The 72,089-nt window shown below is 37.8% G+C and overlaps 1 protein-coding gene across 2 annotated transcripts; it reads left to right on the forward strand.

The window, feature by feature from the left end:
- Positions 1–4,032: 4,032 nt before the first annotated feature.
- Positions 4,033–41,626, forward strand: smoc2 (SPARC related modular calcium binding 2). Of its 2 annotated transcripts, none has more exons than XM_053502903.1 (13): positions 4,033–4,320; positions 16,950–17,112; positions 20,743–20,849; positions 21,373–21,472; positions 23,608–23,652; positions 27,097–27,180; positions 27,373–27,444; positions 30,066–30,252; positions 32,364–32,446; positions 38,559–38,658; positions 39,140–39,387; positions 39,608–39,645; positions 41,024–41,626. In XM_053502903.1, the coding sequence occupies exons 1-13, from the start codon at positions 4,243–4,245 to the stop codon at positions 41,045–41,047; spliced, it is 1,329 nt and encodes a 442-aa protein (XP_053358878.1). In that variant the 5' UTR covers positions 4,033–4,242; the 3' UTR covers positions 41,048–41,626. The 2 variants fall into 2 exon arrangements, with proteins under 2 accessions (XP_053358878.1, XP_053358879.1); XM_053502904.1 differs by having other exon boundaries at positions 27,130–27,180.
- The last annotated feature ends 30,463 nt before the right edge of the window (positions 41,627–72,089 follow it).

Genomic DNA, 72,089 nt, shown 5'->3' on the forward strand with positions numbered 1-72,089 from the left:
CCCGTCCCAAAGCATTCCCAGGCCGCCCATATATTATATAGAAACCCCCCCAAAAAACTAACTCCGTTAGAGTGTCTCTTTTGGGTCACTCTGACAGCAGTAATGTTTATTGTAGACAACCATACAAGGGTAATTGTTACTAAGCCTGCCCTGGGTACACTAATTTTCTTTTATGTTGCACAGATTCCTGCAGCTAAGCTTGGATGTACATTTACATCCCAATAAAGGTTACCGATGACATACCTCTTTTTTGTTTGTTTTTTGAATAACAAGCTGAAATAAAATAGGAGTAACGAGGCTATTTTTAAAATGTAAGGAGTAGAAAGTACAGAAAAGTCGGCTGAAAAATAATTACTCCAGTAAAGTATAGATACCCAAAATTAAGGTAACGAAGTACAGTATTTGTACTTCGTTACTTGACACCTGTGCTTTTACCCTACTAGTTAATTTTAGTCAAACTCAAACTACATTTCAATTCCTTCGTGTCAAACAAGTAAAACTTATAAACATTTATAAAACAATACAAAATGGTCTCACTCAACAGTATTTTTTTAAAATTATTATTTATTTATTTATTATGTTAACTTTCACGTTTTTCAAGGCCTCCTCTTGGCAGTAATAAGACGCGTGAAAATGCATTAACACACTCTCTCTCAAGATAATCTAGGATATCGCAAAATTTCGCAAGATTTGCCCCAAAATAGTGAATAAATAATAAATAAATAAAAACCTTTATTTATCCACATAGGGCAATAAAACGCACGCAGAACATTTGACAATGGGTCAATGACGTGACGCCCCCTTTTTCTGTCCGGGTTAATTTTATTTTGCAGAAAAAACTAAAAAATACATAAAAATTTCTCATCTACTTGTTATACCTTCTTTACCTACTAAACCACTCTAACTTTTCCAAATTTTTAAGTTTTTCATCATTTTTCTGCTATCCGAAGTGCCAAAACATCATATGGGGCGACCGTCCGGCCTTGACTTTAGTTAGGACAACTGGTTTAAAAACACTTTAAATCAACTTAAATATATCCCTTTTCCTAGTTGGCATAATTTTAAACATGTTTTACATCTATTGACAAAACTATAAAGCATTTGCTCATATATTTCTATCATGATATACAAACGAATGTTGTCCGTATTATGTTGATTCTATCCATTTCATCTGGGGCGACCATCAACAAACCACAATTTTGGGACCTTTATTTTAAAAAACATCTCAAGGATGGGATACTGCATCAGCCAGACACAAGTGAAGACCCCCTGGAAACAACTGTATAGTAAATCAGTCTCTCTCATATAGTAAGAAAAAGCTGTTTTTTAACGGCTGTGATGTCGTAGTCACTTTTGGTCATCATGTGGGGCGACCACCCCAAAACTGTGAATTATAATTTTTTTCCACAAATCTATATTTTGATGATAAATTTGATAATGCTTTGTCACTAAAAGAAGCTAGTTTGGTTTCTGAGGATAACTGTTAGCCTGTTATACTTGAGTAAATTTAAAAACATCATATGAGGCGACCGAGTATCATGTGGGGCGACCACTGCTAAATGTTTTAAATGATAGATATATGTCCTATATTTGTAGTTTTTTATATTCTATACATCAATTATATACATAGAGTTAATTGTTTAAGTATAATTATTTGTATATTTAACCTTTTTTTTTTCTAAATTCAGCCATTTTCCATTCCTTTTATAGGGAGAAACATTTATTTTAACTGGATAATGAAGGAGACTCTGGTATTATATAATAAACTTGTGAAATAATGGTTTTCATAAAATGAAAGGGCACCAAAGTTTATCTTTCTTCATCAGTTCTTCTACTTACTGATATGAGTTCAACTAGTCTTAATGATACATAAAAATGTGAATTCTGAGATATATTACGGTCGCCCCAGATGACTTTTTTAAGGCTATGTTTTATTAACTTAAGTGTAAAAACACTAAAATGACAATTTTTTTTTACTTTTCTTTATAAAGGCATGTGTACACTACATTCCAAATGTTTAGAAAATGGCCAAACATATCCATATTTTTGGTATTTTAAAATTGGCCTATTAAAAAGTCTTATTCGTCAATGACCCCAATTCACATCCAACTGGGACTTTAAATGGTGACCAGATCTAAACCTGTTTATATGTAAATGCATACATTTCATAAAAATAATAAAATCATTTTGTAATATACGAGAACACGAACATAATGCCAAATGCAGTGGCTTCACAATCACTTAACCACACAGAGCACTTAATGAATATATAATTTGTCATAAAACAAGATGTAAATAAAAATTATTGTTTTTTTATAATTAAAGGAGGAAAGTTCATTAACCCCCCCCCCCCCAGCTTTATTGCAGCATTAACCAAGGTGTAAGCACAATCGCTTTTGCATGTTTCGCGCTCAATACTACAGTTTCATTTAAATAAATTAAATAAATTAATAAAGGAACATGATGGACTGTAAATGCACGTGTAAAGGACGTCACATAGTGGACCCTATCTCACACATGCACTCACTTTTGAAATGCACTTAGCTAAAAGTCAAAGTGACAGCCATGCAACCCCAGTAGACATGTACAAATGTATCTAAATGGATTTTTATGGAAATATTCTGTCACCTATTTTAACCGATTTATGCTGTCTTACCTCGACGGTTTTTGGACAGGGACACGACATTGCCGTCGAACCAATGTTTGCCGGGTCATGACCAGGGGCCAGACTGCCAATAGTGAGTTCTACTGGCAGGTTTCAAGGCGTCTGAGGAAGGACGTACAATGGAAAACAACAACAACAACAACAACAACAAACAAACAGCTAATTTCGAAACTTTTTGATACCCTCTAGTATTTTGGAACGTGCAGCGAACTGCGCTTGCGAAACTGTAACAGTAATAACATACCAGCAGAGGGAGCCATTTGACCGTTTTTTCCCCTAATACGCGAACTTGAAAACATGTAAATATTAACATATAAGTATACAGACAGATATTTTATAGTGTGGCTTTATAATTCAGGGTAAATATCCAACAGCTTTATTAATCAATACAAGGAATTTTAATTACATTTTTATTAATAATTTTTGTGAGTTACCAAAACTGTTTAATCCTTCCATTCATCAGGTATGTGTCAGTGGATACTGAAGTCAGTGTAAGAGTTTAAATTAAATTTCTCCCTGAACTCACTGGAGGGAAAAAAAAAAAACAGAAATTGGAAAGCCCAGATCTAGGCCAACCCGAGGAACCACAAGCTACAGCCTGCTCAGTCCTCCTAAGCAGATAAGGCATCATTTTCACTTTCAGTGGTTTTTGTATGACCTGAGTGAATAATGAAGATGGTTATCAGAGTCTGTCATTATCATCATCATAACCTCATCAGCTGCTGCATTAGCATCTCATGGATGAATAAAAATGGGTTGTTTTGTCATATTTAGATCAACTTCACTTTACTAAAAGGTACTGAAAGTATACACCATGCTCAGCCTTTTATCACCCAATTAACAGTATATATACTGGCTTGCACAGAGCCCTGACCTCAACACCATCGAGCACCTTTGGGATGAACTGAAACAGAGATTGGGCTTTTCATCCAACATCGGTACCTGACCTCATAAATGCTCTACAGAATGAATGGACACAAATTCCCACAGAAACTCCAAAATCACGTGGACAGCCTTCCAAGAAGAGTGGAACCTGTTATAGCTGCAAAAGGTCTATATTGAAGTGTATTTATTTGAATACAGTGTCATTGCAGGTCAAATGCTTTTGTCCATATAGTGTATAATAATATAATATAATATAATATAATATAATATAATATAATATAATATAATATAATATAGTGAATGGGAAAAAGAGGGGTATCCACTATGTAAGTGTTTGCGTTAAATCACCAGCATCCAAAAGATTTATTAAACCCAAACCCCCTTCCACTCGATAAAGACTCTCACAGGGGGAGGAGAGTGAGAGAGAGAGAGAGAGAGGGTGTGTGTGTATGTGGGTGTGTGTGATGGTATCTCAAGGCAGTGTGCAGTCTCCACTCAGCGCATCTCTCACTCTCCTGCTGCGCAAAAGCGAGCGCACTGCGCATTTCTCCACTCCAAGACTCTGAGCAGCCAGCTTCACCTGTGATCCCCGTATCAGACCGGGAGAGAACGCGGATTCTGCTTGTTGCTGCAAGAAAAAGAACGAGACATTAGGAAGAAAGTGAATTTTGGGAGAGACTTTGGTGCTCAGGATGAGGGACTCTGCGCTGCTGCTGCTGGTGCTCGGGTTGCTCCATGAGGCGAGCGCGCAGAAACTCTCCGCGCTCACGGTGAGTCGGGCACGCGCGGGTGGTGGTGATGATGATGATGATTGCTTTTATGACACCTCTTGTCTGAGTTCTCCTTATTTGACTTAATCTGCCAGAAAACCTCATGGTCATGGTGCTGTTTCTGATGATGAGAACTTTTAAGACAGATGTGCACTAATGCACAGATGTGCACTGAATAAATAAAGGAATGATAGCCATATTTCATTAGAAGGGTTGAGCAATTATTAAGCACATTAAGTTCACGTGAAATTTATACACGTTATGTTTCTACAGGTGGTTTTTATTATATACTTTTTTCCCCCTCTTTTTTCACTTTCTTTTATATTATGTGCTGCCAACATATTAAAAAGCACTTGCCTTTTTTTTCCTCTAATCACATATGACATGATTGTTTTCTATGATTAAACATGTTTTTTTTTAATAGTTTAACAATAATTATTTAACCATTTGAAAAGCCAATTGAAGAGTCGTCCTAGTCTAGATTCAACCTTAAACTAGGCTATGATCTGCTGGAACATGCTCTGCTACTGAAGCTTAGAGAGAGAGAGCAGATCACTAAATCTTAAATGAAGAGCTTTATCTTCTAAGGAAGGTTTAGCATTCATGGTGATGACTTTAAGGTCAGCAGACAAAAGTATTTTAATATGGGTTGTGGTGGTGATGATGGTGATGCTGATCATGCACAAAAAGTTAATGTTATAAACACTAATCGTCAGACATTCTCTTAACTCTTCTCTATTAGTTATAAACATTGCTATATTGAGAGCATAGTGTCATCATCATCATTACACTGAGGAAAGCGTGATGGTGCAGGAAAGATTTTATAATGTGCACATGGCATGATCAGCCTCTCTTTGATCAATGGTTTTCTTTCCTTTTTTCACATTTTCTCTCCTGTTTCTACTTTTTTTTTTTGTTGATAATAATCAAGCCTGTGAAAGTGTACAGGTATATACAAAGACCATATTTGGATGTTGAACTTGAGTTATAGATTAGCCACCCGGATACTCTCTGTATGGATGCGCTCTTATCTGGGTTTCCTTATGGTTCACAGGTTTCCTTCTCTCCCCAAAAACATTCTCGTAGGTGGACTGGCTAAGCAAAAATGCTGTAAGGTGTAAATGTGTGTGTGTGTGTGTGTGTGTGTGTGTGGTATGCTGCAAAGGATTGGCATCTTACTCAAAGTGTATTCCTGCCTTTCAACCTGTGTTCCTGGGATAGATGCAGTATCCGCTACCCTGACCATGATGAATGAATAAATAAATGAAAAGTTATATAATGGTAATGCTGCTCCTACAGCTGATAATAATGATGATAAATCACTCAGTTTATTAATCAATATATTAATGATCTTGTTGAGTCATATTGGATTGCAGCGATTATAGGTTCTTCCTTTTTAAGCCAGGATATCTTTTTTTTTTTTCTAATTGCAGTGATTAATGATCCTGAGGAAGTCAAGGTAATTAAACTGTCGGCTGCATGTCAGAAGCATAAAGTAAAAAAATACTTAATAGTTTTATGCAGCCTATCCGGTGATGAAAGCATGAACGTTTCTTTTCAGTGCTAAAAATTTGCCAAAAAAAAAAGTGCTAAAAAGTTGTAGAGTGGCTTAGAGTCTCAGAGTCTCTCTGTACTCTCGAGAAATGTTCATTGTGCAACCCCAGCCCAAGCTTATACTTTGGTCAGCTCGTGTTATTGTGAGGACGTTATTTTTAGGCCACTGAATCTGGCACTCACTTTGAGAACTGCTTGACCGGCCAAAATTTTTATATAGGTGCTGGAAGCCAGGTTCGTTCAGAACATAACTAGCTGGTCAGAAATACAGAAAGCACCTAAAATGTAAAGAACCGACCGGTCAGAATTTTCCCTGCACAAAAGTAACACACGGTGAATCACAGGTGCACTATCAGTACATATCCTCTTGACGCCAGGACTTGGCACGGCCTGGAGTACCTGTCCAGTGCCTGGAACAGTGTGAAATTCACAGTGCTGCCAAAAAAGTAACAGCTTCTGCGGCCAGCGGCGTGTGTACACATGCACACACTCACACACCCAGCCCGGTGACTGCGGGAAGCCGCTCTTCATTACCCCATAGCCACCAGAGACAGGCCTGTGGGAGCAAGGAGCAGGAACAGAGCTGGCTTTGATAGAGAAGCTCGTCTGAGCACTTATGGGAAACCAATCCTGTGTGTGTGCCAGCAAGCTTAAACATGTCAGTGGAGGAATAGGAAATAGCCCACTCTATAATCCATAAATGTTGGTAAGCAGTCAATATTTGTGTCTGTTTGACAAGCTTTGAGATATAATATGTGCCTTTGTCTGGGAGAAAAAGTTGCAATTTTAACCCTATGGTCATATTTTGGTCCTTACACATAATCAGCATTAACATTTCAGACCACAAGTTGTGTAGATTTCAAGTCAAGCATGGGCTTATCTTTCTTTTCCATTTAGTCCTGGTTCTGTCAGCTTCAAAGACATGATCGTGTTGAACATTCTTTTAGAGCCAGTCAGTGGTTTCAGTGTGGTTTTTGCATCTTGGGGGATTTGTAAAGGGGGCATTGCTGGTATTGAGTGTGTCTAACTGGCGCTGATGTGAGTTGTTAGCACCATGGTCAGAGATACAGTGGCTGTCAATGTTTTCCCCCTGCTGGCATCTGCTTCTCTGCTAGTCTGTGCCAGGCCAGCTATCCATGAATCGAGGGCTTTTGGCAATAGGGTCTCAAGGGCATCTACACGACTGTGCATATTTGCTGGGGTAAAAGTACAAATCGACCCAAGAGTCAGTTAGGAAAGGGAAAAAATAAACTGCTTGGTTCCTGCAGGTTTTTTGGTATGCACTTCGCACACTTCACAGTCCGTGGCCAGGGAAAGCCAATTTCACAGTAATAAAGTAGAATTGGTTTCTTAAGTTGAGCTGTTTTAACAGTACAGATCGTGTTACAGGTTGGACTGAAGACAGCACTCTGGAAGAAATATCAACCTTCACGTGATCCAAGACCCTGTTTTTTTTGTTCAATAACAATATAACGCTAATCACATGACCTCCTTTCAACTTTAACAAAAAGGCTCGCTGCATGTCTGTGCATACTGCGTTCCTTTTTAATCTCTCAGATACAAAAACTTAAAGTGCCACTATTATGCTTTTTCAAATATTTTCTTTCATGCAGTGTGTCATGTAGCTGTATGTGAACATAAACTATCTGCACTATCTGTGACGCTGACAGTGCAGGATAAATGGAGTTTTTGTCTATAAAAAAAAGAATCGGCTCACATTCGCCTAAACGAGTCGTTAGCAAATCTATTTTTACTCTGTTACGGATCCACGTCACTCCGTAACATATTTGCATAATGTCTGCCCACGTTCTACATCGCGAACAACTTGCCCGGCCACGTTCTACGTCACGAACAACTTGCCCACCATCTTACAATTAACGTTACCACACTCTTGTTAATGTGACCGAGCATTCATGCCAGGTTCGCTTAAACACTGTAATATAAAAAAAAAACAATAAAAACGAGAGCACATGAAATCCTTTTTAACTGTTTATTCTCCACCATTTACCAAAACCAAACTTAAAACTCACGAAGTGGCCAGGCGCACATGCACTTCACGTGTGCGACTGCATTTTTTCCCCTGGTGGAGGGGGGGAGAGGGGGGGGGTGGAGGAGTAGTAATGGTGAAACAGCGCTGCAGTTATTTCTTTGGACGAGAGAAGGAGAGATTGTTGTGGATCATTTTCTTTTTGAAGATTTTTTAACCGGATTATCTTTGACTGGACATATTCCCCGTCATCGGCCTCACATACTTCATTAACTCTGGGGAGACCGAACCATACTCTTCTAACAAACATACAATCATACTTGCTTGTGTTTGTCCTTTTTGCTCACCGGCCTTTTAACGCAACACAGACACAAAGATAAAAAACCTCTCGATTTTTGTAGCCACAGTTAATATAAAATTTGCTGGTCGTTACACGGTAAAACCGACGCCATCTTTTTTATGTATTGACGGGTCTTCAAAGCTGTCATTCTGTTATGGTAATGGGCTTTTTTTTTTCGACACACGCTGTAGCGGTTGACCAGTCATAAATCACCGCGCCATCTGACCAATCACAAGTTCAAATCTTGAATCTGTGACATCCATCTTTGGCCAGTAGGGTTGTCATTTTTTACTTTTGAAAATCTTGACACACAACTGAGTTACTACATGCAATTTGAGAATACCTAAACACAGCATGTTTTTGGACTGTTGGAGGAAACCGGAGTACCCGGAGGAAACCCACCAAGCACAGAGAGAACATGAACTCCATGCACACGGATCAGGAATCGGACCCTCGACTCTGGAATTGCAAGGCCACAATGCTAGCCATGCTGCCATGTATAAAATATAGCTGTATAAATAATACAATATAATAAACAGAACATTATTTTACTACTGTATTATCCATATGTATATTTATTCTCATAATTGTACACCAATATTGCTTGTGTAGCTTGCACATAAGAATTTCACTCACATGTACGGTACCAGTAACGTGATGTGACAATAAAAGCGACTTGACTTGACTTGACTTGACATTACGTGTCCTGGGGAGTGTGATATAGCACAGATCATTTAAAAAGGTGGCAACACTAGGGCTCAGGAGAGCAAAATTGGTTCTGCATTCTGGGTGAGAAAGATGGCAACGACTCTTTCCTGTCAAGCCAATCGTGGGCATCGTGACCTTGTGTATGTGTGTGTGGGTGGATATAGTCTCAGAGAAAGGTGTAGTGAATGAGGGCAGTCTTTAGATTGGGAGAAAAGTGACAAATGACAAGTTTGGGCAAATAATAAGCAAAACTAAAAAGGTACTGTTTAGTAATTTGGTAATTATCTTGCTAGTATAATATCAAACCAGCGCAAGTGTGCATGTGCATGTAAATGAGAGTACAGAGGAATGTGCGGTGTCAGCCCGGGGAGCCGTGTGATTTAGGGCTTGGATCTGCCGCTGCTGCCCCCAGCCTCATTATTTGCTGGCCGCGCTGAGATGCCTCACGACCAAACGTTAACAAATAGCTTTGGGTAGTTAACCGCGCTCCTTACTCGCAAGCAGGAATGTGGGAGGCAGTGTTGCATTGTGCAGACACACACTTTGCATTCTTGCATGTGCCTGCACACACACGTACATTCACACATTTGGATGCTGGCTTACTTCGCCTTACCGGACATTGAGTGCAGCTCAGACCTGCAGATGCTTAATTCTCGTCAAGTCCTGGTTGGGAATGTAAGAAATAAGAAACCAGACAAGACTGACACTAGTGACTCCTCCCATGGATACATAATACTTAATAATGATAGTGTATGAAAATCAGTACATTAATACAATTATGCCTGTTGTTGATTTAAATTTTAAAACTTTATGTTATGAATATTGTACATTCTAGAACTGGCTTAAGTGAGTGATAGTGGATATACAGAAAGAACAATCATGGAATATAGAAAATATAGAATTATACATTTACAAATTTACCTGGTGCCTGCAATTCAGTTCTTAATTTCTAATCACAATCACTAGACTGCTATCCAGCGGGTTTTACTAGTTTCATCCTTCTCTTCATAGTGCTGTTGATAGGGGCCTCTTTATGCTACAAACACTATTTTTGCTGCAGTGTTTCTACTATTAACATCCAATCCACACATTTCACCACTTTTCCACATTAAACTAATATTTTGCACGGTGTGACTCAAACTCAGGAAGGAGAACAGCTCTAGTATATTTTTCTAACTCGCAGACAGACGTATCAGTGTTATTCTGGCTTTGTAAAAAGTCACCGGGAATGGATTTTATTTTGTTTAGTGGGAATAGCCTGTGTGAGACACAGTACGTGGTATTGTTTCAATCACAGGCTTGGTATTTGACAGAGCTGCTAGTTCATGAATGTCTTCTTGGTTTGGATTTGAGCATGCAAATGCTTTCATCTGTGTGAGAGTTTTTTTTTTTCTTCTTTTAACCCATTTGTCCTTTTTGCATAGATCTGATACAATCTGTGTATGGCTAATCTGATTCGTTTCTATTAGAAAAAGACACCTGTGAAATGCACCTGCACAGACAAAAAGTATATCCATTCTTCTCTTTATCTTTATGTCTATTCACAGCAATTAAACCCGTTTTGGAGTTTAACAGCCTGGTTAAAAGCTGCCACTTTCTTCCTTTTCTACCAAGCTGGGGACTAATGAGTTCTCACTCAATCCCAGGAAGCTTGCCATAGAAGTCCTTCACATGTCCACACCAGCCTTGTTGCTCTCCACCAGTGGCCCCCATTGACCCCTCACAGCTGGGGAGTTAAGGGCAAAAAGAACGGGGCCCAGGGCCCCTCTAGGGCAAAAAGAGGAGGGGTACCCTGGGCTTCTTGTTCCTACCCGGGCTGTAACACTGCACAATGTGCTCTCTGCTGGAAGCTGGCTTCCACAACGCAGCTTTTCAGGCCCACAGTGCTTCGCCGCCTTGATGGGGGGGTAATAGGATTTGGGGTTTACTATGCTGGTGGGTCCTTGAGAAAGAAATATATTTGAAAATCACTTGCATGCAGCACTGTTCTCCTACACATCTCTTAAAACTGCCTGTCATTTTTTGTCTCTATAGCCAAGCTCTGGGACAATTTAGCTTTAGGTTGAAAGAACAGCAGAATGACGAACAAAGCAAGAAAAGGCACTAATTTCACAATAAGCAATTCAAACCGAATCGTTAGTGAAGCAGGAGTGATCTTACTAGCTATCCATCAATGCCAGCTGCCCATTCCTCTGGTACTCCCATGCACACTTTAATTCTTCACGGGGTCTCATGATAGAAGCTAAAAACATTCACACCCAGGCAAAGGTCTATTCATGCATGCTGTTTGATGAGTATGAATCACACTGAGACTATAGCGAAACTTCAATCTATTCATTTGAACACTCCATTCATCTGCTCTTCCTGTGCCCTTGTTCGCAGTAAATGCATTGTATTTGTCTTACGGAAAAAGCCTGAACCCCAGCCTTTCGGAGCTTTTGAGGTAACGGCAAACGATCTGCATTGTATTACCTCTCTTCTGCTGACCAGTTCGGTGTCATCTGTTTACTATCCTCTTCGTCTGTGGCCCGTCTGTTTGCTATGATAGCCAGCTTGTCCATGCTGGGAGGTAGCAGCGGTTGTCCATTCGTCCTTTTTTCTTCATTTAGGACACTTGCAACCAGCTGTTAAAACTGGAAAATGACAGTGTTTGACAGTCATAGTGGGTGGCTGGAGAATCCCACAGGGCTTGTGAATGGTTTCATGTCGTAGTCTTGGGTTGGACTTTACTGTCTCCCTTTGTTTCCGGCTTGGCTATTTACAAATGGCTCAACTCTGTGGTGGGCAAAACTGTGAGTTTTATTATCACTGTTTAAAAAAAAACACACACACAAAAACGAAACAAAACATAGCAGTCGGTCCTGGCTGACGTTCCTATCTCGATCAGCTGATGATCTGAGATGATGAGCATGGGACCGTAAACTCTCTTGTCCTGTGGCTGCCTGAGGAAATGCTTCCTAATACATAAAGCTCTAAAAACTTTCGAGTTTGTCAAACTAAAATACGTTTAGGTGCATCTGTACCAAATTACAAACTTGATTAGTTACAGTAGCTGTAAATGTGTCATATAGAACGAAACCCTGCCACAACAATTTGTTAGATTTTTCGTTTGATTTTTCACTTTTGTAGGGAAAAAATAAAAATTATACATATCATTTTTTTGTGTATATACACAAATTTTTTTTATTATGCCTTATAGATTACATGTCCTGGGATTTTTCAATAGTTTGCTTACCCCTACGTCTGTTTTACATTGCCCCAAGAGCGTAAATTAGTGTTTGAGAAGGGGTGTGTGTGTGAGAGAGAGAGTTAGTACACCTTAAGGACAATGGACTTGAACAAATTTGACCTGATCTCATTTAACTATTTATTTCCTCTTGGGGAGGAAAGAGTGTAAAGTAAATATTAACTGCATTATTCAGGTATTTTGGTTTCACATTGTCTGTCACAACGATACATGAACTCTGCATTCATTTTATGTTGTTTTTAAATAATATTTACCATTTTCAATAAAAAGCATGAGAAATGTTCATATTATTCCTATATAATCTTATCATTATTATTATAAGGGCCTTGTCTCGATTTCCAAGCACCGGTGCAAACCCAAGCTGGTGCGTGACAACTCCTTCCAGCCTCCCGCCGAGACATCTGACAGCACAGCCACGAAAGACGGAGTGAACAGGGCACGAGGGCACAGCTGCAGAGAGATAGACGGGGGGAGGACGAGAGGGGAAGACAGGACGAGCGCATACAGGGAGAAGGGTGAGGGGCCGGCGTGACCTCAGACAGTGGGACACTGTCAGTCAGGAGAGGGAAACACACAGACCCCAAACAGCACTCGCAAGAAAGGAGAAGCTTTCATGCACGACTTAATATTCATTCGTTCCGAAATGGATGAAATAAAGCGCAAAAAAAGGAGTAGACGAGGGGGGGCGGTTGGAGCAGGGTGATTGAACTGAGAAGAAGTATTGTTCTTTTATTGGCTGGTTTATATTCGGATGAAGCGGAAAAAATTAAGAGTTCACGCCGGCCGCTTATACACATGAAAGAGAAATTAGTTGGGCGTTTTTTGTTTTTTTACCTCCAGTCTCGCCCCATATATTCATCATACACATGTTCATGCACACACACACACACACACACACACACACAATCTTATTCTCTTCTCTTACATAAATCCATATGAAATTTATGGTCAGAGATGACAGAAAAGATGACGCCCTTTACCCTGGGGCAACTTTTCCCTTAACCCTCTTAGTCACCCCTCTGCCAGGTGCAGAGCTCTTTAAACGTGCCACACACACACACGTGCACACTTACTCTCTCTCACACACACTTGCTCATTTGTAATCTGTCATGTAGAGCTAATTTTCTGGACGGGCAATGATTTACCCAACAAAGTGTCTGTTTCCTTTCCTCCTTTCTGATTTACGACTGAGGCGTGGTGCTGAGGCCTTTGAGGCCTTTGTGGCTCTGAGGCTTTGTGGTGAAGAATTAGCGGTGAAGAATGAGTCATTTATTTAAAAAAGAGAGAGAGAGAGAGAGATATTGAAAAGCTCGGATTGTGGTTTTTTCTGTATGTCTAATCACAGATCCCTCTCTCCTAAACCCCACACCTGTTGACTCTGTGGCACTTCATGCCCACTCTTGAATATATTTTTCATGAAATGTTACACTGGCTGAACCAAACAGCAGACACAGCTAGAATGGTGTTGTTGTATTGTGTGTAAGATAGATAGAGATAGATAGATAGAGCGAGCGAGAGCGCGAAAACAAGAGCAAGACAAATGAGGATGGAATGAAAGATCTTTAGCATCGGGTCACAAATGTCAACAGACAGACTTCCTTTTTTATCTCGCATATACAGTGATATATAAACATTTTTTCTGTGTGTGTGTATGTGTGAGGCAGTGCACAGGTGTGAGACTGACAGACAGACAAAAGCATCACATGTGACCCTCTTTGAAAGTCTCGTTTTCGCTTCCCAGAAAAGACAAGGCAGGGGATGGATCTTTGAGTGGCAGCGCACACTGTGTGGATGTTACTTTCATTCAGGGTTTGAATAAGCGCTTCACTGCGTGAAAGGTCGAACTGGAGGTGGTAGCGAAGACGTAACAATCGGAGAACACCTGCAGTTTGACGAGGGCTTAAAAAAACATTAGCCGTTACTATTATGAAACCATTAGCGTTGAGCCTTACAGAATGGGGTCTCATTATAGGCACCAAAGTATCACAGGCCTTGAAAACAAGGGAAGCAGGAGCATCCGTGACAGCTCTATTTTTTACGTCAAAATATTTAAGTCTGTAATCATGCCAGGACTATAAAAATACTGCAAATTTTGCAGAAATATCTTCTAAATCTTTAAAAAACACACAAGGTTTATAAATCCGGATGTTCTTCGTAATTGTGTGTGTATGTGAATGAAAGCTAATCGTTTGTAATTGACCAGCAATGGTGGGCAAAGTACACAAATCCTGTACTTAAGTAGAGATTACCTAGGGCAAATAATACTCAAGTATAAGTACAAGTCCTGCATTTACTTGTGTACCTGAGTAAAAGTACAGAAATGTGTATAGCATCTTGTCTATAACAAACGTACAGTGTCTTATGCTGGTCTGTACCTTCAGAGCCCCAAACTGCCGGAATCAAATTCCCCGTGTGTGTCAGCATTCTTGGCGAATAAAACCCGATTCTGATTCTTATTTGGTGACGCCCACAAAACCCCATAAAAGGCAAAGCTCGCAGCACTAAAATGACAAAAATGTGGTTGAAAATACTTTTCAGAAAAATTATTATCCATATATCTACGTCAAAAACCTATAATTAGGTGATCATGGACACCAATAACATGATGCAGTGCTATTTTTTAAAATTCAAAGCATAGCCTCTTGGCTACAAATATTTGCCAACTGATGCACCTTCTCCAGCATCGCAAGATTTAGCCCAAGATTCTTCAAACCTTTTTTTTTTTAAAAAAAAAAAGAAAAGTAACGTCTGATTCTGGCTGATTCTGCACCGTTGTTGCATTTATTCCATATACTGTATACTAACCATAGTTTTCATTGTTTGATATTCTTCTTCTAGTGCTTGACTTTTTCAGGATTCCCAATATATATTCCCTGTTTAATGCCCTCTGCCTATGTTATGACCCATGAAACACTGGTTCATGCACAACCACTGTTGGTCTTGGTTTGCAGAAAAATGTAAAATAATTTTTTTGTAAAACAGTGAGGACTCTTGCACTACTTTTATGAAAAGCTTTAATCTAACGCTACAAAAGAAATCTTTTCTTCAATGCATTTAGAAGCTTTTATGTATAATATGGCTTTTTGGATTGTATTCAAAACGTGATACATTAAGAACACATGCTGCAAAAAGAAGAGCCGTAACGCATCTTTAACAAAGACAAGTCGTAACACATGCTAAAAACATACAGTCTCTGCAACCAATTTCACCCAATGCTGCTGACTTTGCAGCGAAAACACAAACCACAAAAATTTGCATGCCAACCCAGGCCTCACTTGTCTTATTTACAATGCCACAATAGATCCCTTTGTCCTTTTGTTACAACCAGTGATGTTTTCAGATATCCTGCCAGCTTAGATTTTCATTTATATTTATTTATTTATTTGGCTGACGCTTTTTTTTTCTTTAACAAGTAAGGATTATAATAAGAGCTGGTAAAAGAGCTGACAATGATGTAAGAACCACAAGGACAGGGTTCCTCTGACTGACCAGAAACAAGTGCATGATAGTTATAGAGAGAACAAAGAGAACCACAACGCACTCATGTTAATAAAGCCACAATAAAAAGCCACTATAATAATAGTAATAAGACTTACATATATTATGGATGTACTAGGTAATAAAACACAAGGGCGTTCAAGTCAACCCGGGACTTGAGATGATTTTACTTTTAGCACAGTATATTAATGTGAAAAAAAACAACATTTGAATGGTGCAAATGTTTTCAGGAAGGCTGTACATCGGTGAATAATGATGGCTCCTTAAAAATGATGGAAACCTTGTTGACAATATGTGGAAGAGACGCATCTGTCTGTGGGAACTGTACAGACAGACATTCAGCAACATCTCTTGCAACACTCAGAGTTTTTTTCTACAGTACATCCCCATATAGCCCTGACCTCTTTCCAAGCCATTAAAGGAGTTCCTGGGAGGCCAGCGTTCTGGCCTCCAATCACAGCTCTGGTGTATCTTGATGGTAGTGGCTGGGATATATGTATTAGTGTAGCAGGGAAATACACTGAGAAATAAAATGAGTTTTTGCCCTCATAACCAATTCTGTTATTCTGCACAATCAAAAGTCACAATTTGACTTGAATACATTTTAGTCTCACAGCTAGTTAGAGTTTGAATTAATGACTTGTATCTTGCCTCTGCATACACCTCTTTATTCTCGAAGCCTCCCACAGATTCTATAACACAAATTGTGACTCAAGTTTCAGACATTACTGAATTTCCAATAGCTGCTTAATTGTGACTCAGTCTAAACATTTATTCTGTTACTCTTCAGGTTTTTATTTCCTGTTGTGGTTTCATTGTGCTGTTTTAGCTATTTGGGTTTGGATGGTTTTCTATTGAAGCTCAGCAAGATCAGATTGTCATCTTTTCTGGTTTATACCTTTCTTAGACAGTTTGGATACTGTTTGGCCACTCCAAGTGATTTTCCGAATGGCAGCATGAATTTCCCTCCAATGGAGCACTGACAGGAGGAATTTGTTGTACAACTGCACTTTTAATCCTATAGAGCACAAAGCACTTTATAGACGGAGTTGATTTATGGTTGCGCAGTTTGTTATCACAAAAAAATGAGGATGGGTTTCTCTTGAGTCTGGTTCCTTGAAAGGTGTTTCCTTATGGCATCTCAGGGAGTTTCTCCATGCTACCGTCACCTCTGGTTTGTGCATGTGGGGCAAACTGATAAAGCTAAAGAATAATTTTATATTGCATTGAAGGTGGTTCAAAAAGAAAATTTCAGTTTTGTAAAACATTCTTTTTCTCTCCACACCCTTATGCAGTTCCTACGAGTCGACCAGGATAAGGAGTGTAACATGGATTGCTCCAGTGCTTCACGCAAGCCGCTGTGCGCATCCGATGGAAGAACCTTCGCCTCACGTTGTGAGTTCCAGCGCGCCAAGTGCCGAGACCCCCAGCTGGAAGTCATGCGTGGCTCATGCAAAGGTCAGAGTTCATCAGCCATTTTTGAGTAACATACACCATGTATAGGTGAGAAGAAAAATGTACTTTAAAATTAAAAATTATAATGTTTAAAAAAAAATGTTAGAGGATCCTGCACTTGCGAATATTCTTGATCTTGATATTTTGAAAAGCAGCTTTTATATTGCTGTGTAACAGATTGTTTTTTCATTACCCCGCAAGGCCAAAGGTCAAATGAATCACAAACCCCCTTATTGTGTTAGGATCTCCAGGGAGGATTTTGTCGGCCTCTAAACTGTGCTTGTGTCTCTTCTTTGTCCTCAATGACCTCTTTCACTCCTCTAATCTCCTCATGTCTGTTTCTCTATCACCTCCTTTTCCCTGACACCCTGGATGAGAGTGAGGCAAACACAAAAGGAGTGGAAAAACATAGATTATTATAGACTACATTATTGTCATGAGACGTCCCGAATTTCTAACTGACATCATGGCCACGCTACATTTTTTATACACAGCCCTTTTTTATTTAGGAAGCCGTCCAGTCTTGTAGAGGAAAAGGGTGCAATTATATCCATCCCGTGATATAGATATGAGGATATATCAATATATTACTCCAAAGGGAAGAACATTGTGGGAAGCCAGTTTCACAAGTGTTTTTTAGAGTAAAAACAAAAAATAAATCAATGCGTTGAGAATTGCAGTATCGTCCAGACTCTCCAAAATATGTGGACAGCCATAAAAATCATATTGTGTGTAGCTCCCGTGCTGGGACATTTTAATCTTCCATACCCAGACTGTATGATTCAGGCCTCCCATCCGTCACTCTTTCCAGCTCTCCTTTCTCATCCTCGGTGAAGACATTATTTGTGTATTTTCCATGCAGGAAAAACTTTGCAGCGTCCTCCGTTTCTTCTCATCTTGGTCGATCTTTTCCACTATCCCTCTCTTAATCTAACCAGCCATTCATCTGGAACGAGTGCCATGCTTGGACTGACGCAAAGCAGAGCATGCTGGATTTTTCTTTTTCTTCTTATAGTTGTTTGTGTATTTGCTTCCTATTTAACATAATCTCAAGTATGTGCACTTTTTAAGCCAGCTCTATTGCATGCTTAAAACAAATGCTAATATGGCTTAGTTTAATGCTGTGCCATTGCTCCCCACACCATATTTTGAACAATTGACATTCTGAACAAAGACAGTGATGCAGAAGTCTCTCAGGTTCTCCTTCACTTTCTGTCAGACTATTCGCATAACCTTCCTCTTGCCCTATCAGTATTTTTCACCCCCCCCCCCCCCACACACACACACACATCTGTCTGCTTCTCACTCATTCTTTCAGGCTAGTCTAGCAGACTGGGCAGTGTGTCCCTCTGTGGCATGAGGTGCCACCTCACCAGTCTGGAGCACTGGGATTACAGCATTGCGCAGTGGAGAAACTGAGCATGTGTCACTGCTGAAACTGAATTCCTGGTGGAGCTTCAGTTTGTGGCTTCATGTGTCGCTGCCAGCATTGAGAAAGTCCACTCACTCACTCACTCACTCACTCACTCACAGGGGGAGTGTGATGAAATGTATGTGTGTGTATATAAATGTATGTATGGGTGGATGCGTGGGTTCTCTGTTGATGAGCCTAGTGAAAGAAGACTGTTGTTGCTCTTCCCAGTCACGCAGACATCTCCTACGCCTGTAACCTCTGCTCTCTCACTAACACACACTTGCACATTTCATTACATATTGAATATGAATCGTCCTTTTTTTCCCTATATTTATATCCATAATTTCCCTCAAAAATGCTCTTACCACATTAGTGGCAATGGCGAACCTAAAGAATGTATCCGGCTTCTTAAATACCGCTTCCCCCAGTCCTTTGTGCAATTGCTGCGAAATGGATCAGACTAATAGGATTTGCAGAATCTCATTTTTCTGTGTAGAGCTTTAGGTGACTCATGAAGTGAACTTGGAGAAGTGGACTTTGTGCAGTGGTTGTAGGTGCCCTCATATTCCTTGTGTATTATGGATTTATGCCAATTGCCAGACATCCTTATCTAGAGGATCATCCTTATCTTGCTCAAGGGCCCAACAGCATTGTATAGCCTTAATCATATTATTAACAACGAGTAGAAAGAATGTATACGTCAAATTAGCTACACACAAGGAGAAGCAGTAGCATTGTCTATTTAGTGCTCCAGCTATACGGATTTGGCTTTAACCCAAAGTTTGCGTGGCCCAATCATTGCTTGAATAAGATATATAATATACAGTACTGAAATAAAATGATGAACAGTATTACCTTGTTGTTATCCTTGTTGTTATCTGTAAATATATTTTTCTTGAAAGAAACTAACACATACTATTAGTGTTGATTTACCATGGTATGCATAATATAAGTGTTTGAAGTGTGTGTGCCGCCTTGCTGTAGACAGTGTTCATATAGTTCATGCAGATTCTTAACAAAGGTTGCTGCAGACTCGGAGCTAAAGATCTGCTCGCGTAATGTTGACACGGTACACTGTCAGAACGGTGAAATTTAATAACAATAAAGAGCATGTCTGTCATCTTATTAAATCTCTTCTTAAATTGTTCTTCAATCTTTTTCAACCTCATTCATGACCACTTCCATATAAATGTAAATAATACTTAACTATGAATACTTTTTCCTCTGCCGAGAGACCCATTTCCAATAACAGGTGCAGAACAAAACTTCCTTTTTACTTCTGGGAACAGGTGCGGCTAGTGCTATGACCTGTTGAGAAATGTGCATTCCCGCTTGAGAAATGTGCGACTTTCAGTACCTTATATTTTGGCGCATACCATATTTGTTGGTTTCCACAGGATCGCAATGTCTGTATTGTTCACTCAATACTCTTTTTGGGTGTGAAAACATAAACAAAAAGTGTGCATTATATATACTGTATTATATATTTATTTAAAAAATATATATATATTTCTTTTGCATATGTATACAATTAGAACACTGTTCTGTATCTGTATGCTTGGGAACTAAATTAAGTAAATGGTAATGGGGTGCACTTTTTTTTTCCTGTAATCTGCAACTAAGAAATATAATTTGGTGATGATAACCTGTCACATCAAATTTTGTATTGAGTTGTATTTTGGGTGATTTAAGTTATGCATATTTTCAGACTCCTAGTTTAAAAACGTTTATTTTAACACCTAGTTTTGTACTGTATCATATCCAGTTGCAGAGATATGACCAGTGCGAGTTTGATTACCTGGAGAGTTTCACAAAAATCATCTAAATAATTTTTTTTTTAATGAGGATTATGTGATGTAATACAAAAGAGAAAACCTTTCAGCCTCTTTTGGACACCATGATTTCTCTGCTAACCAAACAAATTATATAAAAAAATATATATTTCACCTACAGTGCAGCACTCTATTGTCCATAGTACAAAATTAACCAGTGTTGACTTAATACGTGACTTCATATGATGAGTCCAAATTTTAACACTTGACGTTTTTTTTTCTTGTTTTATTCTAAGTCAAGTATTCTAGCTTGGTCTGTAGTCAGAGCTTACATGGTTTGATGTGTTGTTAGTTTATTATAACAAAATGACACGTAGTTTACTTATTCACTTCTTAAATATAATGGCTTTTTTCGGTTGACTTTATGCATGTGTGTTTTTGCTTTAGATACATCAAGGTGTGTGGCTGAGAAGAAATACACAGAGCAGCAGGCCAAAAAACTTTTCCCACAGGTGTTTGTTCCTGTGTGTAACCCGGACGGCACCTACAGCGAGGTGAGAGCGCTGAAGGAATTTAAACACCATTAGAACTTGCACAAGAAACTTTATGAAAAAAGTGATCTAAAGAATAAAACCGGATGGTGCATGCTGTTAAAATTAAGCAAGTTAAGATTTAATAGAATTTCTGAATGGTAAAATAAACTGCTCTGAGATAATAAAATGATTTCTATTAAATACCAGGTTCATGTATTAGTAATAGTCCTGCAGGGAATTATATACTGGAATGAAGTTTTTTAGCGAGCATGATGATGTGTCTGTGTTACGGGCATTTCTTCACGGTCTGATTTTATGTCATAACACTCTGACTACTTCAGATGCCATAATAGCTGCATGACTGAGAAAAAATGCTGAATGCAACCCCCTTGAGCTCTGACGTGGCCAAAAAATTTAGAAAACCCCGAAGAATGGGTCCAACAATAAGAAAAATAATCTTGTTAGCTTCCGAGTTAAAAAGCTCAGCTTTCTCAGTAAAGTCTAAGTCATCTCCACTTTCTTTCTTTCTCTCTCTCTCTTACAGGTCCAATGCCACAGCTTCACCGGCTACTGCTGGTGCGTAACGCCCAATGGCAGGCCCATCAGTGGCACAGCGGTAGCCAATAAAAAGCCTCGGTGCCAAGGTAAGGCTCATTAACTAATTTTTTAAATGCATTTTTCTCTCCACGTGAAAATAGCTTAAAGCCATATAGACTAAATACTAAGGTTTCTAGAGATTTGGATATTTTAAATGCCGAAAGAAAATTTAAGTACAGACCTGTTTAGATGACTTCATATTGATATGTGACTATAAAATTTTATTGCCTAGTAGTAAGAGAGTTGGCTTTATGAACACCTCGATAACATGCTAACTTAAGATTACATGCCCTCATATGAACTCTAAATCTAATTCTCAGCTCTGAAACCTTAACAAGCATGAGCCAGAGCTGGCAAATCTACCAACCCTGAACACAAAGTGAAGACGACAGATGAAGGTTGTCATGCATGTATGTTCCATACAAAAATGGAAAAGCAGTAGTTTGTTTTCTTAATTAAAAATAGAAACTGGAAGACCCAGTATTATAAGAGGAAAAAGGCAATGTTCCCCAAATCACCCTAAATTGCATATTACTATAATAAATAGGCAGAATATTACACCACCTACAATTATCTCCATAGTATTTAAACACACTACTTATGGCATTTATACGAAAGGGTTGCATGTGTCAAAATAGAAAAGAACCTAATAACACTTGCAAAAAGTACAAAATAACTTGGTTTATAATAATTAATATAATAATTAAAATAATAATTCTTAAAGGATCAGAACTTAAAGGACATCATCAGTGATTTTGTCACTAACTTGTTTCTTGATCGTGTATTTTTATCATTTTAGTTAAAAAGACATTCTGTCACTCAGTTTTTGCCATTGCAGTCCTAGTAGCATTGAAAACAAAAATTAACCACTTTCTTTTCTCTCTCAACCTTTTTTTTTATCAGCATACTAAAATGAAATTCAATCCTTTGTTGAAGTAGTCCATTTTTACAATGCGGTCATCTCCTGTCGTGGCGAGACTCAGCTTGACTCAGCTATTGATCCACAAGATAACTAGTGGAGTGGTGTTGATATATAAAGCATAAAAGAAATAATTTAAGCATAAAAGAAATAATGCATCATTCTTTTTAGTTAATAATGGGATGAGTAATTGAACAGCATTGTGGGTAATGTAGGAAGAAGTTGTAGGGAGAAGTTTAATCTAAAGCTCTAAATAAATCATGAACTCCACTGAAAACCATTTTGATAAAAAGACACCAAGGTACAAGACATTTAACCTTTTTTAAAAAAAATTTCAAGAAACCCAAAGCCAAATGTAAACTTAAATGTAAATATGACTAATAAGACACTGAGAAAAGTAAAACGATTTGAAAAAGTAAAAGGTGATGATTGCCAAACGCTGAACGCCGAATGACAAATGAATGTGAACAAGTGTAAATATTTTTAAGAGTTTTTAACAAATAAGTTAACAGAAATGGCTGGAAATAATTAAAGGGCAATATGTGATGTCTATCGCTGACAGCCTCTGAGTCACGTGACACATTAAAGTTTAACAGGAATCGTGATCCACTTCGGCCTCGCAGCCATGAGCCACATGGGAATAAATACAAGTGTCTTGAATCTCTCACTCGACCTGTTAACATTAAAGCAACCTTGCCTTAGAGCACAGTTAGAAGTGTAATCCTCCTGAGGTCTAGTCTCATGCAGCCTGCCAAAACTATCGCGTAACCAAAGCTACAAGCCTTCCTCTCAGCTGCCTGAGCTGATTTAGACCAGTACTGAGTGTCCTTCAGTGACTGCTAGAACGGTCCCTGGGAGAACTGTCCACATGCTTAGCTTTAATGCATCTGTAGTGGCCAATTAGATAACTATTTTAATTACATGTGCAAGGGCTTAATAAATGCAACATTGTGGAACTTTTGGAAGCAAAAACAAAAACAAAAACAAAAAAACAAAACACAGCAGCTTGTTTGTGAAAAAGCAGGACACTTTCCAGCATAGCTCCAGGATTGAACATGTCTGTATGTCATACAGAGACTTAAGACATGGTTTGGAAGACGAGCTGCTTTAAACTCAACCAGGCCTGGTGTGAATTTCATTGTGCTTTAGGGTGCTGTTTATTATTAGTAGAGCTCATTCAAGGAAAGTGTCATAATGTAATTCTCTTGTTTTTTTTATATGACAAGCTGACATTTGAAATTTAATGTGTTGACATGTTTTCAGGCTCCAAGCATGATAAGGTCACTCCTCGAGAGCCAGGAAAAGCAGGTACATATCCACCAAGTATATGTGTGTGTATGTAAGCATACTGTATATCCCGATGTATATCCTGTATGTATGTATGTCCTGCATGTTTATACATTTGTTATGCATTATACTGTAGATTCACCTTACCTTACAGTTATACCCTTACATACAGTACTGTGCAAAAGTTTTGAGCCTCATTTAAACTAAATGAAATTAAATTAAATGGGAACAAATTATTTACTGCAACAAGCTGCAAAATAGTATAATTAATTTTTTTGGTTGTTTATGTGCTGTAACAACCTCAGCATCAACCTCATTTCCCCTCTCGTCTGTTTCAACTCAGCATGCAGCATCATCAGTATATCAATCACCTTCTTGATCATCTGTCATCATCTGCACAAGTTTCTCACTGGTTCATGAATTAAGTTAGATGTTTTTTTAATGCTTGAATGATTCATAGGTCACTGTCTGGCTTAACAAGCAAAAACATTTCCTTGAAACTGCTCAGGTACTGGACTGAAAATGAAAGCCAGAAAACGAGAGCCAAAAAAGTCCTTCAGGACACCTAGAGAAATATTCCTCAAGACTACATTAAATTACAAGAAACTCTTGCTCTTGGAATCAAAATATGAAATGAGGTGTGCGTGTGGCTCAAGACGTTTACAAAGTACTGTGCATTGAATCTTATACTATTCTCTTTCACTCACATGTCTGCTTGTCAACTTTGTAAGGTTGGTCGTGAAGAAAATCAGAACATTTATTAATTGTGCCTTGTTTTACAGTGGATTGAAATAGCAGCATTTAACTCTACCTCAACATCTACCTCAGGCTGGCTTTTCAGCCACATCAATGTTTTCCCCCCTCCAGATTAAGAGCTTTCAAATGTTCTTTAGTAAATAAACTGAACTTTTCTTGCAGTCCTTTTCAGAGGCAGAGATGCCGTCTTGGCTCATTTCACCCTTTCCCTTTTCTGTTTCGGTTTCTTTCCCTCACAGCGGGATTGTGAATTTATTTTAGCTTCGGAGTTGTACTTTCCTACATAAGATGACACTTATTATGCCCAGGAGGGAAATTTATTTGTTATGGCAGCTTGGATTTAAAATAGAGTCTAGATACTAAGACAAGAATTAGGACTGTATTTAGAGTTGAGTAAGGCTTTAATACTAAAATTCAGACTTCAGACATAACTACAGACTTAAAACAGATGTGTGTCTCAGTCATGCTCATTTCTTACCATAAGTACATTTTTCTTTTGCAATATTGACCGGAGTGAGGAGCCGTCCAGCATCACTGTCTGAAAATGAAATTTAGGCTTTGGGCTGTAAACTTCATCTCAAATACTTCTAATGAAGAAAAATCTGGCAAGCTTAGAGTTGTGAACAGCACACAGGTGATATGCATAACCTGAAGCCTGAGGGAGGCCAGGAAATTGACCTAAAAACAATGCGAAACTCAATAAATAAGTATAGTGGAGGAGTAATTCTGTTTCATATCGACTACACATGACCACTGCAGATATCTGAACACATGTACATACAGCTATTTCACTGTATGACACTTAGCTGTTTTTTTATGTGAAGCAGAATGAATGCAGAGCGTGAGATGGACACTCATCAAAGAATTTCACTAAGACCTTCCAGACCAAGAATAACATCATGACAATGGTTCATGGGTCATTTTGCAAGGGTTTTGCAAGTCCCTCAATTTCCTTATAACACAGGCCTGGTAAACAGTATTATCCAAGAAAACAAAGAGACAGTGAGCGTGCAATATGCACTCCATGACCAAAGATTGCTTCAGCAATCTTTCTTGGCCTGGTCGAGGTGACCAACTGTTACAGTTTCATCATGTGTTGAATATTAAAGACAAACTTTGACTCTGTTGGTATGTAACGAACAAAACACAGTGGTGGATACTTTGACACTGCAGACTCCTTACAGAAATGCTTAAATATACACCTCTCACAAAAAGCTTTACAATTACAACAATTCTATTGCTTATTTTATAACCATATATTATTATCTATCTACAGTGCCTGGCCAAAAATAGTTGCTGTCTCAGAAGGGTCAAATTATTTGCCCTGCATTATGCAAAAAGAAATATTACAATTGCAGGAAGTGGGTTAAGAACAGTCCAACACATTATTAAAGCCTGGACGGATAGTGCTGAACCATCAACTTCACTGAAAATTAGGAAAAAATTATTATGATTACATAAACGCTTGGTAAAGTCACATTGTAGAAAGTGGACAATTAAAGTCAGAGCTATGTGTAATGGGAAAAATAAGAGCATTTTAACACATAGAATGTGACAAGAGCTTACAGGACTGGGATTAAAGAGCTGTGTGGCCATAAGGAAACCATTCATTATTGAGATTAATCAGAGGATAAATGCTTCAGTCTGCTAGGGAACGTAAGAAATATACTCTGGAGCAATGAAAAAAAGTCATGTTGTCCGAGTCCAGATTGACTAGATTCGTGCATGAGAATATGAAGGAAAATGCATGAAGTAATGCACCCATCATGCATAGTGGCCACTGTGCAAGCCTCTGGAGGCAGTGTTATTATTCGGGGTTGCTTTAGTTGGTCAGTTCATGGATCAGAAACATTATGTGGCAATAAAATAAAGCCAGGTGATTCCCTGAATGTACTGAATGATCAGGATATCACATATCGAAGGCATATTCCAGGACTCAAACTGTAAAAGTGAGGTTCTGGGAGCATGAAGAATCATTGTCACACGTAAATTGGTCGCCACATTGTCCACTATAATTAAAGCTCGCAGGAAACTAAATATGTGTGCATATTTTTTTTCAGTCAGGTGCCTCAGTGCTCTTAAAAATCTATTTGCTTCAAATTGTTGTAATGCCAGAGTTTTGATTGATTTGGTCAGTAAAGTCAAGTCATTACTAATCACTATTTTCTATTAAAGACAATAATAAGCATTATGAATTGTTGCGATCACTGCTTTAAGGCAATAAGGAACAACCTTTATTTAACGTGCATTAAGGAAGATTGAGGGTATTTTGTTTACAAAAATACAGTTTGCCAAAACTGCATTAGTTTTTAATAACAGATCAAATGAAAAGCAGACTTTTGGATCTTAGCTCATGACCTCATCTCATCTCACCAGGCGACGACACAATTCTGTTGCCTGAGTGCTAATATTAAGACACAACTTGAGCTGTTTCATATTGTTTTCTAATCTACGGTAAAAAAAAGATCAATATTTCTTGGACTGACATTTTGTTTGTTCTGTTTGTATGGACGCTGTGTAGATTTTTAAAATCAAACTATAATTATGCCTGTAGTTGTTTTTCAGGAAAAACATGATTATAACCACTATTCTCACTACCCACATTCAGCTCCTGTCTTTCAGTCTTCTTCTCCTTCTGGCCGGGCCATGTGCAAATAGTTTAAAATTTTTAAGAAGCCTTGAATGTCTAGCTTACTCTTATAATTGTAGTTTCCTTGCAAATCTTTTCCATTCTAAACGCAGATGAGACTGTCGTTCTCGTAGATGAGACCCAGCCACCAGCCGACGAAGAAGGTTTGTGATGATCTTTTTAGATGATCTAATGTTCATCCTGTTAGTGCAGTTAAACCATGGAAATTGACAATTAATTAAATTAAAAGCATTGCTTACTATCCGGGTAAATGTAATTTCAAGTATTCAATAGAATGTCAAAAAATGCAATACAATCGATGGACTTTATTTATTTATTAATTTTTTTCCCTTTAGACATGATCTCACAGTACCCGACTCTTTGGACTGAGCAGGTGCGCAGCAGACAGAACAGGACAAGAACACAATGTGAGTTTAAGCTTCATTAGTCTGCGCATCACATCTTTCTGTTAATAATTGTTCTGTTATTGATTCAATTAATATAAATTTTTATTTAAACAGTTGCTTTTAATAGGATTTATTTTGAACAAAAATCCAGACAGGAATGGACCTTAAAACTGATTCAGGGCTTTGATCTAGTCTCTATCTCGGAAGTGATAATGTGCATTTATTTGAGCTCATGTTGCATGCGGTTTTATTGTGTGTCTTATAATCTTATGGGAAGTTCTTTTTTTTTATTATTTATAAGAAACATGTTTTTTTTCATCATTTAGTTTTTTTTTTTGTTGTTGCTGTTGTCTAGCAACAAACTTTAGTACTTGTTAAAATTAATCTCCTTTCTTTGTTACCTTGATCTTGCCAAAATTGTCTGTAGGGAATTAACTTGTAATAAAACAGGGTAATGACATTCTGGCACTTAAAACCTTTTCGAAACCAACCGTGACGTTTTAATCTTTGCAACCTTTTTACAAAAGAAACAAGACAAAGCATCATTTTTATTGTCAACATCTAAGATAGCTAGCTCCACCCACTGAGCACTATTACTTCTTAAGGAGGCAGTATAAAGCATACAAATAAAACCATCAGTAAAAGGGAAGACTACGGTTCTCTGGTGACAAAAAATCTGGTGCTGATTAGATCTCCCTATTTAAAGCTTTTTTATTAAAAGTTTACTTAAATAAAACTGACAGATCAACAGATCAAACTTCAAACATGTATACATGTGTATAAGTGTAGGCACCTTAATTCTAAAATTATTGAGCTATACAACAAATATTTGTAACTAATATCTTACAAGCAATAACTGAGACACTGACCAGTTATTTGTGTTTTGATAGCATCTTCCTAATTGTCCTATAGACAAGGTAAAATGTTCTAGGCTTCTCATTCTTTCTAACCACCTTCCTCATCAATAACACTTTCTAGGGTTCACCTATCTTTGCATATCTATACAATTTTTTTTTAAGATAATTTTCATCTTAACAACTTGTTAATATGCACAACATGTTTTAAAGCAATACATTCTTCAGGCAGCTTCTTACCCCCTTTATTATTTAACATTTGTACAATAACAATTTTTTCACAAATCTTAATTCCTTTGCTGACATGCTGGAGGTAAAGTAACTGCATGGAGCAGCAAAGCCTGTGTGAAATCCCTTATGGAGCTAAGCATCTGCATGCACCAAGGCAGCACATGCACAAAAAAAAATAAATAAATAAAGTGTGCGTGAATGGTTCGATTATGATGTCTGAATGATTTATGATCAATAAAACCCATGTGAAAGCAGTTTGGATGGTGCTGCACAAGAGTGTGTGCAAATAGTTTGATTGTGACATCTTCATGATTTATGATCAATAAAAATCCGGCATACGGATGGTTTTCATTAGTTAGTTGTTCTGTGGGCAAAGTGCTGATTATTTCTTTACCAGCTGCTCAGAAGGGAAAGGAAAATATATATATATATATATATATATATATATATATATATATATATATATATATATGGGATATATGTGGAGGATATTGTGAAAGAAAGAGAAGATCATAAGGTATAATATGACCGAGAAAAGGAAAAGAGTTACTAGAAAGAGCATGTCTATGACTATGTTGTTCATAGTTTCCACGTATACTCTGCGGTAAAACGTTAAAGAGATCAGTCTCACTCTCATTTGTATTTATTTTTAAACTTTTTTTTTAAGGTTCTTTTTTTTCTGGATGGGTTTAAAACATTACTGGAGAACAGTGTGGTATGGCATTAGTCTTCTAAAGAGAGAATAGCCTTGATTAAATCCTGATGTAGCACTTGTAGCAAAATCTAATCTTTTCAAGGCGAATGCATTCCCCATATGGACCGTTTATTCATTCAGGGCTGAGGTAATGTGCATCATGCATTTCTGGGTTTTTCTTCTTTTTTTTCATGTGTGTATTACTTTGAATTGTGTTTGAAGTTGAAATAGCTGAGATCTTTTCAAGACTGAAGTGAAATAGGGTGCATGTGTATGTGTTTGTGTGTGTGTGCATAAACTACATGTAAAAAAAATAATATTGCTATAATAATCCAACCATAAAGCCCTGATTAGTTCCCTTTTCCAGTATCTGCCCTGTCCTTTCCTTTATAGCTCAATTTCAATATGTCAAGTGGCTTCTTAAAGTTTTTTTTTAAGCCTTAAACATTTTCCTATATTTTGGTGGATGTCCTCTTCAAGAGTCAGAGCTGTGCCATATTCTTTTCCTACTTTTCCAGAACTATGTCCCAGACGTGTCTGATTTTCATGCCGTTCTCAAAAAAAAAACAAAAAAAAAAACACTAGGGCTCTTGAGGAATAGGTATAATTATACTGAGATCACATGATCTGTTGTTTTGTTTGGGCATGAACACATATAATTTCGTAGGTCATCAGAAAATGTTAACTGGTGCAAGGGATCATGAATGGCAGCAAAGGAACTGTTTAAACATCATTAATCTTCCCCTGAATCTATGTTTCTTTGTATCTCTATTCTTACTCACTTAGTTTTACAAAAAAAAAAACTAAAATACCATTTGCGAAAGAATAATCAAATCTCTCTCCACCTGCCTGTTTTCTTTTAGACTCTTCTTGTGATCAAGAGCTGCTGACAGCGCAAGAGGAGGCAAGGCAACATAAGAATGAGGCTGTGTTCATCCCTGACTGTGCCCACGGTGGCCTTTATAAGCCAGTCCAGTGTCACCCGTCTACTGGCTACTGCTGGTGCGTTTTAGTAGACACAGGACGGCCCATACCTGGCACCTCGACCCAGTGAGTTAAAGAATTCAATTCAGCTCCATTTTATTTGTAGAGATGACACGAAGAACCAGAATCATAAGGGATCTCATGCTCTTCTGGGTGACACCAGATACTTGATTTAGAAAGCACAATTTTTTTGCAGTCAGACTGTACTAAGGATGCTCAGTATGAGTATAAGAGTCTTTATAATTACAGCAGCAGATCTTGAGTACAGGTCTATAGTACCGAGTGAGACTGAGACATGAATTTTGTTTGAATTTTTATCCCTTAAAGTGCTGCAAAAAGGTATTTCAGAGATTAACAAAAAATTTATTATTTCTCCCTAATAGTTTTTTTTAAAATATAATTATTCATATTTGTGTGAATATTTTGTGATTGTCATATCTATATCTGTAAATGTCTTGCTTTATATTAATACTCTATGTTGCCTCTGGCCGAGTGAGATTATACACCATCAGGGTCTTTCCGGCAGTAAGATTAAGTAAAAAGATCACTTTAATCTCTTTGTTGATCACTGTGCGGGTTGTGCGATATCTCGAACACTATTGGCTAGTGTATCAAAAGGATTCATGTCAACATCCTGAATCAAATCACAGCTAAAAAGCTATTTAAAAGCCAAGTATATTTGATCTCTCATCTCAATATAAGCTAAACTATTTAAATATATTTCAGTTTCTCTTAAAACATTTTTTTTCTGCTTTTGAGACTAACAAAATCTGTAGACTTCCGGACCTTAAGACAACAGACAGATGACAAATGGCTTATATCCTCTTCAAAAGGCATCACTGAGAGCTTCCAGATCTGACATTTCCCAAGGGATTTAAAGGGGTACCACCAGGGTCACTGCTTGGCCCAGTTCAGGTTTAATACACATGGATATGCTTAGATGATGATGTACAGACTTGGAGTATGTTTAAAATAGACTTGATGTATACACAAAAGGTACATACATACATACATACATACATACATACATACATACATACATATATAATTTTCAAGACAAAATTCACATTTCATTTAAAATTCAAATGTTTTTTTTGTTTGGCATCCCAAAGAAGCACTTTTTGCATGTGGAAAGAGGAAACCTGTTTCTAGCCTTTTAAAATGGTACATTCCAGTCAACCCTATAGTACATCTAATATACTCTCGGGGCAGAGCCCATTATTCAGCTTACAGTGTGGTCCAAAAGTGGGCTACGGGGTCCCTCAGGGTTCTATACTTGGCCAAATCTGATTTAGTCTCCTTTCACTTTTATGTCAGTCAGACAGACTACTAAAAGCAACTTTTTGCTTTGAATAGATTTAGTGGCATTCAGCATTCGGCATCACAAACTACTTAGTAGCTATCTATGATTAGGGGTCAGATTTAGTGTAAGTGATCAAACTATAAGCCTGGTATCATTGTTTTCTGTATAGAAGTGTTGCGAATTGCAACGTATCACAACGTATTGCTCACTGCAGTATTGTATTCACAAAGCTCAGGGCAGAATGCCAGAATGCACATTAGTGCACCTACAAGGGTCCTCGCCTTTTCCTTCTGTCTGTCTGTCTCTCTTTCACTCTTGCTCCTGTTCTTGGACTAACTTGGCCACGTACCCACGCCGTGACTGGAACTTGTTCATTTTCCAAGCCGACTCATGAATACTTCACTTTGTCCCGTGCACTCTATCACTCTTTCTCATACTTAGTTTCAGTCTTCCTTCGCAATTACTGTGTAACATGTGTCGATCATGCTTTATTTTCATTCATCGCTGTCATGCTTTAACCCTCATAAATATGTAATCAAGCACGCCATTGAGTGTTTTTGGGTAATTTTCAGACTCCTGCTGCGCTTTCTTTTCGTTTCATAAACCAAAAGACTCACAGACCATGACTGAGATTATGCATTTTCCTCCAGGCTCAAATCACAAATGGAACTGATTTCAGATCAGTAGGTGGCATTTCGAAATTTCAAAATGCGATAGATTTTACCCAAGGTTTGCGGTGTTCTATTATTTTACCATGTGAAAGAAAAGCTGGACCACAGTATTTCATTTCCAAAATGTTTGGATTTTGATTATTGTTCCATCATTTATTTATACAAAGAAAACAATTGAGCTTTGTGTGTTTCTCCTACCGCAGATACGAACAGCCAAAATGTGACGGCAATGCAAGAGCACATCCCAGCAAACAGAAAGATCTTTACAGGAGCAGACATCTTCAGGGTAAGTGTGTGTGTGTGTGTGTGTGTGTGTGTGTGTGTGTGTGTTTAATTCTCCAGTGACCACATTGGCTTAGCAGTAGTGGTGCTAATTTGTGAATAATACAAAACATTTGTGTTAAACTCCTCTTCCAGTTCTCCATTCCATTATTGATCCGATACAAATGCGATAAGTGCACATACAGTAAGTCTTGTTCTCAAAGGTGATAAATAACATGAATTACAAAATGCAGAAGCAAACCTCAAAACACAACAGCACAACAAAACAAACAGTCCACAAATTACTTTACTGTACTATGATGTGTGTGGTGCTCATTGTTATTTATGAGCATTACTACCATTAACAGCATGTTCCTTAGTGGTCAAGTGGTAAAAACACAGTTCTATCACTTCAGCAACCAGATTGCAAATCCTGCTTAGGCCATTGGTTTGGTATTAATACTGTTTTGAAGTTGTTTTTTTCCCAACACTGTGTTAGGGACATTATCCCATCATCGTGTAGGGCAACGTTGTTCTGACGTCATTTCATCAAAGTCATTTCCACTTTCAAAAATAACCTAATACTGACCTTGTCCAAACATCCCATACAAACTCACATCGCCACAGCATTTTGGGGACCAAACATTCCTGCTGGAAAAACTACAAAACACATAACCTGCTGGCAGATCAATAAATTCAGAAATGAGAGCATAACAATAAACACAACAATAAAACTGAAAACACAACAGCAAATTTAAAAGCAAGATAGCAAAACGGAAATTACACTACAAAAAAAATCACAGCAAACCCATCAAAAACAACCACAAAAAAAACCCACAATAAAGCAAACAAATAAACAAACAAAAAACACGAGGAAACATGACAGCAAAATCACAATCATGACAAAAAACTAAAGGAACAACAGCCAAATGTTTTTGATTTGTTTGTGTTTTATGTTTTTTGATGCTGTTCTGTTTGATGCTTTTTTCATATATATTTGTTGTGCCTTCGGATTTGCTGTCCTCTTTTTTTCAGTTTTGTTATCTTTTTATGGTTGTGTTTTTGGTTTTGTGTTGCTGTTGTCTTTTAGATTTGTTGTGTTATTCTATTTTGCTGTTGGCGCAGTTTGCTTTGTTAATGTGTTTTCCACTTGTGCACCACTGTACTGTCTCAATACAAGGTCATGTCTATGTGGGTATGCGGGTTCCCAAGAGGCACTGTGTGCGTGTGTGCATGTGTGCATGTGCGTGCACGAGTATATCCTTAGGCTTTATTGCAGTTCCTGGTGCGATGCTTCCAGTGTGGTTAGTTTTGACAAATTGTTGAATATATATCAAGCCTTTTAAAAAAAGAAAAAGAACCAGGAAGGTTGTCACCTCATTACACCAGGTGTGTCTATGTGGCCACATGCATTTCCACCGCTGTTCATTGGGCAGGTAAAGGTAAAAGATTGACTCATGAGGAAAGAGAAAAGATAAGAGATTAGATCATGTTGGCGGGAGTACAAGGCTGGGCAGACGGATTTCTATTAAAGATGAAAAGGATGGAAAGAATGCACAAGATGGATGGATAGAAGAGACAGAACACAGGAAAGGAACATAAAACAGACAGCTAATTTATCTAAGTCTGACTTTGATTAAGAACATCTCAGAAGGGACTTTTTTTTCCTTCTCTAAACAAATGCAAAGTGAAATGTTCACGCCATCACACAAATTCCCTCGATTGCCCACAAAACCTTACTGGCATTTAACGTTTCCCAGACACTAATGGGATTAACTATAACCACAGTTAAATCAGATGAGGAAAAACAGGCTTTTGAAACATGGCAAAGTGTGTGTGTGTGCATAATAATAACCGCATACATGTGCTTTTCATCAGTGGTGTGAATATTGTGACATTTCAAGTGCTTTGCAGGGTTTGAGCCAAAAGGGCAAAATGCCATAATCATGTTTATGCTCACTTTGAGAAGCGGTAATTAAAATGCCTTTTGTTGTAACCTTTAATTTTCACAGATTGACAATTAAAGGACAATTAAAAAAAAATGTGAATTCCTGTTACGCCTTCTATAGTGACCAAGATTAGACCTTCTGATTAGAAATGTGTTTCCTTGGCCTCGTGTTTCCTTTTTGCATTCTGTTTGGTTAGTGTAATACTGCACGCTTTCTCGAACATTCCATTAATGCAGAGTGTTAATGAACAGAGCTCTCTCTGTTTTCAAGGTTTGAGTGTGTGTGTGTGTGTGTGTGTGTGTGTGTGTGTGTGTGTAAGTTTACTCAGCCATTTCTCTTGCCAGCAGCTTGTCCACAGGTGCCGTCTGCTAGAGCAGATCTAATAGTCATGGTTGGTTGATTACGGGGCATGAAGGTCTCTGTATGGCTGACAGAATTCCTTGCTGTTTTTTGGTTGTTTTCAATAGTAAATTTCTAATTTCACTACAGGTTCCCAATAGTATTTTTTTATAGAATGGTGTCCAGCTGTTTTGGACACTTTATTCATAGCCAGTCTCCTAAGTCTTTGGGCAAGTGGTTACAGAAAGTGAAAGCCAGTATGCATTTATAGGGTTTATCATACATAAAGACATTACAACACACACAGATGCAGACATAGACAAACACAAGATATTCCCCCCACTTTCTATTTTACCTCCTAATTCAGACAGGATCCTGCCTCATTTGGCTGGAGTGCCTGTTTCAGTATGATGATTATAAAAGTGCTTCTCACAATACACACAGCAGTGTGTGTGTGTATTGCTGAAGGAATGGTGATGAGAGCTTTACGGGGTGAAGAGGGAAAACGGGGGCAGCTGTGTTGAAAGCACGGCTGCGGTGAGAGGAGGTGTGTTTGCCCAATGCCATCCCTGGAGAGAGAAAGAGCAGACCTGGGGAAGGAGGCTTGGCATTCGAGTCTAAAATTGTTAATGAAAAAACTTATGCACACACACACACACACACACACACACACAAACTACATGAACTCTCACGTCTAAATCCTTGTCTGCAGTAACCTAAGGAAACTAACAAACACCCCTTTTATGCCATGATTAAATGGGCAAATTAGAAATATAATAAATAGCAATCATGCAGAAGAAGGTATCATTTCCTGTTTCCTGAACTCAGTTAGTGCTTTTAGTGTAAAAACCTAGTTTTTAACTAATTAGCCAAAAACAAGAGCTGGGGAGAGAAAAACACTGCAAGGCAAAGGCACCCCAGGCCCAGGATCAAGAAAGGCTGCCTTTTATTTTTATATTTTGAATACTAAAGAAAAAGAAACAATAAAAGAAAACATAATAATTTCACTATGCAAATAAAATATAAAATATAGAATTTGGCCTTTTTTTGGGGAAAGAAATTATGAGAAGTCCATTTATTTATTTTCCATACTGGTTGTCCTGTGTTTATCGCATGGGCTTTGATAAACCTGTTTCATCTCAGGTCACAAGTACACACACATGCACACACACTCCCACAATTTGGGAATGCCAGTACCTTTGCTGATGTTTGTTTTGGTTCAGTTTGTTTGTTTAATGCCAAAAATGATTTGCAAGCCAATGCAAATGTCTTGCAAAATTTAAATTCTTAAGCAAAAATTATATTTCTAAAGACGGGGCACTTATATGTTGAGGTATATGTTTATATGTTTTTTTTACCAACATGTCTATCTGTAGGATATTGAAAACAATACCTGGGGTTATTTTTTTTTACCATAATCTTTGTTGGCTTGTGCAAAAATTACAGACATGGTGGATTTGGGTGGGACTGAACTCTCAGAGCTACATGAATAATAATTATACTATCTGAAACAAATCTAGTCCAAATGCGTCTTTAAGAAAGACTTTTTTTGAAAGTGCTTTTGAGACATACATGCTGTTAATATTTAGCATAAATATTAGTTATGATACTGATTCAACATGGAAAAATTCAACATGAATCTTGCTATAGATAACTATACACTTCTAATAATAATGCATTTATATACAAATTAACCATTTTTTTTTTTTTGTTAATTTGAAGCCTGCAGTCTAACAGGAGAAGTAATGAAGGTTTCATGACTGATGAGTGCTTTGATATCCTACTTTAGGAACAAAAAAGAAAAGAAAAACTACTTTTTATTGAAAATTTATGAGCAGAGGCTTGGGGTTGCCAGTGCTATAAATCCCTAGTGACTTGAGAGATGGTTTTCATGATGTGGGAGTGACTAGATGTTTTTCAAAGGAAAAAAGAATGCAAGCTGTGACTCCCACATGAACAGGTGGGCGAGATCTTTTATTGGATCTTGGCCCATAAGAGCCAACTAAAACGTACGCTTGAGCCCTATAAAGCCTTGCAGCATCTCTCAAACTGCAGAGAAACATGTGAGGCCAGCACTCCCCTGTTTTCTTAAGCCATGGTTTGCCATTCTCCGTATCTGCAGACGGGTCTTGGGGTTGTGTGTTTACTGCAGCCTCTGCCTCACACACCTGTTGGAGAGGTCTGTACCATGCAATTATCTCTGGCATAAGAGAATCTGTAGCCGTGGGGACTAGTCGTAAACAGTCCAGCCCTCACACCTCCCCTTCACACACTGTCTGCAATGGCTGTAGTGGAAGGGGAGAGAGTGATGGATGTGTAGAAGGATGCAGAAAAAGACGAAAGAGGGTGGTTGTGAGAAAAAAGGAAAAGCCTGAGGAGGAATTCACTTCTCTACACACCATCCTCATAAAGCACATTAGACTAACTGAAATATACAGGCTTCCATTGTATTATGACAATTTAGATGATTGTACTTATTATTTGTCCCAAAAATGTATTGGCCTGGTGATGATCAGTGATGGCCTTTATGATCATCTGGCCTTCATGCTTTGCATTCTCTTTTGAAGCATGGCTGGCAAATTATGCGAACTACATAATTTCTACAAATCTGGATTATTACTCAAAGTATCATTAAGACTCAATAACACTTAACAAAAATCTCTCTTAAGTCTCAAGTTTCATATAGGAACCATTTAAAAAAAAAAACCTTTGGTGCCACTGAGAGGTAAAAAAAAAAATATATATTAAAATCAGCCGGCAACATGCTGCCATAACCTTGCTTCCTTACAGCTCCAGGATCTTCTCCAGTCTCTGGTTTCCGCCAACCTCCTATAAATATCCTGGGTCCTTAGTCTTCTGGTTTACTTAAATCTCACAAGTCCTTTTTTATGATTTCCTCCAACTTCCCCAGAACTTCCAGGGTCCCTTGGTTCTGGTTCCCTCCAACCTTCAAAAAACTTCTAGGGTCCCCAGTTCTGATTCCCTCCAATTTTCCAAATCCTTCCAGGTTCCAAGTTTTCTGGTTTTCTCCAACTTCCAATGAACTTTCAAGGTTTCAGCTTTCTAGTTTTCTTTGACATCCCAAAACTTCTAGGTCACCAATGTTCTGGTTTCTCAAAAACAACATAAGTAACTTTGTTGAATTGCCCTTATATGTACTGTACATATGCATCTTTGCTTTGTTTTGTGTGTGAATTGCAATTCTACCCAGGGTGCATTTCCAGAGTTTCCCAGGGTGTTTAACCTCAGCCAGACCAAGGAAGATATTGAATCTGAATCAATAAATCAATAAATGTAAAATGCATATAGTGTCTGTCCTTATGTTTAAGAATCTTTGTGAAGGACAAGAGTTCTGTATAAAACTAATGTGGGTTATTATAATAATGATGTTGTTGGTCTACTGTAAATAACGTTCTCTGATACCTTTTTTTTAATATAGTAAACAGGTTCTTTCCCATTTGTAAGGTATAGGTGACATAGAAACATAGCTGCATCTGTGTTCATGTGTGTGAATCAGCTAAATGCATGGTTTTCCCAGACATGCCAATCTGTTGTTACATGTACCTATAAAATCCTCAGGATGATTGACAGTCATGCTCTTCTCTTATAATGGGGTGGTCTGGCCTTTATTGCAGGCCCTAAACCTTTCCACTTTGGTTGTGTTTTGTTGCTTATAAAGCTGTACAGTGTCTGTTTTTTTACACCCCTCACACAGAGTTTATTGGGCCACCTGAAATACCCATGATCTAACAAGAACAAGCTTGTAGACTTTCTCTATTATATATATTTACCTCATTCATTTGCATTCTCCTTGACAAAAATGTACACTTGTATGTTTTTGCTGTTCAGGATGCCCTGGAAACAAGAAAACTGAATTTCTGACAAGTGTTTTGGATGCGCTGTCTACAGACATGGTACACGCAGTTACTGATCCAGCTGCAGCCGGCAGGTAAGCAAACATCTGTACATTTGTCAGTGAAGGATTTATATGTAAAGCGCTTAAAGTGGAATAGTGTTGATCTTTTTAAAATGCAGGTACGCAATCCAAAGACATCTCGGTGGGATACAGTATCAAAGCATTATTTTCTTATTGCACTACATACTGATTTTTGGCTTGAATAGCACATTAATAGATCTATACAGTCTGTAGTGAGATACCTGAGGGTCAGTTGTGTCACCTGTAAGATTACTGTAAGATTTGAAAATTACCACTATATTAAACATAACATAATATTCCCATATAATTGAGGGAATGTCCACCAAACGATGTCAACTATAGCTAGTAATCAAAACTTCCAGGCATATTTTTATATAATTTACAAACTACAAAGAACACTTGTGAAGCTCATAGAAACATGAAAAGTTTAAGCCAAACTCAAACTGATTGAACTGATTCAACTGGCATTGAACTCTTTTGCTCTTCTTTACAGAATGCCAGAACCAGACCCTAACCACACTCTGGAAGAGCGGGTGGTGCACTGGTACTTCAGTCAGCTGGACAAGAACTTGAGCGGTGACATTGGCAAAAAGGAGATCAAGCCGTTCAGACGCTTGCTGCGCAAGAAATCCAAACCTAAGAAGTGTGTGAAGAAGTTTGTGGAGTACTGCGACATCAGTAACGACAAGGCTCTCTCGCTACAGGAGCTGATAGGCTGCCTTGGGGTGACCAAGGAAGACGGTAATCATCCATATGACAATGGAAATGCTAAGACATCTAAAGTTAATAGATAAGAAAAGCTATAAATGTTGGTTTTGCTTTAGTAAATCTGACAGATATGACAGATTACTAAGTGTTTGTTTCCACCAAATAAATGTGAAATTGCACATCATTATAGATTATCCCAGGATTGTTTGCTAAGCTAATGCTGTTAAAATCTCCTTGTTGCCTTTCTTCTCAGGGGCCAAAACAAGCGAAGGCACAGGCTCCAGTAAAATAGTAAGTAAACAGCTGTTTCCATTCCATGCTCACTACTGCATGCTTCCCTACATCCTTGTTGGGCAACCTTGCAACTAGTAATGTAGTCTAAGGTAGTAAGAAAGCAGACACTGATAGAGTGTGAGGAAAACTTTCCAAGGAGCTCTCAGCAGCTCCAGACATAAATTTCTCACTCTTATAACTAACACCCTGTACAAATATGGTGGAACATTACTATGTCCAAAAAAAACCAACTTTACTTTATGCAATAGAGTTTTACAACTTCAGATTTCTAAGGATTTCACAAAGTTAAGTCAGGCTTCACTGGCCACTTCATTAGGTACACCTGTTGAACTGCACTTTAACATAAATATCTAATTAGCCAATCACATTAAAAAATCTCAGTGCATTTAGGCATGTAGACATGGACACGACGATCTGCTGTAGTTCTAACTGAGCAACAGAATTGGGAAGAAAGGTGATTTAAGAGATTTTGAACGTGGCATGGTTGTTGGTGCCAGACAAAACTGCTGATCTACTGCAATTTTCATACACAATCATCTCTGGAATTTGTAGACAATGGTGAGGAAAAAAAAATGAGCAGTTTTGGTAAAAATGCCTTATAGATGCCAGAGGTCAAAGGTAAATGGCCAGACTGGTTCGAGCAGATAGAGAGGCAACAGTAATGAAAATAACATCTGGTTACAGCATTCAACACGTTGAACCTTGAGGCAGATGGGCTACAGGAGCAAAAGATCCCATCCCCCCCCCCCCCACCCCCCACCGCCAGGTGACACTGCTGTCAGCTAAGAACAGAAAATTGAAGCTAGGAAACAAATACCAAATTTGGACAAGAAAAAATTTTTAAAACGTTGCCTGATCTGAGGAGTCAATTCTGCAGCAACATTTAGACTGCAGAGTTGGAATTTGGCAACAATAATGTGAAAGCCTGGATCCACCCTGTTTGTTATTAATGGTTCCTGCTAGTGGTAGTGCAATAATGGTGGGAAGATTTTCTTTTGGTACTTTGGGCCCCTTAGTACCAATTGAGCATTGTTTACATGCCAAAGTCTATCTATGCTATAAAGAATTAAGGCCTTTCTAAAAGCAAAAGGGGGGCCCAATCCAGTACTATCAAGGTGTACTTAATGGAGTGGACGGGGAGTGTATACAGTTACAGCCAGCTAAGTTAGGAGTGGTGTTTATGACTTTCTTTGTCTAAGTCCCAAAAAATCCTACACATTTTATGTAAAATTGAGCATTCCATTTAAACACCCTACTCTGGTATCATGTAACATAACCAACTTGTAAATCATTCTCCTCATAAAGTTTACAATATTGTCAACTTTGTGATGGTTTTTATAAAGACTATTATAAATTTATAAATCTTTTTTTCCAGAACACGGTGAAAAAGCAAGGCTGAGATTTCGGACCTTGTTCTCGCTGCGATCCTGTCCCCACCCCCAACCACGTCCACCCCACCCCACCCCACCGCACCCCACCCCACCAAATGGCGATGGACCCCCATAGTATTTGCACTTTGTACTTTAAACAAAATGATGTAAATTCACTTTGTAGAAAGAAGGTATTTAAACAGACTGCTGAACATGTGAATGATGTTAGTTAGCTTATTTTTTTATATAAATGTCCTTACATGAATCGTTGATACTTTAACACATACAATGTATGTGTCCTTTGTGAGTCCGCATTTCTGAGTGAATTCTATTACATGTTGCTTTTTTAAAAAATGTTTCTTGTTGAAATTGTTTTTTACATGACACCAGATTTACACATAGCCAATAAAAGAAAATAATACGTTAGATAATTGTGCTTCAGTCACATACTGGCTTTTTTTTTTTTTTTTTACCTGCATATCAAGCCTTTGTCTTGATTAGAAATAAAGATCTTGTATGCCTTTTAATGTTTTATATCAATACACTGTATATATCGAGTTGTCTGTGAAATGTTTTGTTGCTCATAATAAAGACTCTCTCCTAACTGACCCAACCGATCAACAATGTGTTATCATAATAATATCCAATAAAACCATTTTAACATCACTTTCAGGTGACTGCTTAGAAAAGCAGGTCAATGTTTAAAGGTCAGGTGTCCCCAGGGACATGCAGAGACATTATACAGTAGGTATCCTCATGAGTATCATACCAACCATTACAGAACGGTTTAAAGGTTTGTGTTACTGTTTGTTAAGAACAAATATGCTTCCAACTTAAAAGGGAAATTTAATTCCTGTTTTCCTTATTAAATGGAGGTCAGACAGGCAAATGAAACCTTATAGGTAAAGGTCCTTTAATATGGTGCCATGTGATACAGAAACTCGGTTAAATATAGTGTTTAGTGGTGGAGTATTAGATTATGTGAAATATAGCTCTTTTTTTATTTTTTATTTCTCCTCGTGCTGGGTGGGTTTCCTCTAGATACTCCAGTTTTCTCCCACTGTCCAAAAATATGCATGATAGGATGTGTCTATAGTGTGTATGCCCTGTAATGGATTGGCACCCTGTTCAGGGTGTACCCTCCTCGTGCCCTAAGCCTCCTGGGACCCTGCGACCCTATATACAGGATAAAGTGGTATAGACGATGAGTGAGTTAGTAAGTGGGCAATGGTAAATACTCCCATTATTCAATAGCTTGTAGATCCAAATTTAGAAGCAATAACTTGTAATCATTTCCTGTATGACTTTATCAGTCTCTCACATTATTTTGGCCGATTACAACATTGCTTAATTCATTTGAGCTGGGCTGAGGTTTTTGGCCATTCCAAAACCATGACTCTTTTATTTTTCAGCCATGATGTACATTTACTGGTGTGCTTCGGATTGTTGTCTTGTTGCATGACCAAATTTTGACCAAGCAGCATCAGTCAGATGTCTGACAGCCATGCGTGACAGTGGGTATGAGATGTTTCTGCTGAAATGTTGCTTGGTTTTCACCAAACATTGGAAGATTGGACCCCAAATTGTTTGGAAATGGGTTTATAACACTTTTCAGATTAATGTGCAGCAACAATTGCTTTACTAAGACCACTGCTTATTATGGCACTGTGAAAAAATTGTATATACTGTTGTTGCTATTTGCCTAATACTAAGAAATACTAAGACCTGCTATGATTAGATTCTTTTTATTATGTTTTTATACAAAAGAAATAGGACTAAAAGAGGGGGCACTAACTTTTACACATGAGTTCATGGATTCATCCCCGACGCCAAGCGATAACATCCCATAAACTGTTTATTCACATTTGATTGAATTATAACTAATTTCATGAGGTAATTTGCCATTCCTTCTTATTGTCTGAATATTATTTTAATAATATTAATGACATAATGTCATTTAATTTCTTCTACTAATACGGCAAGCTTGGTTGTATATTAAACAATTAAACAATACATTCTGTTCATCACCACCACTTCTACCATCTGATAATTCAATTGTATTTGTTTAACAATTAACAAAGTAACAAAGCAGCTTATAAAAATAGTAAAATATTAATTAACAACTTGTTAAAATCTCTACTGATTCTTTGCAAACAGTAACTCTAAAGAGCGAAAATATAAACCTTTTAAACACACGTCACTTATCTGGATATGCCCTGTAATCCTATAGCATTTTTTTTCTTCTTCTCATCAGCTTTACTCTCTTGGGAGCCTCTTGACCTTATGGTGACCCAAATCGTCATGCTTGGTGTGCTATTGGTGAGGAGCAGAAATGTCCTCGAGCAGTGAGATTAGCCAGAACTAGGCTTGGTCTTGACACCCCGTCGAACATGAAGAGGGAGATTATCCACTGATGTCTCAAAGGCCTGCCAGCAAGAGAGAGCGAGAGAGAGAGAGAGAGACCACCAACATTAATCGCACAGATATCTGGTGCAAAGAGGAAATCCTGGTGCTAGAACTTTTTTCTCCGCCTCTCCACTTTTTTGTAGACTCTGGGATTTTGATTTTGAAGTGCAATAATTACTTTCATGTGAAAGGAAGACTTTGGACCACTGAGCCACGGTCAAGTTCTCTTTCTCATTAGCCCATGTAAGATGCCCCTTGACATTGTCTCTGGTTCAGAAGTGATTAATACCAGAAAGGCAAAAGTTGTAGCACATTTCCTTAAGACGTCTGTACATTGTGGCTCTTGATGAACTGACTTCAGCCGCTCTCTACTCCAATAGAAGCTCTACCAAGTTTTTGAATTGCCTTTGCTTGACAGTCTTCTTAAGGCTACAGTCATCCTTGTTGCTTGTGCAATTTTTCCTACCACACTTTTCCTTTATAGTCAACTGTCCAGAAATATGTTTTGATACACCAATCTGAGAACATTCAGATTCCTTCCCTTTCAGCAATGACCTTCTATGACTTACACTCCATGTGGAGGGTGTCAATCATCATATTCTGGACAACTGCCAAAGTCATTGGTCCTCCCCATGATTGTGGTTGGGTGTAACAAACTAGACAAAGAGATACATGGTGGTTATACCTGTATGGTAATAGAAAATTTGTTTTCTTAAACTCAAAACAAAAAGCAAAATATATTAAGATACTGGATTTTGTCTTGAAGTGTCATGTTTTGAAAAAAATTTTAAGGGGAAAAAATGTTTTCATTTAAATGCATTGTATATTTCACCAGAAAACAGGTGACCGATCATGGGAACCCAAAGCTTGCAGATGCCTGTGGGACAAAAAAGCCTAGCTTATCTGGTTCAATCCCACAGAAAGCCAATTAAGTACAAATCACCAACAAAGTCAATCCTAGCATGAACTGGGTGGGATGTGCTGGACAAAAAGTCTGGCCCCATCCTGCAACCTACAGCACCCATTGCCAAAGTCCTTGTGACAGTGACCACAACACAGGTTCTGTGGAGAACCGCCATGGTGGCACAAGAGGAACCCAAAACCTTGGTGGTTTTAATGTTAATGGATTTAATGTTATGGCTGATCAGTGAATATGCATATAAAAGAAAGACCAGTGTAGCTCTAACTACAAACTTGTTTCTAATGTTACACTGAGAGTGTGGCTCAGACAATAACCCTGTTTAATAACTACACATAACCCATAAAAGATCAAAGTGATTAAAACCATGTGAAAAGAACCTCAAGTCTATAAAAAGCATTTTCTTGCATTTTGTAGCCCACCCAAGGAACCATGGTTATACCTAAAAAAAAGGCCTGTTTATTACCATTTCCTTTGAGAGATTTTAGCAACAATAAACAACGAATCAAATGTCAATGAAATGAATAGGAAAATTCAGGAAAAGAGATTCACAGACAGCAGTATCTTAATCTCGGGTCGTTTACAATAAAGAGCACGGATGATCATGTTAGCTTAGCATCTGCTTCGTTCGGTGAGGGTGGTCAGAAGAAAATGATAGAAATGTGATGAGTCACCAGACATGCTTATTAGCTGCCTTAAACAGCTCAAATGAAATGCAGATCCAGGAAAAGGAACACAACACACAGTAAGCTGGTTGCTTTTACCAAACAGAGCCCAAAGTCACCTTCAGGGGAAATTCCTCAATATTGTGCCCAAACAATAATCAAGCTCAGTGGTGAACCTGGCAATATGCAAAGCATTAGTCTGGTGTGTGTGTGTGTGTGCGTGTGTGTGTGTGTGTGTGCACCTTTGATAACTTTACCACATGTTTCTTATTTATAGTCACACCTGAGCACAGATTTTTGTGATCATCAAATTGCAAGTTGAATTCCCACACATACCTTCATCTGATTATGCGTTCAGAAGACACAAAACAGAAGACATGAAATAAAATCCACTGACTCCCTTCATAACTCATCAGCTCTCATGGACCTGAAGTAATGCTGAGCAGAAATATTGGCATCTGATGGTTAAACAGCAAGATGGTTAAATAAGCCTAAGTCTAAATATTCAGAACGTGGGAGAAAAGAGAATGATCATTTATTCCTTCATTTATTTTGTGTAAGCACTTTATCCTGGTCAGGGATGCGGTAGAACTTTCAGCAATTTACCCTAGACAGTACATCTTCTGGCATGTTTTATGCTTTTGGGAGGTGGGACCCACATGGACACAAGGAGAATATACAGACACAGGATCAAAACAGCAGCAGTATAATTTGTATAATATGTTCAAATTATACAGAGAATCGATTAGCAAATGTTTAGTTTGGTAAATAAATAAATAAATACATAAAAGTGAAAGTCTCTTTCTGAAAAGCTTCTAAGCAGGATCCTAAAAAAAAAAGTTGCAAGGAACCTCCTGAAAGAACAATAAAATGTTATTTCTAATAGTCTACACCTATTTGTATTACTACCTACATATATTTGACATGCTTTAAACTGTAACCAAAAAAATATTCAGTTTATCAAGGAGTATACTGTTACATGCCGATAATCCGTTCAAGACACCCAAAAATATTACCAATATTCCCATTTTCCAACAAGCATTAATTTTTTTCACATAAAAACAAACAAAACATTTAGAAAAGTAAATTAAGTAAAATGTAAAATAAATAGACATTAAACCTCACTTAGACTTAATTTATGATTCCTTTTGCCATCTCACTTAGCCTTAATTTATTATTCCTCTTGCCACTGGCTGCTTTAAAAATGAAACTGAAAGTGGCTCCCCTCACTTCTTGCTACCATCCCTAATAACATTCATGGTACTCACAGTGCTGTGTCTTTACTAAATCTTGCAAAAAAAAAAGTACACAAAAAAAACAACAACAACAAAAATGTATTTTTTAGGCAAAATTTATTAAGACAGCGTGTTCATGTGCCGAGGTATCACTGTAATTCACATTGTTGTGGTGTGGGTGAAGAAGGGCGCGTACAGTCAATAAAAGATTCAGTGGCTGTTCACAATACAGAAAAGAAGGGAGAGCAGCTGCCTGCCAAAACCCACATTCAAAACCAGTCACTGAAGCACCTTCAGGAAGAAAACACTTAAGTAAGTGTTTCTTAGCTGTTCTGAATTGCATTGGAACCGTCCATGTTGTGTTTCAATCTTTTATTTCTGCTAGTTTTTATTTCTGCTAGTTCCCAAGCCCAAGCTAACATTCAGTACACTGATAGGCTCATGTCTCACCTTGCCGCTTTGTTTGCAGCTACTGTAACACGAGCTACTATGCTAAATAACTTCTAACTCAAGGCTGAATCCCATACCCTCTCTAATTCCTGGACAAGGGCACTACTTGGCAAATGATTCTACACCATATATAGTGTACTAGCTTTCCATTTTACAAACCCGGAGCAGTCAGTTAGCTAAAGTAGAATAAATAGAGACAAAGAGAAACTTTTTACAGGATTTACAGGATTGTCCACAACCTCCATGGTTTACTCTCTTCACGTTTTTGTCTGCATAGTACCAGTACAAATTTAAAACTACTTTCACCCCTGAGTGTGGTTTGACCCAATGAAAACAGTAGTTCGTTAAACAGGGAGGGAGGTAATAAAAAAAGACATCATACTATTTTATAGGTTTACAGCGTCATTATATGTAAAAAAGTTCCAGGTATCAGTTATGTCATAGCAGCCATAAGCAGTGATCCCCTCGCCAGGTTCTCCCTTTTCTCTCTTTTGTCATTTTAAGAAATGATGTTGAGCAAATATGAACTTAAAATTTTTTAGTAACTACCGAAAAAACCCACAAATCTTCTGCAGAGTCAGCTTAAAGTGTTTAACATCATATATAACCTTCTCTCTTTCTCTTTTTTTCCTTTTTCCTTGACTTCATCTTCTCAATCGCTTATGTGTGTTATTTACTATGACCATAATAAATTATTGTCAGTCATAAACACTTAAGATTTGTATATTTGAACTTGGGTAAAAATTTATACCAAAACCTGAAGTGTCGTTCATCAAGAGATTTGTGGTGTTAAAAACATCTTGCCAGTACACATACAGTCGACACATACATTACCTCTCTCTCTCTGACCCTATTACATGCACACTTTCTTATACACACATATTACACAGAGATACTATTGATACCATGTTCTTTGGGCATGATGTTTGACATTCCCTGGGCACAGGAGTGTGTGTGTGTGTGTGTGTGTGTGTGGGTGTGTGTGTTTAATGGGCACTAGGAGTAAGCATTCAGACCCAGCTTTGGCATGCTGCGTGGAGAAATTACTGTCAAACCCATCACCCATTTTAATGGCTGCTGGCTTGCCATGGCTCGATTTACAGCCAACTTGGGAGCAATGCACCCTGGGTAAACATGGCCAGGAGGACAGCAGGGGCCTGGGGATTCAATGATATATTAACCCCTTATGTTTCGACTGGGTCATAACTATTACTTTTCCCTAAAAGCTTAGAAAACATTGAAACATGGATTACTTAAAAAAAAAAGTTTAGCTCATTTGTTTTTGTTTTGCTAGCATTTTACAATTAGTAGCTACTATTTAACAAGTAAACATACCGCAATTACAAGTAATTTTGGGTGTATGCTTTTCATTATGGATATTTAGACGAAAATGTGTGTGAACTCTGGAGTTTGTACAGCAAAACTCGGTAAGTATGAGTGGATTATTCCACTATTGGGGTGCCATTTGTGTCCCACCGATATTACAGTGATAAATATGTATCTAAAATAAAAGTACACAATAAACACCAGTGTCGGCTCTTTCAAAACACTCTACAGATATGTCCATGGTTCAGATAAATAGCTAAAGACATTAACTAAACATTTAAAACCTCAAAGACTGTTATTCACATTCACCCCTATGATATATTTAGATTATTCCACAAGTCACATGCTCACCAGCAAGTTGCATCATCATGGAATTTTCCAGAATTTCATGGCAGAAAGAAAAGTAAGTTCTCTTTTTCTTTACTTCCAGTAATACTGTTAAACTGACAGACTTTTAAAGGGCTAATCTGAAAGTACGACCCTTTTACCCTAATTCTAGCTTGAAAATAAACTGTTATTAATAATATTTAAAATGGATGCTAGTTAAACGCATTTTGTTATTTAGCTATAATTGCTTTGCTAAATGCTCAACCGAGTTTTTTTTTTACTTATTACTTATTACATCAAAAAGTCTTTTAAGAGTTTGAGTTACTTCAAACTTTTAAGTTTTTTAAGTTTAGCTTTTACAAAACCTCTCCACAATTCTTCTTCGGAATTCAAAAACAATTGATGATAATTATTAAACGCGAATAATTATTAAAAATTATGTGGAAGTTCATAAACAAAACAGCCATCACGCTCCAATAAGTTAAACAAATTGTTTGCCATATGCTAATCAGTACAATAAAAATGTCTGCCACATGCCAATCAATTTAACAAAATGTCTAAACTGAAGATGTTCAACTGAACTTCTGCCACTTGCCAATAAAGTTAACAAAATGTCCGTCACATGTCAGTGAAGTTAGCAAAATTTCTGCCACATGCCAGTCAATTTAACAAAATGTCCATTAAACGACAATAAAGTCAACCAAATGTCTTCTACACACAAAACAATTTTCTAAAATGTCCACCACATGGCAGCCAATTTAACAAAATGTCCACCACACTCTATTCAATATAACAAAATGTCCACCACACGCCAGCCAATTTAACAAAATGTCCACCACACATCAGTCAATTTAACAAAATGTCCACCACACGCCAGTCAATTGAACAAAATGTGCCACACACAACTCAATTTAACAAAATGTCCACCACACACCAGTCAATTTAACAAAATGTCCACCACACGCCAGTCAATTTAACAAAATGTGCCACACACAACTCAATTTAACAAAATGTCCGCCACACTCCAGTCAATTTAACAAAATGGCCGCCACATGCCAGTCAATTTAACAAAATGTCCGCCACACGTCAATCAGTCCACCACATGGCAGCCAATTTAACAAAATGTCCACCACACTCTATTCAATATAACAAAATGTCCACCACACGCCAGTCAATTTAACAAAATGTCCACCACACGCCAGTCAATTTAACAAAATGTGCCACACACAACTCAATTAAACAAAATGTCCACCACACACCAGTCAATTTAACAAAATGTTTGCCACACGCCAATCAGTTTAACAAAATTTCCACCATACAGCAGTCAATATAACAAATGTTTATTACATGCCTATCAATTTAACAAAATGTCTTAAGCACATCAATTTAACAAGGTCTGTCACATCAATTTGGTTAACAAATATCTGCCACACACCAATCACTGGTAACAAAATGTCCACCACTCTCCCGTCAATTTAACAAAACAGCTGACACGTCCCAGTCAGCTTGACAAAATGGCCACTAACAGAAATATAAATAAATAAATAAATAAGACTTTTTACAAAAAGACTTAATGGTTTCACACCAGAGGTGAAAGTGATCTTTGGCACAAAAGTCTTCTTTCACAAAAGTCCTCGTTATCCAAGATGGCGCCGAGTATGGCTGCCTCGTCGCAAGCTCCCTCAAGCAATAGTGTTTTTTTGTGTCTAATTCTACTTTTAGAATTTTTAGAATTTTTACTCTGTAAGTAAGACTGAGACTCCGCTGTAGTTCTGTAGTTCACCGCTAACCATGGGACATACCGGAAAAAAGTTCTTGTAGTAAGCCGGCTAAGGCGAGTCGGCTTACTACAAGAACTTTTTTCCGGTATGTCCCATGGTTAGCGGTGAACTACAGTAGCATCACAAATGAGCAGTCTAGAGTGACTACTGATCTATTTCAGTTGTAAGAACCCAACAGATTGTTGCTCACTTTTATATTACATTAAAAATTTTTTTTATAACTTTCAGATTTATTTTAGATAGTTTTAAAAAAAATATATTTACACTGCATGGGCTTCGGAATGTTGCGTTATTTGAATTATGTGGCATCATGTACTAAGAGTTAAAACCCATCATTTACTTATGAATGACTGTATTTGCGATTTCAGTGTACAAATTCTGCATCAGTGTTTTAAACAGGTTTAGTTTTATTTCTTTATTATGTCACTTGCCTACATACTATTTTAAAACATTGTGTTAAATCTAAAGAGAAGTCTGGGTTAGTGAAAAACCTGATAATAAGTAGTGAACAGAGCATTTAATCGGGTTAAGAGGTGTGAGGGAGTTCACTGAGGGGCAGGAAGGCAAGTGGGGGTGTTAAGGGTGAGACTTGAGTCTAACAAGGCTTCTATTGACGGAGACAGAGAAGGCTGTACGCTTCAGTGCACTTTTAGCGCTGCCTTCTCTCCACGCTTTACAGTCCAATAGATCAGCTCATTCTTAAACACTTGGGAGTTGTACTATTAGAGAAATGTTGCTTGAACAAATTTGCAATTGCCGTAACTAGCCAAAACTGGTTTGCAAAAAGTTATCGTATTATCTGTCAAGGTAAGAGGGTTTGTGAAGATTGTGGAAAATGTTTTTATTTTTTTTACACAAACTTCATTGTCTTGTAAAAGGACAAAACCTTGTTTAATGACTGAATTTATTTTAAAATAAAAATGGGTCTATTTAAAAGTACAGTATTGGTTAAAAGTTTGGATACAACTTCTAATCTTTTTTTTAGGGATTTATTTTCTACATTCTGGAACAGTACTGGAGATTGCAAATCTATGAAACAACACATATGAAAGTAGATAATTACGTAACAACAGTCAATTTTTATTTTAACACACAAAGGAACAGTTCTTGCAAGAACCTTTTGTCATGCATTTGCAAAACCTTTCAAGCACCATGATGAAACTGACTCTCATGAAGACCATCCCAGGAAAGCAAGACCAAAACTTTTGCTGCAGGGAAGTTTATTTAGAGTCACCAGAAAAAAAGATAAAAAACTTAAAAAAAAAAACAAAAATTTTTTTTAACTTTTGCAAATTTTGGAAAAGAAAATCTAACTGAAAAAAAAGGAAAATGCTAATAAATAAATAAAACCGAATGTTGCATGTTGTTGTAAGAAAATAATCATAACAATCATAATAATAATTTAAAAAAATCTGAAGTCTTTTCCGTTCACCGATTAAAATGAGCTGATCACTGAAAACTCCTTTTAAAATGCATAAATCCTCCCTACTAGAAATCCAATCTTTTGTGGATCAATAACATTAAATTAATGGGTAATTTTTTGCTTCAGAATCAATTCACATTATAAGTACAGTAAGCCCCCTTTAACAAGCATTCAAGTTACGAACTTTCGAAAAAACACGAACATGCATTGGCGCATATTTCCCCGCCGACGTTAGGTCACATGTCCGCCATATGTGAACTATATGTGTGCAGTTTGCATCTTCTGCAAGTGCAGTACATGCCTAGAATTTAGAAATAATAATTAAAAAATATACCACAGCTTTTGGAGAAAATACAAACACTTTACATTCTGCAAATTCTCATGTTTTGTTGGAGTATCATGTCTTCTTCTTTTTAAGTTTATGGGCAATTGGTGCCATACTGCCATCTGCTGGAGTGGAGTGTGGAGCAGAGGATTGACAGATTGGCAGATTATTGCTTTGTACAAGACAGCAACATAAGTTACACAGGATTCTAATGCTTATTAGATACTTTTAGTAGTTTTTAATAATTTCAAGAAATAGAACTTCGTTTAACAAAGCAGACATTAATGAAAACATTAATGCTATTGAGTTGATTTGAAAATTGCAATGCCTATACTGTACATCAAATCAAAAGTCTACCTATGATTCACAGCTCTACTCCTGTAACTGTTACAATACTGTATCATTGATTACACCTTATGGTTTAACATAATGTTTTAAAATAATTTTATTAAAATGCATGGAAAATATTTGCTTTTATTTACTTGAAATTACTTGAAATTACTCAGGAAACTACAACCACTGAAGCTGCTGTTTCTTTCTCTCAGAATTCAACAGCAACATTGTATACAGTAAAAACTTCTTTCTGACCACCTTCTCATTATAATAAATATAATTCAATACAGATTTTACAATTGCAATCATGTCAAATGTACGGTTCAGCATAATTCAAAGGGTTAATATTAACTGAGCACCAGCACCAATTGTTTACAGCTCAGACACAGCATGGAGCAAGGGATCCTTAAAGCATGACTGGAATGCATCTTTTTATTTATTTATTTATTATTTCCCCGCCTGAAGCAACGTTGAGGTCATGTGAGGCCAGCACACACCTGCATGCTCTCCACAGGTCCAGGGTTTTGTTGTGACAGACCAGATCATCATCACATCTTCCCTGTCGGTGGAGCTTGCATTGCTGTGTCATCACCAAGGATCAGGTTGCTCACAGGTGCATCACCTTCACCCTCATATTTTACCGTTCACATTTCTACTGATCATGTAGCAGTACTGAAGGGGATATTTTGAAACTGACATGCTGATATCAATGAAGCTGACTGTTTTGTATAAACATTTAGAGAAAAGATTTTTAAATGTCTTTTCATCTCTTATTTGCACTCATGCATATTTCATAGTTTCATTTGTGTCAAGTGACATGTTATCTTATTAAAAGTGGAAATTGTTCATGTTTGGGCTACTTTTTCACCATAATTTAAAAAAAAAAATATTCAGCTTACTTATGATGCTCTTTTACAGAAATGTCACATAAGTCACAACTCCGTAGGTGAATAATATTACATGTTTTATTACATCATATATTACATCACTTATCATCTCATTTTAGATATAATTTAAAATTTTTATTTTGTTTTTTTACACAAAATTTATGCACACATATGTGAACTTTTTACATGATTAATTTCCTTTTTCATAATATTTTTTATATGATGTTTATATGCAAATACATTTTTACAACTGATTTATAGTTATATAATTTTTTAATCGGTTTTACTCACACTGTATGAATGTACACTTTTCAAATGATTGATTTATTTTCAGTTGTAATTTATTTTCACAGTTCATTTATTTTAAGGTATGAATTTTCACGATCACGATTTCTTTCATTTTTACATTAAATGATTTATTTAGAGTTTAAAACATTTTAAAGTGACCTTTTTATGTTAATTTTTATAGAAGATTATTTCCGGGGGAAAACATGTAATGACGTGTGAAATATATGATTTTTTCATGCGGTCTGTTCCGTGAGTATTTATTTGCACTGCCACCTGTGCACACACACACACACACACACACACCTGACATCAGGAGGATTTCTAAGCACTTATAGGGATTTTGCGTGTCTGTTTAGACAAGCACTGTGTACACGGATACTCACTGAGATCATGACAGGACTTTTTCCATATTTTACTAGTTTTCACCTGAATTGCTATATAAGTTGTTTTAAGTAGTGAACAATGCAGCACGGTTCATTTTTGTATTTGTTTATTCTCTGATTGTTTTGAAATTATTCTTTTCATGCTCTGCTATGAATTGGTTTATTTATTTTTTGCCCCTATCTCATATTTTCCTTTTTTCATTGTATCCCATCACTGGCTAAATGACTCTTTTGGAATTAATAACACAGTGGTCCTTTTGTCATTCTGTAAGCTAGACACAGCTGCCGATGCTCCTCCATTCTTCGCCATCTTACACTCTGTTGACTTTTCCACATTTCTTTTCATTGCGTCCCCTTTCTTTTCTTTTTCAAATCACATTTTCTGCATAGTCTGCAAATCAGGCTAAGCCTTTGATAAAAAGTAATGGTGGAAGGAGGGGGGTGTGGGTTCTGGGGCATTATGCCAGAACTGGAGCTGATTTCAAAGGACGGGAGTGATTATAAGGGATAAATGACTACTTGTGATTGAGATTTGATGCTTGATGATATTTCAAATCCATGCCTTTTTTTTTTTGCATTTTTTTCTCTTTTTTTTTGCTGTGTGGCAAATCTCAGCTGATCAATCAGCCCTAATACAGACATTCGAACCTAATGCACACACATTCTCAAAGTTTTAAGATGTCTAGGGCCACAGGATGGGGTGCCACAACAAGAAGGCCTTTCAGGCTCTTTCAGCAGGGATTAGAGCGGCCGCTGTGCGCCACGACTCAGTAATGTGACTGTAATTCCTCTGTGATTTGTAGCCGTGCAGCATTCTGCCAATCTAATAATTCCACAAATTTGAAAGGAAAAAAAAACGGATTAAACAGGCTTGAAAGCAGCAAATACACTAAAGAAAGGGAGAGAGAGATTTTGAGTACAGGACCCTGTCCCTGTGAACCCATGTCTAGTCAATGGCCTATAAAAAAAGTTTTTTTTTTTTTTTTTTTGTTCGAGTATGACATTAGCTTTGTAAAGACATTATCAAGTGTTATCTTTGGAGTGCAACCCTGTAGAAAGAAAGAAAACTTTTGTACAAGTTTTTGTACAAGTTTTGTACAAAGATCCCGATCAACTTATAATTCATAAACAGATGACTGTTTTTGGGAAAAAAGGCTCTATTTTTAAACCACTGTAATTTGCTTTTCGATCTCTGCCAGGTTGCTAATGTCACCCATTTGTGCTTTGTGTTTCTAATGGTAAGTAATAAAAGTACCTGTATCTGTAGTACCCGTTGCAGTGCCTGTTGAGTAAAATCAAAAGTTACAACATGTTACAGTGCTTGACATTTCATAAGTGCTGTGTGCTTTACTTTTTTTTGTAGAAATGAGATGTACACTATCCCTTCTGTTTATGGTTTGATAAGCTTTGGGTGCTGTGGGTTGCAGGATGGGACCTCTGTGGATAGGACTTGTTTGTTTGGCTCATCTCATGGGTGATCAATCAGATTGGGATCTGGGGAGTTTGGCGGTGGTGCTGATGTTAAAGCTGATCTGTGTGATATAAAATAAGCAATGACTTTCACTAGCAAACCACTGGAAAATAATGTTCAAATATGCTTGATTTATTTTAGCATTTAAGGATACTGAGGTGAGTGCACGCTTATTTGCTGCCATTGTCTAGTACCTCTCCAAAGGATTTGAAATGCTATTACTACTATTACTACTGTCACTTCTGTGTTCCATGTCAATGTTCTGCCTGTTTTTTTTTTTTTTAGTTTTTTGCAGGGAAGCATTATCAGAAGTGCATGACCTGCAGGTACACAGCTTAGAGAGAACAGTGTTGCAAAAATTTTTTGTAAATGTCCAGCAGTATTCACCTGGGTTGTAAACAGAACCTTCACAAGGTGCTTCTTTCTGCCACTAAAACATTGACAGGAAATAGACAAGTCAACGACCACCTTATTACTATTTTATATTGAAAATTTAATAATCAGTATGCAGTAATGTGCGCTATTAAGGCTAGATTTAGAGCTAGTCACTTAAGTTAACATTTTGATTAGGTTGATGGTGTTCCCAAATTGCCTGTAGTGTGTTTGCGCCCGGCAATGGATTGGCACCCTGTCCAGGATTGTTCCCTAAGTCTCCTGGGATAGGCTCCAGGCCCTGTGTGACCCTCTATATAGGATAAAGCAGTATAGGTAGTGAGTAAGTGATGAAATCGTGAAGCAGATTCTTTAATTTTTGCTAAATGTAACTTGATTGCAACATAAAAAGCAAGCAACAATTAAAAACCAAACAGACAAAAGACATTGTTTTGCTTACAAAATATTTTTGTAACTCTTATTTAAAACTCAATCAAATTAAGAAACCAGTTCATAAACTAGCACCTGATATAATATCAATAATGAATAATCAGTGTGGGAGTAATAAAGATAAAGATTACCTGTGGTCTATAATCTCTGGAATTGTGCATTTCCTGCCCATTCATACGGCTGTGTGATGCTAATTCAAGGTCATAAACATGTTCATCAGTTTTATCACTTTGCTATTTTACGTAGTTGGATTAATGAAATAATGTTTTTTATTTCAAGGTTTTGTTCATTCAATATGCAAATAACATATTCCCAGAGTTTAAACTTTTTTAACCTAGCACTCATCTTTTGCATTTAGAGCTCACTTTAAGTATGGAATTTTATCTTCTCCATAAATATCAATATGATTTATGTTTGGTTTGGTTGGTGCAAAGTTTATCTCTGGTTCCATAAGCTAAAATTAGCCACATATTTCACTTAAGCAGTACAGTGTAGTGTAAACCGATTTTGGAATATCTTGTATATTATTACCTAAACCCTATTCCTGGAAAGAGACACAAAATCCATCTTGAAAAATCCTCCTGACCGTGGATGTGTGTGCACAGGTGCGATTGCAAATAACAGACAGAGGTCACGTGGCAGCTAGTGAAATACGCTGGATGCTCATTGTAGTTATTGTTGCACTTCAGTGCAAGTTTTGACCTGGGCAAAGTACAAAGGTGAACAGCAATGTGATTAAGAAAAAAAAGGCAATAAAATAAAGACTCTGTGTGGGAGTGAGTCCTGTAAATAAAGAGCTGTTTTGGAAACGAAAAAACAACCCAGCATCACGCAGCTAACCCTTTGAAAATCAGCCACCTCCCATGCATCGGTACATTCCTGACTGTAGGGTCGAGTTGTTTATAGACGATGTGTTTCTCAAGAAGCATTTGTCAGACAGGCATCTCTTGTTGCCCCAGTGTGATGCAGGGTAATTAAAGGAGAGGAGATTCTCCAAGGAAGGAACAAAGCCTAGCATGGTGGTCCTGCGGCATGCTGTCTGATCCCACCCAAAACACTCTCCGATATCACACACACACACACACACACCTGTGTGTAGTCCTCAGCAACAGTAGAACAGCACAATATCACAAAGAGGAGTTTGTCAGGAACATTTAACATAGACCAGCTGAAAAGCGATTGCTGATCAGGTTTTCTGTTGCAGAAATGTTCATACCTTTGAGAAAAAATGAGAAAGGGACTAAAATAAATTTTCAGTCATTTATAGATTTCATGTTTTCAGAAGAAAGATTTCTTTATCACAATTAACACCATATTGTTCATTGTCAAAAAGTGTATGTTACATCATAAAACAGGACAGGGTGCCCTGTTAAAGGAAAACAATCAGTGATGGATGGATGTGGAGTTATTTTTACACACCCAAAGTAGATTATCATAGACCAACAACACCTCCTTAAGTTGAACATCCACAAAATAAACTAGTTCCTGTTATTACTCTACTTATGTTATATCCAGTGAATACAGCAGAATATCCAGTTATATAGCAGAATATCCAGTTGTTCTTATGGTCTCTCCTAAACTAGAGATGCGAAAGTTTATTATTGACAGATATCTCATATTAGATTAAAAACCATGATTATTTAACTTTTTGACTGTTTTTGTACATTCAGCCACAGCAAAGTGCGATTGATAAAAGAATCTCCATGATGTTTTACTGAAAAATAACCCATGAAAGGGTTTGTAAGCCACTCCTAACCATCAATCCTTTGTAAATTGATTAGCATTAAAAAAAAACTTGGGAATGTGTATAAACAGTCAGTGTGTTTAATAAGCCCTTAGCTGAAGGGCAGAGATCTACTGATGAGTCCTTTCTAACCCCAACGAGGTGATTTATCATGATCAAACTGTGCCTCAAGGCATGGTCTGATCATGATGAAACTGATCGATCTGATCAAGATGTGTGTGGTACTGGAACTGATAACAAAGTTCACGAGTGGTTACTGAGAGGTACAGTACCTGGACACAGCCTCTGGTCCTTTCTCTAATCTGAATCTCCTTGCATTGTGGTGTGTGTTTGTAGTACCAACACAATCTGCTTAACTTCAACAGCCAGATAGAAGTCAGTTAATATTCATCAGGTCTCCTCCTTTGTCAAAGCAAAGGCATATAACAGGATGTTATACATGAAAGGAAAGAGAAGAAAAGAGACATTTTGCAGGAATCTTATCAAATCAGCTATCTAAAGGATACAATCAGACAATCTCTGACATGAAGGGACCCCTCATCTGTTAAAGAAAGAGAGTTTTGGAAGATTGGCTCCTAATTGAAATCCCAAGTGCAATGGAGGCAGTGGGGGCTTAAAACGGTTAAGGTTGTGGGTTACTGATCAGAAGGTCGGGGGTTTAAGCCCCAGCACCACCAAGCTGTCACTGTTGGGCCCTTCAGCAAGGGCCTGAACCCGTTCTGCTCTAGGGGTGCTGTGTTATGGTTGACCTTGTGCTCTGACCCCAGCCGTCATATTGGGATAAGTGAAAAAACTCTTTTACTAAGCTGTAATGTACATGTGACAAATGTATTATTATAATATCATTATATTAAAGGTTCACTTAACTAATATGCTTTATTTATGAAGTAAATCAACACTGATATTGCAACCCAAATTACAGAAAAGTTGGGAATTTTTTTTTTAAATAAAATAAATACTAAAAGAGTTTCAAATCACATAAGCCAATATTTTATTCACAATAGAGCAGTAAAGATGGGCAGCGGCTCTCCAATCTGTGAGAGAATTTATAAAAAGTGTTGTGGAATGCGTTAAAAACAAAGTTCCTCAACGTCAAATTGCAAAGGCTTTGCAAATTTCATATCTATAATGCATAACATGATTAAAATATTTAGTGAAACTGGAGAAAAGGGATAAGGCTAAAGACCTTTGTTGGATGCCCATGGTTCGGCCTTGACATTATATAATGGGCACTGAAATACTTCCAGAAACCACTGTTTTTAAGCACAATCTTTCATGCCATCTGCAGATGCCAACTAAATCTCCATCATGCAAAAAAGAAGCCATATGTAAACATGGTCCAAAAGCACCGTCGTGCCCTGTGGGCCAAAGCCCATTTAAGATGGACTGTTTTAAAATGGAAAAGTGTTCCATGGTCAGACGAGTCAAAATTTAATTCTTGTCCAAATTCTTGTTGGAAATCACAGACGCCATGTCCTCCGGGCTAAAGAGTAGGGGGACCTTGCAGCATGTTATTAGCTCACAGTTCAAAAGCCAGCATCTCTGATGACATGGAGATGTGTAGTGCATAGGGTATAGTATGGGTAGCTTGCATGTTTTGGAAGGCAATATGAATGCTAAAAGGTCTATAAAGGTTTTAGACAATGTATATTTTTGGTAAAGCCTCGTGTATTTCAGCAGGACAATGCAAAACCACATATTGCAGCTTTGTCGACAGTATGGCTTCACAGTAGAAGAGTCCTGGTGCTGAATTGGCCTGTCTGCAGACCAGATCGTTCACGCTTAGAGGACAGTTACAAAGTCCTTTACGAGTTTACTCGCATCATTAAACAAAAAATACGTCAAAGATGACCACAAACTCTTTCAGCAGCTGGAAACCTATATCAGGCAAGAATGAGACCAAATTCCAACACCAAAACTCCAATGACCAGGCATTTTCAAACTGTTTTGAAAAGAAGAGGAGATGCTACACCATGGTAAACATGCCCCATAACATTTTTAGACCTGTAGCAAGCGTCAAATTTGAAATAAGCTCATTTTGAGCAAAAAAAAATTTTTTTTTTAACAACTTCAACTTTAGGTTGTAGTTTAACTTTAAATTCACCTGTTGCTGTTACGTGGTCCACACCACAAGATGTAATACTGTATATATTTATAGAAGCCCTTACACAAGGTTTCAAAGAGTTTGTGAGAGTGCTTATGATACACACAGGAAGACCTTCCTGTTTGGATTATTAATTAGACAACAAAAAGAAAATAAAACATTAACAGTTTAGTATATGTGTTCTACCTTTAACCTGAAACTGAGAGCGCACACTGGACTGATGCATGCCGCTCTCTCTCAGTCACACCGGGTTTTCGTATAGACCTTGGCTGGGTCTTTGCCTCTGTCTTTGTCTTTTTCTTGGCTTGCTGCATGCTTTGTCTTTGTCTTTGTCTATGGCTTGGCTGATACCTTACCAGTGCTACCTAATGATTACACAAAGTGCACAGGTATCAGTGCCCTTAAATAGACACAGAAACCATCACCTAGAAACCATGCGTCTAGATGGCTGCGGCTCTGTCCGTTCAGAACTCTTTCTCCGTATAATTCTATAGGTGATGCACACTAAACTATTCACACACTGGGAGGCAGCATCTTGTGTCGTAGGAGAGAATTAGTCACTAAGTTTGTTTAGAATTGTAATGAAATCTCAAATAACAAAACATGAATTTCAGAATCCAGAATCGCAATACAAATCAAATTGGATACCTGGGTATTATGATTATTTATCATATTGGTGATTTCCTGGTGATTCCCATCAAAAGGTTTAATGTTGTGGAAATCTGTGAAACAAGTAAGTTTGCATTTTTGTGTTATATCAGATATGAACAGTAATTTTCTCAAGAACAACAACAATATAGAATCGCAGCTTGTCATATTGTCAAAAATTACAAAATGTAACATGCTCTATCCTAAAAACTTAACATTATGGTGTTACCTCTGACTGTTCCAAAGTATCCAAAGTAAAGATTCAATTAATTTTTCATTTTTCCCTCTGCAAGTAACTGCATGATCAGATATTGTCGTGAAATGTCTTGCATTTTATCGCTCCTTGAATCTTCAAAAATTTCTTATAGTTAAAAAAAGAAGGAAAAAAATAATATACAAGTACATTTATCGCTAGCAGATTCAGAAGAGAAAATTATACTTACAATAATAAAAAGAATAGAGCAATAAAATTTATGCACGGTTTGGATATAACAGGACTCTTGGCAGCTTTTCAGAGGACTGCTCTAATCTTATTTGGCCTTGATGAGTAGTGATTATGCTGCCAAATTCTTACACATTGTTTATTTATGGTACAAATAACAATAAAATAAAATGTCCTTCTGAGCTAAATCAACTTTTATATTTCTAAAGACTAGTCATATTTAACACTTTTATTTCACCTTGGTCAAAATGGGTTGTAATAGTCATTATTTAAACAAATATTCTTCATACGTAGTGAAGAAATTGAGCCAAGTGAGCCAACACACATCTGTATCATGTCAGTGCACACACTAGTCTGAATGTCTAACATCTGAACATCTGTCTAGAACATGGTTTGGATGTCTTTGAAAACATGCTGAGAATTGGAATGCCTTGGTATTGTATGTTTGAGGCATCAGTGAAAAATCTAGTCATTATCTGAATGCTAGTAATGGTAAAATGAATCAGATTAAGACTAAACAACTGACCATAATAGATAATTAAGTCCTACTCTCTATCTTTTTCAGTTTCTCAATTTTCCTGCTCTGCACCTAGGACAGATGCCCTGTTGCTTCCAGAACAGACAGTAGTCTGCAAAGTCACTGCACAAACTAGTAACCATGTGAGCATGCAAATTCAAATTTAAATTTTATTTGTTACATACACAGTCATACACAGTACAATATGCATTGAAATGCTTACACGACTGCCAGTGACCTTAAAAAATAATAAAAGCTTATATATATGAAAAGAAATATGAATAAAAGAAATATGTTAAAAATAAAATTAACTAGAAAAATATGCTGTAATAAAAGAAATACGTTAGAAAATAAGATTAACTAGTAAAATGTACTGTACAAAGTAAAATGTACTTTACAAATAAAAACAGAATATCAATATAGAACAAAATATCAATATAACAAATTTAGAAATATAGGGGGGGGGGGGGATATGCATAAAAAGTGACTTTGTAAAGTGTATTACTTAAAGTGATTTGTGCAGTGGTCCATAGATGAAGATATAAATATGTAGAAAATATTAAATATAAATTTGTAGTGCAAAGTGTACATGAATGTGTCCAAAGGGGCCATGAATGCCCAGACAGTGTTGGATGTTACAAAAAAACAGTATTAGTCCTGAGTTGTGTTGTGGTTGAGAGACCTTATCGCCTGCGGGAAGAAGCTCCTCCTCAGTCTCTCTGTGTTGGCCTTTAGGGAGCGGAATCGCTTCCCAGACCACAACGTCCATTGCTTCTTCACACTCATCCATCCCTTCATCTCTGGATACCATCCATCCATGTTCTGTTTCTCCCACCCATATCTTTATTTAACAGCATATTGTCACACTAAAGGTAGCCATCATGTGAACCAGATTAGATGGCCATGTTCTGTTCTTCATGCTCCTCCCTGTTTTCCCTTTCCTGAAAAAAGTGGGGAATTCAAAATCCTCACAAAAATGCCTTAATGAAAGCAAATGAGGCTAAGTCCTTAGAAAGGACATGACTAATGTAAAAAGAAAAGAAAAAACAAAAATGAAACTACAGGATACCAAGAATATTTTGAACATAACCATATGCATACAGGTACATCTTATATTCACAGTGCTGTGAAAAAAGTATTTTCCCCCTTTGTCACACATTAATGATTTAACAAGTTTTAATTATAAAAGAAAAAGTGTGAAAGAATTATAAAGAGCACTTTTATAATTATAAAGACTTCTCTGCAAATATTTTGTGGACTGATAAGACAAAAGTTGAACTTTTTGGAAAGTGTGCATCCTGTTACATCTGGCAGAAAACTAACACAGCATTTCATAAAAACATCATGCCAACAGTGAATTATGGTGGTGTGATGGTCTGGGGCTGCTATGCAGCTTTAGGATCTGGACGACTTGACATAATTGATGGAACCATGAATTCTGTGCTTTACCAGAAAATAATGAAGGATGATGTTCGTGACCTCACATTTAATCACACTAGGGTTATGCAACCGGACAATGATCCAAACCACATCAGTAATTCCACCTCTGACTCAAAAAAAAAAGTGGCCCGGTCAAAGTCCAGACTTAAATCTGATTGAGATGCTGTGGCATGACTTTGAACAGGCGAAACCCTTCAGTTTGACTGAATTAAACAAATTGGCAAAGAAGAGTGGGCCAAAATTCCTCCACTGCAGTGGTAAAGACTCAATCACTGCAATGATCAATTGATCACAGCTGTTGCTGCCAAGGGTGGCAAAACCAGGCATTATGTTTAGGGGCAATTATTTTTACATAGGGTCAAGCAGGTTTTTCTTAAAAAAATAAATTATCATTTAAAAACTGGATTTAGGGTTAGGTTATATTTAAAATTTGTTTGCTTATGTCAAACATGACATTTAAATGTAACAAATATGCCCAAAAAAAAAAAATTCAAGAAAGGGCCAAATACTTTTTTACCGTACTGTTTATATATTGTAACGGGTTTGACACATGAAGAGAAAACATGGCAACCAGATTCCATAAGCACAAACTGTCTTTATTCAAACACAACGTTCAGTGGTTTTGGTGACACCTGCTGTAGGTGAACAACACGGGTCCACAGGTCATACAGTAGTTCAGTGAAGACAGAGTCCTCCGGGTCACGGTGAGGTGGACCAAGCATGAAAGGCAAGTTAAACAGAACAGGTGGTGTGAGACAGCGAAGGCGCATGTGAGGGTGCAAGGCAGGAAGCGTTCTTCTTGCCGTAGGGGTATTCTTGTCTACGAAGACAGAAATACACTCAACAAAAATATAAACGCAACACCTTTGTTTCTGCTCCGATTTTTCATGAGATGGACTTAAAGATCTAAAATTCATTCCAGATACACAATATTACCATTTCTCATAAACATTGTTCACAAATCAGTCTAAATGTGTGATAGTGAGCACTTCTGCTTTGCTGAGATAATCCATCCCACCTCACAGGTGTGCCACATCAAGATGCTGATCTGACATCATGAGTAGTGCACAGGTGTACCTTTTACTGCCCACAATAAAAGGCCACCCTGGAATGTGCAGTTTTTTGCTTTATTGGGGGTCTGGGGAATCAGAACCGGTCAGTATCTGGTGTGACCACCATTTGCCTCATGCAGTGCAACACATCTTCTTCGCATAGAGTTTTTCAGATTGTCAATTGTGGCCTGTGGAATGTTGGTCCACTCCTCTTCAATGGCTGTGCGAAGTTGTTGGATATTAGTGGGAACTGGTACACACTGTCGTATACGCCGGTCAAGCACATCCCAAACATGCTCAACGGGTGACATGTCCGGTGAGTATGCTGGCCATGCAAGAACTGGGACATTCAAAATGCCATCAATAAAATGTACCTGTGTTCTTCGTCCATAACAGATGCCTGCCCATACCATAACCCCACCACCACCATGGGCCACTCGATCCACAACATTGACACCAGCAAAGTGCTCACCCACACAACGCCACACACGCTGTCTGCCATCTACCCTGAACAATGTAAACCGAGATTTATCCGTGAAGAGAACACCTCTCCAATGTGCCAGACGCCATTGAATGTGAGCATTTGCCCACTCAAGTCTGTTACGGCGACGAGCTGGAGTCAGATCAAGACCCCGATGAGGACGACAAGCATGCAGTTGAGCTTCCCTGAGACGGTTTCTGACAGTTTGTGCAGAAATTGTTTGGTTATGCAAACCAATTGTTTCAGCAGCTGTCTGAGTGGCTGGTCTCAGACGATCTTGGAGGTGAACCTGCTGGATGTGGAGGTCATGGGCTGGTGTGGTTACACGTGGTCTGCGGTTGTGAGGCCGATTGGATGTACTGCCATATTCTCTGAAACGCCTTTGGAAACGGCTTATGGTGGAGAAATGAACATTCAATGCACGAGCAACAGATATGGTTGACATTCCTGCTGTCAGCATGCTAATTGCATGCTCCCTCAATGCTTGTGGCATCTGTGGCATTTTGCTGATGTCAGATCAGCATCTTGATGTGGCACACCTGTGAGGTGGGATGGATTATCTCAGCGAAGCAGAAGTGCTCACTATCACACATTTAGACTGATTTGTGAACAATGTTTGAGAGAAATGGTAATATTGTGTATGTTTCTTGACATATTCAGTGACTGACTGGTATGGTGAGGGCTGCTCCTCCCAGGATTATTTTGCCACATATTGTGACCACAGCCCATGTGACCCAGGACCAAAGATGAGTTCAAAGGGCGTAAAACCAGTGGCTGCCTTGTCCACAACTCGCAGCAGCATGCTCTTAAGCATCTGGTTGAATCGCTTCCCCAAGCCCATCTGTCTGTGGATGGTACACTGTCATATAGATCTGCTTCACCTGCAATAGCTGGCACACATCGCACATTATCCTAGACATAAAGGGAGTAACTTGATCTGTGAGAATCTCTCCAGGTAGACCCACTCGACTAACGTGGCTTTGCGGAGCGGGACCACTTTGGGGTACCGTGTGGCATAGTTGACGATCACCAGAATATTTCTATGCCCTTTTGCCAACTTTGCTTTTGCTGACACCCAGGCCTCTGAATGTGGAATGGGCCAGGTGTATCACAGTGTTCACAGTGCCACCAAGAAATCACACGTTCACCATGTTGTCATGTTGTCATGTATTGTAATAAACTAATGTTGTTCTTTACCATGAAGTACAAAACCAGCTGGGCCTACAGCGGCGCATCAGCTTCACCTATAACTAATACCTGTTCCCAGCAGCATTTTAAACATTTACTCCTGATGTGCCCTGCCGGAACCTCCTGCTGATCACCATGCACATATGCTATTTTCTGGCCCTACCCTTTTCTCAAGGTTTAAGTGAGCAGTTTTAGCATTTCAATTATACTGCCTGTACTGTGGGTACGGGTCTCACAAATCAGAGTAAAACATGAGTGGCCTGTAGAGATTCTTTGCTATTTCATGTTCATCTTAAGTGATCATGGTGTCTTGCCTGTCTGCCACTTGCCATACGACCAAAGGAACATATGGTATATGACCTCCCATTATGTTCAGACATTTCACTTCCCAGACAATAACACACTAGACAATAATACAAGGGTAAAAACTCACCCTTATTTCTCTATATAATCTCCTGCTACACTAATACACTAATCCAAGTGTTTCACTAGTGCTTGAACACTATTAAGGTAGTAAAAAGTTTTCTCAGTACATCGGAGCCATGATCAAACTGCCTGCTTCACATCTGAAAGACTGGCCTTGCAAGAAATACGTTAATGGCCCAAACATGTGGAAATGGGATGGAGTGATGTCAGTACTGTACTGGCTGAAGTGTCAATAATGGCATGGGGTGGATATTAAACACCGGCCTTCCACACGACAGGCAAGAAACCTATCGCAGTGTCACTAATGCCCTTTCTGTAATGTGCTAGTGATGTTGATGAATGTCCAAAACTACTTGCCTTGTCAACAGTTCCCACAGACAGATGCATGTTCTCGCACAAACAGACAAAGTTATCCATTGATTTTCAAGGATCAGACGTTTCACTCTATGAATGTTCACAAAATTACTGCAGTGGGCTCCACACCACTTTGGCTGGAAACTTCATTCAAAGATAATCTTTTAAAACATTTACACCATTAAAATGTTTTTCTGCAGCCAAGAGTAAGTCTTTTTACAGTACTGTGCTTAAAGTCTTTTGTAAATGTCTGTTGGTTGACTTGGATGCTCCTCGTATATGCATACATAATGTACTGTAAAGGATGAGAATCAATTAAGGCACAGATAATGGTCTTTTCAGAGAATAGAAATCATTCATTAATGTCTAAATAAATACTAGGCACTATAGGTGTTCCATGTGTTATGCCTATTCTGTGTGTGGTAGTAGAGAGCCAATAACTATAACTCACTGTATATTCTTCTTAGCTACCTTGAAACCTCATCTTAGCTGACAGTGTTATTTATGATATATGTTTAAAATATTAAAGACTAAATTTGGTGACACAGTGGCTTAGTGGTTAGCACTGTCGCCCTCCACGTTCAGGGTCCGTCCATGTTTGATTCCCTCCTGTGTCCATGGGGTTCGCCTTCTTGAAGCGTTACCTCCGGGTGCTCTGGTTTCCTCCCACAGTCAAAGACATGCAAATTAGACTTATTGGCGCTCCCAAATTGCTGTAGTGTGTGTGTGCACTGTGATGGATTGGCACCCTATCCAGGGTGCACCCCACCCTTGTGCCTTACTGTAAGTCTCCTGGGGTAGGCCCCCCCAACCCTGTATACAGGATAAAGCGGCATAGGCAACAATGAGAGAATATTTAAGATGCAAAGTTACAGCTAATGAACTGAAAAAAAACTGCAGTTCCCAGAGCATATAACACAAATTAAAACCGTATGGTTTTGACATGTTCGACACAAACACAGAATATGTTTATATGTCTTGTACACATAGCAAGAGAGTATATTTGTCAACTATTTGGCGCAATTTTAAGAAAAGCTAAAAGTTGAAAAACTAAAGACATATTTTGAAGAGGTGGGCGAATAAATGTATAAATACAGCACTATTTATCACATTCTTAATAGATAGTTGAACTCATCTACTGGCAGCCCTTATTGTGACATTTTGGAAATATGCATTTGGAAGCGTATGTTATAAACAACCAGGCTGCTGGAACAAGATAAATAGAAGATAAATGTGCAACAAACAGTTTCCTGCACAATTTTAATCCTGCATACCATGACAGGAACTGGGCAGAATATCAAATAATCCATTCAGGGTTTTTTTTTTTCATACAAGTCTACAATGAAGGATTTAATAAGGTCTGCTAAAAAAGAATTAGTGTTTGTCACACATGTTTCCAATCAACCCTAATAACAGTTATCAAAATTGTGTCATGAATGAAAATCCGTTAGTTATAAACAGTTAAAGAGAGAAAAAGGAATCCAGAGGTATTGCTTTTATTTTTTTAAATGTTTTCCAGTGTATTAGCTTGTATAATTAAATCACTGAGAATCTCACTGATTCTTTATACAAAATAAATTGGTACCAGAAAAGTACCGGAAACGGCAATAATAAACTGATGGCCATCTTTAAAGCAGTATAGTCAAAATCCCATATTCTTAACCTGTGTGTATCCCCCAGAGTTCTCTATTTTCTTCCCGCCTCTCTAAAACTTGTTGACAGAGTACTCAATAATGACTGAGTAACTCTAATGAGTGAGTGTGTCAGTGTGTGCATCCCTCTGATACTGAGTGTATTCCTGATTCATGCCCAGTGCAGAATGAACATGAGTGAGCATGAGATTCATGTTACAGGAGTTTTCAAACGGTGTGTGGACTGAAAATTGACATTCAAATGGATATGATCCAAATGGAGAACAGACGTGTTCTTACGGATTGTAAAATCCCAAATCCTATGCTGTTTTATTATATTTTTTCCACATGCACTTGCTTAAAGAAATGTCATGTCATGCAAATGGACAATTGCACACAAATTGTGGTTCACTTTCACCGAATGCACACAGAGTAACTCAGTTAAGCCCCAGTGCCTGAGGCCAGAGTGCAAGAACACGGCAGGCAAATTCCAAACATGTGTGCATGTATACTATAAGCATGCATAAAGTCACACACTTGCACTCATATGCTGTCCTCCTTTGGGCTGGCAGTGTAGGTAATGAGTGTGTTTGCTTACCCATTAGACCTCCCTTCAGATGTTAAGGCAACGTGGACCACAAGCTCCCTGGAGGAAGAGCTTTCACTGCATTTATAGCCACATTAATGTCCACAGAGAGAAAGCAAAAAAGAGAGAGAGAAAGAGAGAGAGAGAGAGAGAGTTCCGCAAATGAGAGCAGGTTCTAGCTTCTCTAATGGGCATAAATAAAAGTGAATGAACTGTTTCACAGCATAGCAAGAGTTTCAGACAATGACTGATGATGAGTCTGGACAAACCCCCAGGCTAAACCAGAACATACATTTCTCCTTCACTTTATACACTTATCTACATCATTAGAATTTTGAGCTCCAGAGCATTACACACTAATTACACTAATTAGGCATTTACAAACTGACACCTTGCCTGGCCAAAAAAAGTCACCGCTTTAGAAGGGGTCAAATTATTGTCCTGCATCAAGTACAGAAAGTAATTAGTTAGATTAAAAAAATATTGGAATTGGGTCATAAACCCTTTGGAAACCCCTGGAATTGGGTCATAAACCCAACACATTAGCAAAGGCTGTGATGAAACTTCAACTTTGTGGAAGAAATGCGGTTAGATGAAAAAAAAAATAACATGACTGGAGATTACTTAAATGCTTACTAAATTGCATAATAAAAAAAACTGGCAGTAGAAATTACAGATACAGTATGTTTACCTCTGAAAACTCAGGCTGCGAAGATACCTGCTTGCAACACAGAATAAGGTCAATGACGATAAAAAAAATAATAATTTGCTTATATGAAAGCCTTGCTGATGTGTGTTAACAGGGACGCTTCAGTGTATTTGGGTTTTTAGATATGTCAGGTAAAACAAAAGTTTTATAACTATATAACTTTTATATAACTTTTATAAAGGGTCAATTTTATCACTACCGGAATATGGGAATGACGTCACTAGACTGTAGAACTCTTAAAACAACCCAACAATAAAAAAAACGTGATCATATGTAGCCTTTTTTTTTTTTTCATTTTTAAATTTTTTGCTCAGTCATGATTGGGTAGTTGGTTAAAATGACCTAAAACAGAAAAAAAAAATAATAATGGCTATGATGCTCTGAGTTTTTATTAAGACTGATTGGAAAAAACAGTTAGCTAGGGATCATAAAGATTGGACTTTGGAGCAATGGAAAAAGGACATGTGGTTTTATGAGTTCAGATTGAGCATATTCCCGAGTGATGTGCACATCATGTGGGAAACACATGAAGTGATGCACATGTCATTCATAATGGCCACAAAAAATGGCAATAAAATGAAGTCAGATAATGAACTGAAAGTACTGAAGATTTTTTTCATACTTGGTGAAAAGGGCATATTCCAGGATTTAAATTGTAAAAATGTGGTTTTGGGAGCATGGCTAATAATTTTCACAGATGAATTTGCCATCACACTCTGCACCGTAATGTAATCAAAGCTAAAGGTGGTCAATGAAATTTTGGAGTGTGCAACATTACTTTTTTTTTCTTTTTTGGCCAGGCAGTGTATTTGGTTGTGGTGTTTCATGTTAATACCGCAATCTAAATATTGTCTCTGTAAAGTGTCAGATCGTTGCTTAACAAAACAACCCAGGGCTCACAAGGCACGGTTTGTGGACGAACACCGTGTATGTTTGCTCTGCAAATGTTAGCTTAAATAATGAGAGCAACACTTTTCCGTGTGCTATTTCGCCATTTTCACAGTCAGTCACTTCAGTTTTTAGAAAATAGGACTGAAAGCTTGTCACAGGCTGGAACGTAGTCATGTCTGTGTGTTTTGTTTGTGTATGTCTATAGGATTCTGTGTAAGTGTTGGTGTAAATTTTATTGACACCTGTCTATTCAAATCATATTTAAGCAAATATGACTGAACATATAATCATAAACAATCATATGATTTGTGTGACAAATGCACATGGATTTTAGAGACTTCACTTCATGTTTTGTTTGTCAGGTTTTGCTTGTTTCTGCACAGGTCTGTGCACTGTACGTATATGTAGGAGTGTGTCAGCATTTACTATGTGTGTGTCTTTGTGAGCGCATGTACTTATATGTGTGCAGATTGTGCTTATTGCAAATGCGATGCCCTAGTCTTTCCAGCATGTGATCTTTTTTTGCGGAGGAGTCCCTGTGCATTAATCAGAAAGGGAGTGTTGGTCACACCGACATTAATGCACAGCAGCTCGAGGCTTTGCGCTGTGTTTGGGTTCATGCTGGCCCTGAAGCCTCATCAATCACATGCTGAGACTTGGCCGTGCACACAGGGCATGCTAATATTCGTGCTCGCAAGGTCTAATATTTGGTGGCACAAGAAAGCATTCTGCAGCCTTTTTATTAACCCCTGCCATATGATTTATTTACATGCGTCTCCCCAAACATGCACAATATTTGGTCTTGGTTATTAGATTTCACTATTTTTGCATTTTGCATTACTATTTGCATTTTGAATAGGGTTTTCAGGGAGAATGCCAGCACGAGGTCAGGAGTTCTTTGTGAATAAATGATATTAAATGAAATCAAAAGGAATAGTGAGCAGGGCAATTAGCTAAAAAATAAGAGATGGCTCTCTTGACTTTCAAACAGCTTGTGACATTCATTCCTTTTATTGCTCAGTGAAATTTTATTCTACATATTAAACAAAATGAAATAAATTTGTAAATTTTATTTAAAGGAGGAAACGTTATTTAAGGTTAGTTTGGTGAAGTACAGGACTTGTAATGAACTTTCTCATGAATGAAGGTGTTAAACCAATTGACATTTACAGAGCCTTCAAGCAAAGCAAGGTGATAAGACTCTTAGCCACAGTAAAAAAATTTAATGTTGCAAATGCAAACGTCCCTGTGAACATTTAGCGAGTGGAATGACTGATACTTGTACATTACAGAAACTCGACTGGGAGTTCCTGCCACATCCCCTGTACAGTCCTGACCTTGCTCCAAGCTATTTCTGCATGTTTCGGCCATTAAAGCAATTCCTGGGAGACCAGTGTTTCAGACGTGAAGCAGGCAGTCTGATCATGGCCCCGGCATGATGGTATTCAAGCACTAGAAAGTATGTACTAGGATTATATGGAGAAATAAAGCTAATTGTTATAACTGTGTCCTGACTGTGTTTCACAATCAAATCAAGTCTTGATTTGTCTTATGTTTATCTAGCATTGTCAAGAATTATCATCACGACATTATCCTTGATATAGTGTTGTTGATCCAAACAGACACTCCTACTGTATTTAAAAAATCTCAAGTTGGTCAATAAATTGCATAGCTATAGACAATTTGCAAAGAATTATTTTACAAGCTCAGGAAGTAGCATTAATGTTCCTAAACCATATATACTTGATGATAAACATTATTCAAAACACCATCAAAGAATAAATACTTTATGCAGCATATTTTGTCTGACTGGTGTC

Source organism: Clarias gariepinus, chromosome 8 (genome assembly GCF_024256425.1).
Source record: "Clarias gariepinus isolate MV-2021 ecotype Netherlands chromosome 8, CGAR_prim_01v2, whole genome shotgun sequence".
Lineage (NCBI taxonomy): Eukaryota > Metazoa > Chordata > Actinopteri > Siluriformes > Clariidae > Clarias > Clarias gariepinus.

What these genes read in the sequence shown, in the direction of transcription:
- smoc2 (XM_053502903.1), top strand. Translation starts at nt 4,243, where the DNA reads ATGAGGGACTCTGCGCTGCTGCTGCTGGTGCTCGGGTTGCTCCATGAG. An exon ending in CGGACGGCACCTACAGCGAG is followed by an intron (nt 20,850 to 21,372) that starts GTGAGAGCGCTG and finishes TCTCTCTTACAG; the next exon opens with GTCCAATGCCACAGCTTCAC. An exon ending in TAAAAAGCCTCGGTGCCAAG is followed by an intron (nt 21,473 to 23,607) that starts GTAAGGCTCATT and finishes ACATGTTTTCAG; the next exon opens with GCTCCAAGCATGATAAGGTC.